This window comes from Lepidochelys kempii, chromosome 5 (assembly GCF_965140265.1).
Source record: "Lepidochelys kempii isolate rLepKem1 chromosome 5, rLepKem1.hap2, whole genome shotgun sequence".
Taxonomy (NCBI): domain Eukaryota; kingdom Metazoa; phylum Chordata; order Testudines; family Cheloniidae; genus Lepidochelys; species Lepidochelys kempii.
Genome location: NC_133260.1, coordinates 17,001,484 through 17,073,572, shown reverse-complemented (window position 1 = coordinate 17,073,572; position 72,089 = coordinate 17,001,484). Strand labels below are relative to the sequence as shown.

The window sequence follows — 72,089 nt, the reverse complement described above, 5'->3', positions numbered from 1 at the left end:
AGGTGAGGGGGTGCAAGTGGTGGAGGGGGCAAAGAGGCACATTAGCAGCTGGCGAGCAGGAGCCAGGGGAGGAGGCGAAGAGGCACGAGTGGCAGATGGCGGGGGGGGGGCCGCAGAGGAGGGGGCCAAGTGGGGCCAGGAGTGAGGCATGGTTGGGGCTTCTCGGGGAGAAGGCTGAGCGGGGGGCAGACCTTCGAGCAGGGCCACAGGCGGCCTCCCCAAATGGAGGAGTCATGCGCTGCCCATGCTGAGGGGGGAAGAGGATAAGAATCTTCAAATATGTAAAAGGCTATTACAAAGAGGATGGTGATCAGTTTTCCCCATGTCCACTGCGGGCAGGACAAGACATAATTGACTTAGTTTGCAGCAAGGAGATTTAGGTTGGAGTTTTAGGAAAAACTTTCTAACTATAAGGATATTTAAGAACTAAAACAGGACAGGGACGCTGGGAAATCCCTATCACTGGAGGTTTTCAAGATCAGGTTAGACAACCGCCTATCAGGGATGGTCTAGGTAGCCTGCCTCAGTGCAGGAGGGATGGATTAGCTAATCTCCTTGAGGTCCCTTCCATCCCAGCATTCATGAGAAGCTATGGGTCTATAATAATCAAACACGTGTCCCTGTCCCATCCCCAGACCTAGACCCACACATCTGGCAGCAGAAGGATTAAGTAGGCTGCTCATAGAAATCTTAGCAATAGCCCGAGATGGGCTGACTTGTAGTAGACGTGCTATCATGAGAGACAGGCTCCAGGGGTGAAGGTTGGGTCTGGCATGGAACTGTTCCAAAGTTCAGCGTGTTCTGAGCTGGAGCATTAGTTTTAGTCCATTGCTATATAGTATACGAAGCTCCTTCCCTCCTGTCAGCTCAGCCTGTTCCCTTCCAAACTATATCTACAAGCGTGCCGCCTTCTTATTTCAACTTAAGCAGCTGTTCTTGTTATTCACATGAGCACTATGAGGGCCACTCACAGTTTACCCACTTATGTACTTACTGTATATGGCCCACGGCAGAAAAATGCATGAGATTGCGGACATCTTTTGCCCAGCTCCTCAAAGATGTTTAGGAGCCTGACGTCACTTGTTTTCATTGATTCCCAGTGGCAGTTAGGTGTTTAAGCACCTTTGAGGATCCTGGCCTTTGTTGTTCGATTTCATTCAAAAATCTTTACTTTTCTTATTAATGAGCTGGTAACTTTCTCTAGGCCATGATCTATGTCTAATATTGGCCTAAACCTGTCACCATCGAGGGGAAAGCCACTTTATTTTTAGTCCAAATGATTTGGTTGCCGAAACTGTGCTGGCACTGAATGATGGCTTGCATTAATCAGTGACTGAATGAAGCACTCCTGGATATGCTCTTGTACTTGTGCAGCATGTTACATTACATTGAGGGACTAACAGGGCAATGGAAAAACATTCCTGAGAGTAACTACTGCAAATGTCTGTAGTGTTTTCCCAGAGTAAAGGGCTTAGCTGCAGCTTGACACATACCCAACCCATCGGAAAGGAGGCCCAAGGAGTTTGTCTTCTTTTCCCCCTGCTCACTGATATCAAACTGTTTGAAGTAAATATAAAAATAGTCCCTTGTAACTTCATGGACAGCTCAAGCTTTACAGCAGCAACAAGCACAGAAGGCACGGCCTCCTCCTGGAGCAGCTGAAACTCCAACGACTTGTGCGACAGTCCATTAGCTGCTACCAATGACAGGCCCATTTTGCAAAGGTAAGTTGGTGCTTACGTCCCATCAGACCTCAACCTCGGGATGCTGAAATGAGGGTCAGTGAGAGACAACATGCCTTCGAAGGAGGGACCTCAACTTTTTTATTGAACAGACCACAAGTGCTGACTTGTATTTTTCCTGATGGGTGCTCCACCCTCATTCGTCCCCTTCCCCTGAGACCCTGCCCTCACCCCGCCTATTCCCACCCCCAATCCAGCCCTCCCCCTCACTCTACCTCTTCCAGCCCCTAACCCCAGGGAGGCTGGCCCGCCACGCCCTCCTCTCTGCCCCTCACCCTCCCCTGAGCACCTCCCACCCGCCGAACAGCTGATCAGCAGCCAGCCTCGGGGCTGGAATCAGTGTGGATGGAGGGTGCTGAGCACCCCCTATTCTTTTTCCTTGGGTGCTTGAGCCCCAGAGCACCCACAGAGTCAGTGGCGATGGAACAGACTGTTTTATTAACTATATGTACGAACATAGCACTAGCCTGGCACCTATTCTAATATGTGGTTTTATGCACTGAAAACATACTTTATATAGGAAGCAACTATTTACAATAAAATTAAAAAAAGAATGTGCTCTAAGGCTCATAGAGACTGTGTTTTGTGTCATAGATCTCCTGTCCAGATACCCACCCATCCTCCACGGAGACGTGGAGGTGACGGGCAGCGCCTGGCAGGTGGCGGTACCTTAGCTGAGTATTGCCGCACACGCCAGCTGAGGGCTTTTTTTAAAAAAAATGTCCATTTCTTGGTGGTCAGATCTTGGGCTTTTTTTTTGCTCCCTCCTGCCAACTTTCCCCAGTTTTTTCTAACGAGCAAGGTGAGTGGGGAGGGGAGCCCCTCTCGACCCACTGTGAACGCAAAGGCTTCGGCAGAGCAGAACTGGGACGTGAGGGATGGTTAGAGACTCATGCCAGAACAACTGTATTCCTCCCACCCTCACCCCATTTCTCACAGGGATGCGACAGGCTCAGCAGTGGCATTATAATAAACACTGCCGGCGGGACTGCTGGCACCGCTGGAACGTGGCATTGCCTAATGCTAAAGTGTGACACAACAGCCACTAGATCAGCTGCCAGGCAAAGCTTCAGCAAGCCAGCACCAAGGTTACGAATAGGAATCCAATTAGGAGCCCTACTAGCCCATTGCTGAGGCCCTGCCACGGACTTCCTGTCTGAACTCAGACAAGTCACCGCCACCATCCAGTGCCTCAGTTTCCCAGCCCATCCTTTGTCTGGTTTGGCTCTTTCCATGCAAGTTCCTCAGGGCAAGGCCCATCTCTGACCACACTTGTGTTCACACCCAGCGCAATGCTACTAGTACCACAGCCTGCAGCAGAGCCGGCCCCGTTTTGCAGCCTGCCATTGGCCACTCTCAGCCCCTGCTGATGTCGCTGCGTCCAGCTCAGCCTCATGACCCCAGCTGGCAGCTTGTTATGCTACTGCAAAGACACGGCCTTGGCCGTAATGTTTCTACGCTGCCTATTTGATGAAGTTTGCGCCCTTTTTGTCCCAGCGCCGCCTCTCACTTGGTGGCAGACGCAGGCACCTGTCAGCTTGAACTGGAAGTGAAAAATGCCCCTTGTGCCTGCAGCAGCAAGAGCCGGCTGAAAGGGCACGCTAGATAATTGCCAAATAGATGGGTTTTTCCCGGTTGCTAAACGTGAAGCAGATGTTTTCGTCACAGCAGAAAGTGGCGCAATGGGGCCATCTAGTGGCTGGTTGCCTTGGCCACAGGCGTATCAGCTGACCGCAAACAAGCAGCAGCTTGTTGAGTTGGAAAGTGCCATTTTTATATAGAAACTTTTCAGAGTGGACTCATAGTTTGGTTTAAAAGGTTTTTGCTTCAAAAGTAACATCCTATTTAACTAACTCAAGGAGGCTCCTAGTTCTCTGGGCTCTACTGTTAGTGACTTCATTGGATATGGTACGAAAACCTTGGATTGGAGTCCATTGTCAGAATGATCTGAGCATCAGTAGAGATTTCCTCCCAGTGAGACCTGCCAGACTATGGAATCGCTGCCCAAGGAAAATGGTGAAAGCCCCTTTGGTAGGCCCGCGTAATACTTGGAATGGGCAACTCATCAGAATGTACACTGTAAGAAACAATCTGGGGTAGGACTAATTGGGTGCTAAGTCTGTTCCATCTCCGGTTTCCAGGCAGTTACAACAAGGTGAGACACTTTTTAAAAACATCTTATTAGACAGAGGGGATAGGATTGGCAGGGAAGGGGGCATTAGCTCCAGCTCAGAAACAGGAGAAATATCAACCTACCTGGTTTCGGAGATCATAGCTATGTGGCTGAACAGCCAGGATATCTGGCTTCCACTCCTTCAACTGGTGTTTGACAATGTCACTTAAACCTTCCTGGCTGTCTCTCTGCTAGGCTTTTTACTAAGAACATTCATATTATTGTAGCTCTAGGGGTAGCAAAGATGAGGTGAGGTTAGGTGAGACAGCAGTCCAGGCATTCACCAACACTTTAACCACTACCTCAACTCCACCCACCTGCTCAGAGGCGATCTACAGAACACAGTGGTATTAACACCAGCTGGCACACACAGTTCTGTTCAGATGAGTGAGAAAGTTGTCAGAACAAAACCTTACTGAAGACAAGGTTTGTCAGTTTCTGCCAGCTGTAAAATAGATTGAGATCATGCAGCTGGAAGGGACCATATCTTTTATAAATTGCCAGTGATGGAGATTTCACTACAACCCTTGGTAAATTATTCCAATGCGTCATTACTATCTGTTGAAAATTTGCACCTTATTTCTTGTCTGAATTTGTCTGGCTTCCAGCCATTGGATCACATTCTACCTGTGTGTGCTAGATTGAAGAGCCTATTATCAAAGTTTTGTTCCCCATGTAGGTACTTATAGACTGTGATCAGTGAAGGATAATGCTCTTCATCTATGTCGCGCTCTTGGGGGAATTCAATTTTTAATGTCTGTAAAGCACTTGGAAGCTGTGAAATAAAACTCTCTTTTAATCTAAAACGTAACAGCCGTCCTGGATTGGAGATCATTGTTTAAGGCCGATATTTTTGTTTCATTACCATATTTGCAGAAGCTGAGCAGTAATATTGTCCCAGAGCTGCATCCATCCTGACTAGAACTCTGCAGTGAAATGAGCCATTTCATTTGAAGCAATGACTGCATTCTCCCAAGAGTTGTACTGCTTGATTGCACAGTATTCAACCAGCAGGTGATTAGAGTGCCTGCCTTTTTTATTATGGTGCCATCAAACTCAGAAGCTGCTGCAGACCAAGGGGAGCTATATAGGGAGGACTTGTGCTCAGTCTTAGTAGAGCTCCAGCAAAATGGATCAAATGGCACAAAAGGATCATTTTGAAAAAAATCTAAGGCTGCAGGTATTCGTTTCTGGCATCTCTGAATGTCAAACCCACCCCCACAAAACCACAGTGAGCTGGTTTGACATTCAAACACTTTTATTGTCACGAGTATGCAACTTGTTTCTAAAAATCAGCAAGGAGGGAGGCTTCTCTGGCTCCACCCTCTTGTGTCTTCTGGGGTGGGGGGGTGGAGAGAGACACAAGAGACACCCTCTCCCCTCCACTCTGATAAGTTACAGACAAGCGTCATCCCACTGACTAATGGCACACCAGTATGCAGAAGGTGGCCATAATTTGGCCCTAAACCTTTCCAGTGGCACTCTAAGCAGCCAGCTCTAGTCTTAGCACAAGATGCTGAAGCCTCACCCAATGTAATGACACTATGTGTATGACATTGCAAAGACTCTTAATGCACAACTAATTAAACAGTACAGGGCATGAGTCATTCAAAGTGAAAGCTCCCTTGGCCACAGTCTGTAACTGTGGCATTCCAGAGCTCCACACTGGAGAAGCGCTCAGTGAAAGCAGCAGAAAGATTTGGGGGGAGGGCCTCGGGTCCCTTTCCCCCCCTCATTTAAAAACAATCAAGCAAACAAAAATAACCAGGTAGACCAAGTGAATGAATGTTAATGTAACAAGACTGGAATATCCTTGGGGCAGAGACTGTCTCTTACTGTGTGGTTTGTACAGCAGTTAGCCCCATAGGTGGCACCCATGGAGCCGGGGCCTGCTTGGGACCTTTGGGTACTACAGCAATATAATTACATATAAAGCAACTGTGTGAAAAGAAGGTTACTAAAGTTGCAAAGGCAAGTCCTCAGAAGGTAGGAAATGCCAGCATTAAGATTCTCTGGGCAACCTCAGTTGGGCCTGCTTGTGCGTATGTTTTATGATACAATCTTATTACATCATCCCATACGATGTATATCCTCAGGACCCCTGCCTCGTTCAATGCCTAGGCTAGACCTGCTCTGGAGATGAATTAGGGTTGTGTGGTGAAGGAGGCTGTTGTCTATAGGACCCCTGGCTCATTTGTTGCAGAATCTGGAACCCGTTTAGTGAATGAGGAAGGGGATGGTAAGAAGAGAAAGGGTTGTCTCCTGGTTAAAGCAGGTGACTGCTACCCAGGAGAACTCAGTTCTATCCCTTCTTCTGCCCCAGAGTTCCTAGGGGCTGCTGGGCAAGTTACTTCAACCAGACTTTTCATAGGTGGTTACTGTGTGTTCCTCATTTTGAGAGCCTGGGGGCTGAGTTGCAGAAATGCAGAGAACTCCCCTCTAGAGCCAAAGTCAATGGCGATCAGGGAGGATGGTTAGGAAGAGTAAGAACTGAGTGAGGAATTGGGACATCCTGAATTCTAATCCCAGTTCTGTCAGACTCCTTGGGCAAGTTTCAGTTTCCATATATGTAAAATGGAGAAACTACTACTGCTGCCTTGGGGTCTGGTGACTAGTATCTAGTGTAGCATTGTATGTGCCTTCATACTCTGAAAAATCAGGCCCTCAGTTTGGTCACTTCAGCACTGAAACTCCCAAAGTTAATGGACACTTTTGGTCACAAGCTGTTTCCCTATCTATAAAGTGGAGCTAGACATACTTTGTTACTCACAGGGAAGTCATGTCCAGCAATATTCTGTGGGCATTCAATATTGGTGATAAGTACTATGGGAAAGCCCACCACACAAAATGAACAATTCCATATTCAGAATTTGAGAGGTGTGCAACAAAGAAAGGCCTGGGGCCACACATCGAAAGAGGAAGATAAAAAGAAATATTAAACAACTGCCTCATTCCCTGAGCATTTTCTGCCCTGCGCGCTGAGGCAGACCAGGGCTCTGTGGGGGGGAAAAAAGGTATGTGATCATGTAATTAAGGATTGTCTAATACTGCATATTAAGAGGGTCTTAATTCAAATGTTTCCGAACATTTGAGGGCTTGACTTTGCAAGCTAACCAACGTTCGTTAACATGGTTTGGCTTGGTATGTAAATTATTAATTTGCCAACCTTATAAATCTCAAAAGCTTAATCAAATTTAAACAAATCCCTCTGTCGTTTGACATTTTGTGCCCATTTGGTGATTTTAATGCACTGCTGGGAAAGCTAGAGTCAAAAAGACCATATTCATCCCCTGCAGCCAATGGAGTCTCACCAGGGAGGAATTTAACTCAGAGTGTTTAACTTGCTTTTTCGCAGCAGCTGCACTATCATTGTCTTGATGTAAAAGCAGCTGCCAAATGCTAAGACTTACCAGCATGCCAGCTAGAGCTTTAAAAATCTAATGGACATGAACATTTCAGGCTCAGCTCACTAAAGAATTGCAGAGAGTTTAAGTAAAAGGTTTCAGGGAAACAAGTTCCTAAACATTCAAAATGTACCAGCATCCACAGATCACATTCACTGACTAATGCTGTGCTCCTCCCTAGAGGGCTTGAACCCTTGGCCAGCAGATGCTGGTGGAGAGCAAGCGGGGAGGGGGTGATATTCATGCCCTTTGAGAGTCTGAGGGAAGGAAGCCAGACTGCACTGGGACAGAACATCCCTGAAAGAATGGGCATGAGCAACGTTAGACTTTGTTAGGCTCTTGACTGCAGCTGGGGTGAAAGGGCAAGTGCTGTTGACAGAGCTGGTGAAGGGCTGGTCTAAAGGAAGCAGAAGCAGGACTTGGACAAAGCAGAGGACGAAAACCCTCTCACCTCACTTGAACCACCTAGTAACCAGGCCTGTGGAAGCAGGAGGTGATGTGGCACTGCTGGGTGAGAGAATGCACACACCACTACCTACGGCCTGGGTACCAGCAAGGCAAACAACCAGCAACCTGTTTTCTTAAAGGCACTTTTCTAGAAGGCCGTTTTTAGAAGCTAGGGCAGGAACCTAGATCCTGAGTTCTGTTCCCAGCTCGGCAACTGGCTCCCTCTGTGACCTCGCTCATACCATTTAACCTCTTTCTGCCTGGGATACTTAGCTGCTATGAAGGGGTGCTGCGGGACCTAATTAACATTTGTGAAGTGCTTTGGGGTCCTCAGGTGAAGGGCTCTGTACACTTGCAAAGAATTCAGACTACCCTTACTTAACACAAGATGGGCTGGGCCAGCCTGCAGAAGATGGGTCACGCTACAGCCATCTTACCTGATGCTGCGCTCCCCACAGATCTAGCACGCTAAGCGGAGTTAGTGCTGGAATGAGAGAGCTCCAGGAAACACCAAGGTGCCGCTGGTTCAGTAGGGGGCATAATCAATGCACGAGGTGTAATCCAAACTTGAGGAATGTTATTGCTTGGTCTCGATAAAATTAAAATAATCAAAGGCATTTGATCCTTTTCTACATATGCTGTGGTGCAGCTGGCTTTTTAATTTCTCCTTTATGTACAGAGATGTGAACAGGGAGAAAATGCAGGCCTCTCAGGAAAAGATCAAAATAAATGGCTGGTTTAATCAGCACAGGTTACGCAAACCAATCTCATCACAACCTCAAATTAGTCAGTTAGCACCCACATTGTTTCAAAACCAAGCTACTCTTCTGTTCTTCCTTCCTCCACTGAAGGCATTTCTGTGAGCATGGAGAGATTTTTCTCATTGAATTGCCGGTCACATCCTTCACTGCAGTCTGATCCGGCTTTTTCCCCCCAAACACCTGATCAACCACAATTCTGTATAATCATTTTATTGATAATGCAGATGTATACCTGAATATGGATCGTTTTAATATTTAAAAACACAATGTAAAATAAAAACAGACAAAATATTCAAGCAAATCCATGTGGCAGAGATGGGCTAGAGTCAAAGGGCCAAAATCTGATGTATTTTACACCATTGTAAAGCAGGAGGAATGCTACTGGAGTTAGCAAATTTGAACCAATGTAAATGAGTCCAGAATCAGGCCCTATGACTAAGGCTGCGAGTTTGTCATGGAGGTCGCAGATTCTGTGACTTTCCGTTACCTCTGTGATTTCTGCAGCAGTCGGTGTGCCTGGCCTGGGGGCCACCTGAGCAGCTCAAGCAGCTGCTGGGCCAGGCGTACTGGTCGCTGCTGGGGCAGACTCGGGCCACCGCGCCTCTTTCCCCTCCCCACCCAGCAGCCTTCCCCTAGGAGCTGAGTGAGGGGGATGTCACCGCTTTTGGGTAGGCATGGGGCCAGGTAGGGAGCCTGCCAGCCCCGCCAATCGCCACCCCAGCACCCACGGCACCCCTGGGGCCACCGCTATCCCCGAGCACCCGTGGCACCTCCCGCCCCCAAAATTTAGTCAGGGGTATATAAGTAGAAGTGCGTTTTTGTTTACTGCCCGTGACCTGTCCATGACTTTTACTAAAAATACCCGTGACTAAAACATAGCCTTACCTATGACTGAGAACCCCTTTAACAAGGTAGAGTTTTCAGACTGCACACCTGACAATGAACAACATGGGGTACAGCTACCTGAGCTGCAATCACACCTCAGATTGCAATGTAGAAATACCCCTGTTATTCAACCATCCCACCGGGGCTGAGGGGGCATTCACAGAGCAAGAGATACCTAGCTGGACTCTGTATCCCTTCAACACATGGATGATACACTCATGCTTAGAAATCATTCTTCCTCACAAAGAGTTTTCCTGTGTATTTTGAACAGCACAGGAAACAGGACAGAACATGGAGGGACACTGCATTTCAAATCCACCAGCAACAGCACAATTATTCATCCTCACTACCTGACCCCTAATTTCTAGGTATGGCTGAAATACATTGGTGGGTGATTCCAGATGCTTCAACAACTGAGGGCAATTTCTGGTGTAACTAACCCCGAAAGCTGCTGAGATACTCCAGCACGTTCAGAATGGACAGCTGACCCTGAATTATCTCCAGAAGGTCTTTCATTTGCTTCCCCAAGTCCAAAGGAAGGAAACCCTTGAAACATACTCAGGAGTGTCCAGATGTCCCTGGATCTGAATAGCCAGCACATTCTCTTCTGCCCTAAAGGAGGGGTGACTTGAGACCAGGCAGTAATTAGCAAGCATGCCCATACCAAAGATAGTTTCTTGAGAAAGGGGACGAACCATTGTATATTAAAGGATAGCTGTACCCTCCTGCCAATAAGCAAGGTGTCGGTAATATCTTCCAGCAACAGCACCACCGCTACCCAATTTGCTTAAATGCAACCAAGGTGTCAAGAGCCACTGCTGATGGGCCTTGGGGAACCCAAAACCATACATGTCCTCAGGCACCAGAAAGATTCAAACACTGGATCATAGACTGCTGGCAGCAGACAGCTCTTGTATCAAGAGCTGGGGATGCCAGCCTGGAGCCTCCTCCTCACCGGTAAGTTCTCACAAATCCACCATGTCATATGAACTCATGACAGAGACCAAATGAAGGAACCACCAACAGGACAAGGAGTCCAGAGGCTCCATATTATACATTATCCTGAAGAGTTCAGCTGAACCATTGCTTGTGGTGTATGTAGCTGAAGATGGGTAACATTTCATATACTTTTTAGACACCAGCAGAACCCAGGAACAAGTATGGGATGATTCTGAAAATAAACTCATCTTCATCTTATGAACAGAAAAGAATCAAAGCAACAAAAACTCACACATAGCCATTGCACTCCTATTAACCTGCATGAGTTTGGTGGATCACTCAGAATCAGTCATGCCAAAACTGGGCCTGCATCATCCATGCCGGTCTCAGAGTTAGATCACAACAGAATCATCCACTATATCATGTTTCAGAGTAACAGCCGTGTTAGTCTGTATTCGCAAAAAGAAAAGGAGTACTTGTGGCACCTTAGAGACTAACCAATTTATCTGAGCATGAGCTTTCGTGAGCTACAGCTCACTTCATCGGATGCATACCGTGGAAACTGCAGCAGACATTATATACACACAGAACCCCCTCCAGAAATGGCCCACCTTGATTATCCTGCACATTGTGAAGAGAGTTGTCACTTTGGATGGGCTATTACCAGCAGGAGAGTGAGTTTGAGCAATCCCACATCCACCTCACCTACACCAAACACAAAAGCGGTCACAGTGAACAAGCAACTCTACATGATCTCTAGTGCAGGGGTTCTCAAACTGGGGATCTTGACCCCTCAGGGGGTTGCGAGGTTATTACCTGGGTGGTTACAAGCTGTCAGCCTCCACCCCCAAACCCCACTTCGCCTCCAGGATTTATAATAGTGTTAAATATAAAACAGTGTTTTTAACTTATAAGGGTGGGGGGTTGCACTCACAGGCTTGCTATGTGAAAGGGGTCACCACTACAAAAGTTTGAGACCCACTGCTCTAGTGTGATGCTGTGGTAAGAAGGGCTAATCTAACCCTTGGATGTATAACCAAGGGAAGAAGTGATTTGGAGCAGGGAAGTGATTTTACCTCTAGATGGCACTGGTGAGACCAATACTGGAAAACTAACACAATGGGGTTCTGGTCCATAACTAGGGACTACAGTAAAACAAATGATAGATAATAATAAAATAATAATAATAATACCACCTCTACTTCTGGGGTCCACATTTTTAAAAAGATGTTGAAAAATTGGAGCCGATGCAGAAAAAAGAGCCACAAAAATGATTTGAAGGCTGGAAAAAAATCCTTAATGGTGAGAGACTTAAAGAGCTCAATCTGTTTAGCACAGCAAAAAGAAGAGTTAGAGGTGACTTGGTTACAGTGTACAGGAAGAAAATACCAGGCACTAAAGAGCCCTTTAATCTAGTGGAGAAAGGCACAATCCCCACCAATGAAGCTGGAAGCTGAAGCCGGGCGAATTAATTTGGAAATCAGGCAAAAAAATGTTAACTGTGAAGGTGATTAACCATTGGAACAAAACTATCAAAGGCTCAAGACTGGATGCCTTTCTGGAAGATAGGCTTTAGCCAAAGACAAGCGTAGTCAGTGGGTGAAATTTAATGGCTTGTGATACAGAGGTCAGACTAGATGATCGAATGGTTCCTTCCAGCCTTAAACTCTATGAATGAAAAAACAAAGAATATTAAAGGGGAGGAGAAACTCACTAACTTTTCATGAAATGGATTAATTGGAAAATACTCTCACCACAGACTCAATCCTGGCAAATTATGTTATTTTAATAAATAGTAATTAAAACACACACTATTTGAATATATGCTTATTTAAAAAAAATATTTTCTACCTGTCTAAGATACTTAGGCCAGTGGTTCTCAAACTTTTTTTTTTTCGCGGACCACTAGAAAATTGCTGGGGGTCTCGGCGGACCACTTAAGGGTCTTTCCAAATGTTGTTTATACCGTTAGCTAACTATTGTAAAGTGCTTTGGATAAAAGCCCTATATAAAAAAAACCTTAATAATAAACATTTTTTGTTCTACAAATAAAAGCACACAACTCCTATTTTAATATCAGTTGTCTTACCTTTCGAATGCGATGGATGTGCCCTCTCGCCCCCACCGTGGCAGCCCCAAGCTGGGGCTGGGAAAGAGGGGGGGTGTCTCCCCAGCAACCTCCAAGCTGGGGCAAGTCGCCTCTTTCTCTGGCCGCCGCAGCCCTGCATGTCCCAAATTCCCTCCACCCCTCTCTTCTCACCCAGTGCCCCCTCTCACCTACCCCCTATTCCCCCCAAGGCCACCACCTCACCTTACATGTGTGTCTTCTCCAGGGTCCAGGCGCCTAATTAGTGGAGCCACGCCTGCGCCACTCCACTAATTAGGTGGGTGGCCCTTCCTTCTCATGTGCGGCCACCCAAGCGCGCACCTTAGAGGGAACTATCCGTGGACCACCTGAATGGAGCTCGCGGACCACTGGTGGTCCACGGACCGCAGTTTGCGCACCACTGACTTAGGCCATGTCTGCATTACAGCCGCTACAAAGCTAAGGCAGTGCTGCTGTAGCGTGTACATTTCCTACACGGACAGAGAGGGTTTTCCCATCGCTGTAGTTAATCCTCCTCTGCAAGAGGCAGTAGGCTAGGTCGGTGGAAGAATTATTCTGTTGGTCTACCGGCATCTACACTGGGGGTTAGGTAGACCTAACCATGGTGCTCTGCTCAGGGCACAACAGTTTTCACAGCCCTGAGCGATGTAGCTAGGTCAATTTAATTTTTAAATGTAGACCAGGCTTGATCATTACAGTATCTGAGCACCTGTCTTTGATGTGCACCCCTGAAAGGTTAACCAATGCTTTTATCCCCATTTTATTCGCAGGGAATGGAGGTAGAGAAAGCTTACCTGACTTGCCTAAGATCACAGAGGACATCCATGGTACAGCCGGAATTGAATTGGGTCTCCCATACCCCAGGTTAATGCTCTAATCAGTGGGCCATCTTTCAGCTCATTGATCTGAGATAGTGTGACTGGCAATGAATGTTCAACTCATTTAGTTGCATTATTTCCTAGTATTTTGTTTTTAAATCACTGCTCAGGCATTTCAGAATTCCTGTAATTTTAAAAATGGCAACAGACAAATCAAATGATTGCATCTCAAATCTGTTTGTAGTATCATATCATTAGATTGTGAAATATAGAAGACGTATTAGCTAAATTGGATCTGCAGTAGTTTGCTGTAGAATATAGCAAGACTTGCTCCTAAACACTTCCTATTCCATCTTGACTAGATGGTGCTGTGCCATCTTATTGAAGAAAAGTACAGCACATACCATTTACTTGAGACCCCTCAGTTTGCAATCAAATGGATCTGGAGATATTTAGAAACCAGTCCTGATCTGGAGAGAAGATAGTCAGTCACATAGAGATTCAGAAACAGATATTTGAGAGGTTTGACAATCATTCTTGGGACCTTCATCAATATTGGTTCTCAATGGAGCATGTTGCCCTTTACCCCTGAATGATGCCACATGCTTTGTTAGTCAAGACTATTCTGTGTTGATAAGGGTGGGGGGGTCAGACTGATGAGTGGAATTTTTTTTTCAGTCTGTGAAAGCACTGTCAAGCATGAGGGGTTTGTTCTGATAGTTACTTCAATCAATATTTTTTCCTCCTCTCTATCAGTCCATTCTAGATACTTGTGAAACTTCAGATAATCACTCATAGTAGCCAATCATCACTTTTCAAGTGGACCATAGGTTTGTGAAGTTATTGGAAATGCATATCAGGACAATACTTTTTAAAAAGTCATTAAGTATAAGATTTCTGAATGGGAAGGCTCAAATTCTTCTTAAATGACTAGTGCTTCCAAAGAGTGGATTCATGTAATAGCATATCATTCTAGTGCAAAGGAAAGAGCACAGCTCCTAGTCTTTAGTTAATAATACTCACTGTGAAGCAACGATCAGGTCACCCTTGAGTCAAGTTAATTAAGTGGAAGTGTGACATTGGTAATAAACCTAATTCTGCATGCCTTGCCCATTCAATCAGATGTAATAATGCAGCCAACTGGCACAAGAAAGACACTAATAGCAGTAACAGTATAGTGATATTAGTAGGAAACTAATAACACTTCGCATTTGTTTCATGATTTACATATACAAAGCCACTACACAATTCAGTAATCCCTACAGCTATGAGATAGCTAGGTAGGTACGTTTCCCATTTTGGGGATGAAGAAACTGAGGCAGGGAGGGACTTGCACAAAGCCACAGAGTGATTTGGTGATAAAGCCAGAATTAGAACTCAGATCCAAGCCCAGATCCCATTCTTCCAGACCATAATGCTTTAGGGCTCTCTGCTTGATGTTTTGGTACACTAATTAGTAGGTAAAATAAATACACATGTATTTATGAGGAAACAGAGGATGGGGGGGGGGAAATGTATATAACATACTCAATTAAGATCCTCTAACTACTGTTGCATTCAGCAACACATGGTTAAAACAGTAACAAATGTACAACAGAAGGACAAAGCACCAGTTTCAAATGTCAATCCAAATATCAATTTTCCACTTCACCATTTTTAATCACTTTTTTCCTGCTGCTATTACGGAAATAGGATTTAATTTCTTACCGTGGCTAAAAAGACTGTGGGTTTCTATTAACATCAGCGTCATATATCTTCATATATGAAGTGTATCATATAAACTGATTTTATTGAACATAAAAGGCAGCTGGCAATTTCGTTTCTCAGAAGGAGCCATGAGTATGCTAAGTTTAGATAACCAGCAATTAAAAAACCGAATACAATACCCACTGAAGTCCCTGGAAAGACTCCCATTCATTTCAATCAGCTTTGGATCTAGGGCTATGTGAACAGCTGGTTAAAGACAGTTCCAAAACTGATAGCTGGAATTATGCACCATCCCTTTAAAATTAAGTGATGCAGACTCCTTTGAGAGAATCCCATTTCCTACTCCCCAGTCAGAATTAAAAATAACTGATACCGCTTGGGTATGTAAATCAGAGACTGAAGCAGTGACATAGGAAGCAAGAGCTCAGCGTCCCCCTTCAGTGGCAATAGAAGAATCCATTACCAGTTACGAGAAGTCTAATCAACCTGGATGATGTCATTCAATTTGCCCTCTTCAGACTAGGAAATAAGGGGATGGGTGACTTCTTGCAAAGGAGTACGCCCTATAGTAAGGGCTAAGCACTGACCCATGAGGATAGAAAGAGAATAGCTATTGGTGCCCCTTTAGATAGTTCACAGCACAAGAGAAATGATAAAAGGGGCAACAGATGGGATGTATGGAAAAAGGATCTCTTTCCCTGTGTAATAAACAGGATGAATTAGAATTAAAAATGCTGGAGGAAAAATACCTTGTGGCAACTGCAGACGTTAGGGATGACTTGTTCTGGAATGATAACTAGATGCACTGCACAGAGGAAAAAAGGACAGATGGTTTTTATTATTTTTATACATTGTATATAAGCTTCTTTATTATGTGTGTATATGTATATATATATTTATATATACACACACACTATGTAAAAATACACATACAAACCACAGTTTAGATGGTCAGATTATATATTAATGGTATGTACATAAAGCGGAAAGATAAAGGATATTTACAGCAGAGTCCTATAGATTTTTACTTAGGTGAAAGAAAAAGATGAATTGTTGCAAAGGACTTGGGGCAGATGAGTAAAGGGAAAGTTGACCATACTCATAGGACTCTGCTGCCGTTCATGAGCTGTTTAAATGTCAGTAGTGCCCCCAAATCAATTACAGCCTTGCATATACTCTGTCCGTCTGTTATCCTCTTATTGTCAAAACAGTCGAGCACTAACATCATTAGCATATTAGTTCATTTATTAAGAATCACAGTTCAAGTGTTACCAGCCCAGTAAGAGCTGAGAATGGAATTATATGTTTCTGGATTTCATCTGCTAAACAAGAACGATAGCTTCACTCATTTAAGCAGCTGCCCGTCACTGTGGTCTGGGGAATACACAGATGACAATCAGTTAGGTCACTCAAGAAAACATCACTCATTACAATGGATTTCAGTCTAGATGTGTTTCAATACTGAATCAGCCATACAAAAAGTACCTCAGATTGGAATGATAAACAGTTTACTGGCTGGAACTGGGGGAAGTAAGTTCCAAGCAAAACAGCCAAAGGATATCTTAATTGTTGTAAAATGGATTACAAACTTGCATTAGCATTCTGGCCTGTCATCCACTAACATACTGCATTATGCTATGAAGCGTCCTTCCATCTCTTTAGAGAACAATACATTTGCATTAATATGACCTTTACTTTTAAACGTTTATTTGGCTTCCTCAGTTAATGCAGGTCTTTCTTCAAGAGCGACAAGTCTATGCTACTGTTCTTTATTCCATATAAATGCTGTTGACTTATTACTGGTAACTTAATAGGACAATATTTATTTTGAACACCAAACTGTACACTTATGTGGTATTAGATGTGTTTCTAAAAGTTCCAACAGCTTAAACATAACTTTGCTGTCTGTTATTCTGTTGTATGGTAGTCCCACTGTTGTTATTCTGGAACTTGTACACATCTATAGGTCTTGACAGAAAAACATTCCTTCCATTTATAATCTGTGTGTGGAAGCAAGTAGTTGTGTTTTCTTGAGTTATATAAAGAACAACAGTGAGAGGACTAAAGCTACAAGCATTGACAATTATAATATAACTTTACAGGGAAAGTTCTTTGCCCTTCCCATTAAACTGTTCCATGGCTTTAAGTCATCAAAAATCTGTTCAGTTCAATTCCAAACATTTAAAATTCTAAGCTTTCCAAACTTTTAGTTGGGTTTTGAAAATGCATCTAATCTCTTCCCCATAACAATTACCCTTTTCCATGACTGTCTTTTGCAAGCAAAAGGAAGGACATCTGCCCCAGAATTAGGCATTTAAAAACTATGCCACAACTGAGATGTCCCCTGCACAACTTTTCCATCCCAGTAAATACTCCTATTAAATGCTACACATACATTATGCCCCTTAATTTTCTAAGTGTGGAAGTCCTCATGGAGGACACCAAGCCAAAGATGAAGGAGGAATGACAAGCCAGGAAAGAATTTATTCATTTTGCAAAGAATAAAAAGAGCACACAGTTTAAAGTTCTTCTCACACACAAGATAATTCAGAAACTATGGTTTTAGATTAAGATTATGGAACTATCCTTGACCTTGTGTGCAGACTCAAGGTGCAATTTTAACATAAAACCATATCAGCAGACTTATACTGATATAATTAAATATGTGATTTTATACCAATTTAAACTGGTGCAACTTGGGTGTACACTCTAATGCTGGTTTACACTTGATTTACGTATATTCAGCTTGTGTCAGAAACTTTATAGGCATAAACTAAACCAATAAAACAAGTTCTAAACCAATATAAGTGTGTCCACACACACAAAAGACACAGCAGTTTAAATTAATTGAAGTTAAACTGGTCCAACTTCTGTCTTATATAAGCCCTAGTTGTCCTCATGTACAGGCAGTGCCTACCACACTGTGAACCGTACTAGAATTCAAATAGTACACAGTAATAGTTTGCAGAAATATATTACTAAAGTACATGCACTCCAAGCAAGGATTCTTTAATGTGATGCAGCCTAAAATGACTACCTTAGCTAAAACGGTGCTCCCTCACTGCTTCAATTTTCAGTATTGACAGCCAATTAAAAAAATGCATAGAAGCTATCCACTGAACAAAATAACGAAGCAGCCAAAGATTTGAATCTTTACTTTTTTTAATCAAAAACATACTCTGTTACAGAACTTTCAGGAAAATTAACTACAGTATATTATCCACAAACTGTCTAGTGAAAAACATACAATAAGCTACAAAGGAACTACTGGGAATTCTATTGACCATTTATCAAAAAGGCAATGGCTACAAGCATTACTGTTCACTAGGCTTTTGTGCTCAAAAGAAAACTTCCACGGTGCATTTTGGGCTCTGTATACTTTACAGTAATCAATCCAGTTGTGTCTTGGCTTAGTAGAGCTATCAAACACCAAGGATAAAGGTATTGGAGCCAGAAAGTACTTGATGAATTCATCGACCTCCAAAATATTGAGTCCTGTAATTCCAGAGTGATGAAGCACTCTCACATGTGCATAAAGTAACTAGCAGCCAACAGTATCAAATCTCTCAGCACTTTCTAGACCATATTCCTACTGTTAGCGGGGATCCCCAAATTAAGTTTTCAGACAACTCAAAAGCAGAGTCAAAATCCCTGTGAAACTCAGCGGGAACATGCACAGTAAAAATAGTGACAGAATAAAATGGGATATTCCAGATCAGAGATTCAGAAATGTTGGGTAGGTAAACTCTTTGATAGTGTTTGCAAAGTGCTTTGAATAGGTAACATCCTATGAAAGGGCAAAGTATTCTTTCTACAACCTCACTGTCCACCGATCTAGATCTTGGAACATCTGGGTAGAGGTGTCTCATGGAGAATGTCAATGAAGGTACCATGTTCAGTAACAACGTGCTGACTAGCTGCACTAGAGGTAGAGGAATCCAGCCAATGGTGCCTCAGAAGAACGCAAAAGTGATCAGATAGCCGCCTTGTAAATCTCTGCCCCTAGAAGGGTGGATATCTCCTAGAAGAGACCTTAACTGTCACCAGACACAGAAACCCCCAGATACATACACCACAGAAACAAGCATGGTCAAATAAAACAACTCTTCTTAGCAACTGTTTTTCTTCAGTCTTGTTTATAAAATAAAACATACCCAAATGAATGGAATTCCTTTGGATGTTGACAGTACTTTACGTCCAAGATGCTCCCTCTCACAATGTGAAGGAATAGAAATTAAGCAGCACAGAAGAAGAAGTGAAAATTTTTTGACTCAAGTAAAATCTGGATGCCACCTAAAGGAAGAATCATCTTGGGTATTTTTTTTTTAATTAATTGTATTACAGAAGCACCAAGAAGTCCCAGTCAGAAAGTGGACCTCACTGTATGTGATACTGTAGAAATGCCAAATAAGAGACAGTCCATGCCAAAGGGCATGCCATCTAATTTGCCAGGAGAAACAAAGCATTTTCCAAAAAAAGAGACCACCAGGAAGTACATAAGAATTGAAGGGTTCAGAGAAGAGGCAAAGATCCCATTCATACTGGCACTGAAAGTTTTAAAAAAATTCCTGGAAATAAAATTTAAATAATATTTGCCTAGCCAGTGTGGATAGAGCATAGACGTCTCATAAATTGTTAGGGAAGTACAGTCTCGCAGTTAAGGTAAGCGCACAACTCAGACATAGGTTCAATATCTGCCTCTGCTACAGACTTCCTTGTGACCTCAGACATTTCATCTCTCAGTACCTCAAATCCCTATCTGTAAAAAGGGAAATAGTGCTTCCCCAAATATGGCAGGCGACCAGCTTGGCTTAACAGTGAAATCCTTGCTGATCTTAAACACAAAAAAGAAGCTTACAAGAAGTGGAAGATTCGACAAATGACCAAGGAAAAGTATAAAAATATTGCTCAGGCATGCAGGAGTGATATCAGGAAGGCCAAATCACACTTGGAGTTGCAGCTAGCAAGAGATGTTAAGAGTAACAAGAAGGGTTTCTTCAGGTATGTTAGCAACAAGAAGAAAGTCAAGGAAAGTGTGGGCCCCTTACTGAATGAGGGAGGCAACCTAGTGACAGAGAATGTGGAAAAAGCTAATGTACTCAATGCTTTTTTTGCCTCTGTCTTCACTAACAAGGTCAGCTCCTAGACTGCTGCACTGGGCAACACAGCATGGGGAGGAGGTGACCAGCCCTCTGTGGAGAAAGAAGTGGTTTGGGACTATTTAAAAAAGCTGGATGAGCACAAGTCCCTGGGGCTGGCTGTGCTGCATCCGAGAGTGGTAAAGGAGTTGGCGGATGTGATTGCAGAGCCATTGGCCATTATCTTTGAAAACTCATGGCGACCGGGGGAGGTCCTGGATGACTGGAAAAAGGCTAATGTACAGCCCATCTTTAAAAAAGGGAAGGAGGAGGATCCGGGGAACTACAGGCCAGCCAGCCTCACCTCAGTCCCTGGAAAAATCATGGAGCAAGTCCTCAAGGAATCAATTCTGAAGCACTTCGAGGAGAGGAAAGTGATCAGGAACAGTCAGCATGGATTCACCAAGGGCAAGTCATGCCTGACTAATCTAATTGCCTTATATGACGAGATAACTGGCTCTGTGGATGAGGGGAAAGCAGTGGACGTGTTATTCCTTGACTTTAGCAAAGCTTTTGACACGGTCTCCCACAATATTCTTGTTAGCAAGTTAAAGAAGTATGGGCTGGATGAATGGACTATCCGGGGTTGGAAAGCTGGCTAGATCGTCAGGCTCAACAGGTAGTGATCAATGGCTCCATGTCTAGTTGGCAGCCGGCATCAAGCGGAGTACCCCAAGGGACTGTCCTGGGGCTGGTTTTGTTCAATATCTTCATCAATGATCTGGAGGATGGCGTGGACTGCACCCTCAGCAAGTTTGCAGATGACACTAGACTGGGAAGAGAGGTAGATACGCTGGAGGATAGGGATAGGATACAGAGGGCCTTAGACAAATTAAAGGATTGGGCCAAAAGAAACCTGATGAGGTTCAACAAGGACAAGTGCAGAGTCCTGCACTTACGACGGAAGAATCCCATGCACTGCTACAGACTGGGGACCGAATGGCTAGGCAGCAGTTCTGCAGAAAAAGACGTAGGGGTTACAGTGGATGAGAAGCTGGATATGAGTCAACAGTGTGCCATTGTTGCCAAGAAGGCTAACGGCATTTTGGGCTGTATAAGTAGGGGCATTGCCAGCAGATTGAGGGACGTGATTGTTCCCCTCTATTCAACATTGGTGAGGCCTCATCTGGAGTACTGTGTCCAGTTTTGGGCCCCACACTACAAGAAGGATGTGGAAAAATTGGAAAGAGTCCAGCGGAGGGCAACAAAAATGATTGGTGACTGGAACACATGACTTATGAGGAGAGGCTGAGGGAACTGGGATTGTTTAGTCTGCAGAAGAGAAGAATGAGGGGGGATTTGATAGCTGCTTTCAGCTACCTGAAAGGGGGGGTCCAAAGAGGATGGATCTAGACTGTTCTCAGTGGTAGCTGATGACAGAACAAGGAGTAATGGTCTCAAGTTGCAGTGGGGGAGGTTTAGGTTGGATATTAGGGAAAACTTTTTCACTAGGAGGGTGGTGAAACACTGGAATGTTACCTAGGGAGGTGGTGGAATCTCCTTCCTTAGAAGTTTTCAAGGTCAGGCTTGACAAAGCCCTGGCTGGGATGATTTAGTTGGGGATTGGTCCTGCTTTGAGCAGGGGGTTGGACTAGATGACCTCCTGAGGTCCCTGCCAACCCTGATATTCTATGATTCTATGAACCTTAGAAGGGCGTTCAGAGGATAAAGCCACTAGGTAGTGCAGCAATGGGGGCCATGCAAGGAGCTAAATGGCTAGATCATTCTAGCCACTAGAAATCGATTAGAAACTATTTTCTAATCAAGTCTAGAAGAATCATTTGAAGACTAAGCCTAGTAAATGGTTTCTAAGGGGATGTCTACACTATGAGCAAGAGATGTGACTCCCCTGCTCATGCACACATACTTGTGCTAGCTCTCATCAAGCTAGCGCGACTAGAAATAGCAGTGTAGCCACGGCAGCAGAAGCATGGCTCGGTTGTGCTGAATGAACGTGCCTGAAACTGGCAGGTATGTACTCGACATGTGGGCCTTCACTGCCACTATCCATGCCTTCGAATGGCTACACGGCTGTTTATCCGCACGCTCCCTCAACAGGAGCTAACGTGAGTATGCGTACACAAGCCGGGGAATCACACCCCTTGTTCACAGCATAGACAAAGCCTGAACAGGCGTTCAAAGGGGATTGTGTTCCCAGTTTACACTGGCAAAGAAAATTGTTCAACAGTCTTTTGAACCATTTAAAAATCATTGAATTGTCACTGTTTATCTCCAAATCCTTTAACTTTGGCATCTAAATGCCATCGGGGACGAGGCCTAAGTAACCTAAACTTCAATTTTAAGCTTTGTGGAGAAGCAGGCCAAATACGGTGGAAATAATCCCAACCGTTCTACTTTAAAGGCAACTGAGTGTCAAGCCTTCTAGTAGCAGTGCTTTTCTGAAAAGTAAAGAATCCAGGCTGGGCACTTGGCCAACTGCCGCTCTCCAGCCACCCAGCTCTGAAGGCAGCGCAGAAGTAAGGGTGGCAATACTGCAACCCCCCTCCCCCCCTGCAACTCCCTTTATGGTAAGGACCCCCAAATTGAGAAATGCTGGTCTCCCCCCATGAAATCTGTATAGTATAGGGTCAAAGCACACAAAAGACCAGATTTTACAGCCTGTGATGCGTTTTTCATGGCTGTGAATTTGGCAGGGCCCTAGTTATCAGGAGATGCAAGGACCCGACAGTCCTTTCACTATCTGTAGCTCCTGCTCCTAGGCCAGAAGAACGAGGAGGGAGGGATGAGAAATAAGGGGGCATGGCCTCTCCCTGCACAGGAGGTGTAGGCCTATTTCAGTCTGCTAACCTCTCCAGAGGCCGATGCCCATGCACCCCCTTGGGAGGTAGTTCCTCCTGCCCACTCAGGCTCTTCCACATGAACATGATAACGGCCGTACTGTATCAGAGCAAAGGTCCATCCAGACCAGAATCTTGTCTACCGACAATGGCCAATGCCAGGTGCCCCAGAGGGAGTGAACCTAACAGGTATGATCAAGTGATCTTTCTCGTGCCATCCGTCTCCACCCTCTGACAAAGGCTAGGGACACCATTCCTTACCCATCCTGGCTAATAGCCATTAATGGACTTACCCTCCATGAATGTATCCAGTTCTCTTTTAAACCCTGTTATAATCCTAGCCTTCACAACCTCCTCAGGCAAGGAGTTCTACAGGTTGACTGTGCGCTGAGTGAAGAACGTCCTTTTATTTGTTTTAAACCTGCTACCCATTAATTTCATTTGGTGGCCCCTAGTTCTTATATTATGGGAACAAGTAAATAACTGTTCCTTATTCACTTTCTCCACACCACTCATGATTTTATAGACCTCTATCATATCCCCCCTTAGTCTCCTCTTTTCCAAGCTGAAAAGTCCTAGCCTCTTATCTCTCTTCATATGGGACCCGTTCCAAACCCCTAATCATTTTAGTTGCCCTTTTCTGAACCTTTTCTAATGCCAGTGTATCTTTTTTGAGATGAGGCGACCACATCTGTATGCAGTATTCAAGATGTGGGCGTACCATGGATTTATATAAGGGCAATAAGATATTCTCCATCTTATTCTCTATCCCTTTTTAATGATTCCTAACATCCCGTTTGCTTTTTTTGACTGCCACTGCACACTGCATGGACGTCTTCAGAGAACTATCCACGATGACTCCAAGATCTTTCTCCTGATTAATTGTAGCTAAACTAGCCCCCATCATATTGTATGTATAGTTGGGGTTATTTTTTCCAAGGTGCATTACTTTACATTTATCCACATTAAATTTAATTTGCCATTTTGTTGCTCAATCACTTAGTTTTGTGAGATCTTTTTGAAGTTCTTCACAGTCTACTTTGGTCTTAACTATCTTGAGCAGTTTAGTATCATCTGCAAACTTTGCCACCTTGCTGTTTACCCCTTTCTCCAGATCATTTATGAATAGGTTGAATAGGATTGGTCCTAGGACTGACCCTTGGGGAACACCACTAGTTACGCCTATCCATTCTGAAAATTTACCATTTATTCCTACTCTTTGTTCCCTGTCTTTTAACCAGTTCTCAGTCCATGAAAGGATCTTCCCTCTTATCCCACGACAACTTACTTTACATAACAGCCTTTGGTGAGGGACCTTGTCAAAGGCTTTCTGGAAATCTAAGTACACTATGTCCACTGGATCCCCCCCTTGTCCACATGTTTGTTGACCCCCTCAAAGAACTCTAATAGATTAGTAAGACATGATCTCCCTTAGTACATTTTTACATTTAATTTTGCAGTGTTTATGCTCCTTTCTATTTACCTCACTAGGATTTGACTTCCACTTTTTAAATGATGCCTTTTTATCTCTCACTGCTTCTTTTACATGGTTGTTAAGCCACAGTGGCCCTTTTTTAGTTCTTTTACTGTGTTTTTTAATTTGGGGTATACATTTAAATTGAGCCTCTATTATGGTGTCTTTGAAAAGTGTCCAGCAGCTTGCAGGGATTTCACTCTAGTCACTGTACCTTTTAACTTCTGTTGAACTAATCTCCTCATTTTTGCATAGTTCCCCTTTCTGAAATTAAATGTCACAGTGTTCTTCCCACCACAGGAATGTTAAATGTTATTATACTATGGTCACTATTTCCACATGCATGCTGGGAATCGTACCATGATCAGAGGAGCCTGCAGCCTGAGAGTGATTCTAGGGGATCGCAGAGATGGGGGTATGAGGAGAGGAGTGCAGCCCAGCTGTATGTCCTGCTGAGACTGTCTGGCACATAGCCTGGACAGAAGATGCTCATGGGCCTAGAAGCAGCAGGGTGCCCTAGCTGAAATGGGCTTCCAGACTCCAGGTATCAACGGAAATACCGTTTCTTAGAAAGGAAGAGTACACATGGGACATGAATCTCTGAAAGGGAGTTGCAGCCAAAAGAGTTTGGGAACTGCTGCTCTCGTCCATCCCCCTGCAAGCTCAAGATTGTTCTTATTTGTTTTAAGTGTCTCCAGGAGGAGGCATCCACACACAGTTTCACCATCTCACAGACCTGGCAGGGAAGTTTTCCTGATTATAAACCTGGAATTTGTATTTTTGGTTAATCCCTTAGTCATCTGAATGTATTGCTCTAATCTGAATACTCTCGTTTGCCTAATCTGAGCACAGTATTCCAGATGCTATTTACAAGAAATGAAGGGAGAGATCATTGCTCCTGTTTGTGATCCCTCTGTATATACAGCCTAATCTGTTGATTCCTTTCAGGCCACAATAAAGTATTTGATTTGGTTTATTTTAAATCAGGTAGCAGGAATCTTGCATTACACTATCAAGCTGGCAGAAAGTTTGGGGACTCAGGTATATGCAAAGTTCTGGAGGATTTCTTCCATGTAGCTGTGCAAAGATCAACAATTATAAACTGAAATGACGAGTGCCTTTAGGAGATGCATAATTCTTCATAGGAAAGTGACATGGAATCCAGTTCATGCAAACTGCCCCACGACAATTAACTTGTCAAAAGTTTGTACATTTTCCAAGTGGTTAGGAACCAAGAATCCAGGATTAAGAGCAGCCAGACGGGTAAGAGCAGAGTCAGGCTTCACTAGTTCCACCAACAGAAAAAAAACCTTCTCCCAGAGACCTTTTTTAGTTTGTTTTTTGGATGAGTCAGGATCTTTGACCAAATGGTTAGAAGCATCCTACCACCTAAGAAAAGCACCCCAGCTGTCACTAATTTGGGCAAGTCATTTGACTTCTGTGTACTCATCTGTAAAATGGGAATGACAACTGCTGACCACTTTTGTAAAGCACTTTGAGATCTATGGATGAAAAGGGCTCTATCTAAATGCTATCATTGTCCTCTGCAGATTCTTGATTTGATGCAAGGAACATGGCAAAAAACAAACAAAAAAACCCTTGAATAATCTGTTTCAAGACTGTTTCTTATTGTGTTACCTGCTGAAACTGTTCTATTAGATTGGCTCAACACAACAATGCAGGCAGATTGAATTAACAGTGTTTGAATGCAACACTGGATTTGCACTCAGTAGTTCTGGACCATTTCTTCAAGTTCCAATTCCCCACACAAATGCTGTTAGAAAACCCCATAGCCACACCCAGTTGCGAAGAAACAACAACTCTTCTGTACTTGTTGAGATGTAGCAAAAGAAAGAAAAGCTAGAATAGCCCTGATAAAAAATCAAAATTTAGGTTGGAAGTTACATAAATCAATGCTATTGGCTGCTGATGATCTTTCAAGGGAAAGTGACCAACCACTCTAGATTAGTGGACTCGAAGTGTAGAAGAAAATATTTAATCTAAGCAAACAAAATATAATTGTATAAACTGGGGTTTTCAGAATTTTATTTATACTATTAACTAGAGAGAAAGCATACATATTGTAGCTGTCATACAGTCAATACATTTGCAAGTTTTTCTACTTTAAATTCTCTATACAAAGTCATTGCCAATTGATGAGGTCATTGATGGCATCGGGCTTAAAATAACCAAGAGGTATAAAAACAAGTTTGTCATCTTGCCCCGAGTGGAAATGGTAAACAGATACAAAAACTGGATCCTAAATACTGATGTCATAATATACATGATTTAATGGTATATGCAAGTTATCACTTTTCAAATTAAGTATAAACAATCAAACTACCCATTTTAGTCTGACTTTTTTTCCTTTGTATTTAGGTCACAGAAGTCAGCAGTAGTTATGAAAATATGTTCCTACCATTAGATATTCATTATGTCATTTAATTGGCAATTTTACAGGTCGGATATTTCATGTTCTATTTAAACTGAGTGCCAGCACTGAAAGTATCCACTCCTGTTAGTGTTTTAAAAATTGTGTGCCTATATAAATAAAAATCTAAGACATCTTTTTAAAATACAGTAAAGGAAAAGAAACATTTCTTTTTCCAGGCTACTTTTAATTATTACCAACAACATACTCCTAATTTTTGGCAGTTTGTACCCTTCAATCTGGAAAACCACAGCAAGATCCTCATCAAGATAAAGAAATCTCTGTTGCTAGCGATTTGTTCCCTAAAAGAATTAAATGCAAGATTTCAGTAACTTTAAAGTTCTTTTAAGGTAAATGTTTATGGTGATTAGAAAGAATTTTCAGATATAAATATATATATATATATATATTCTGCATACAAAAGGGTCTCATGGGGCTCGTCAGCAAGTTGCCATAATAGAGCAGATCAAAGTTACCAGTGCTGTGTTCAATCCCTTTGAAAATATCCATATAGGCTTTACTTTAAGCCCTGAGCCACCTGTTGTGACAGTAAAGTTCTGAAAATGTAACTTGAAATCCAATTTCTGCATGTTCAGTTTCTTTCTGAAAAGAGCAAGAAGGCAAACACATTTTTAAAACCTGGTTTTAAAAGATTAAGCAGAACAAAAGTAAAATATATCTTCAGGTTATAAACAGAATTGTATTTTACAATCCACCATCCTGACAATATAACGGCCCACAGCAGTGCGCAGAGGGATCTCAGTCCAGAGGTTGAGGGTCTGCAATAGGCATGGTATGAAGTACTTCATCTAGAAGCTGGAGGGCCCGGTGTAAATGAATTTCAATCCAACAGGGTGTTTCTTTGATGCTCTGTCTTGGGTAATCAGGTCCCCAACCTTTCACAAAACTCATCCTGAGTATGCATAAGCGGCGAAGATCATCTACGCCGATTCCAGCAGCAGCCGACAAACCTAAATAAGAGGTTTTGAGTAAGTGTTCATGTGCATTTAGTTGCCTCAGACATGCTGTTTTACGCAACACCTAGCCAATTCTACATAGTAACCTGTTTGCTCAGCTGTTCCTTCATGTACAGTTCTCCCTCTCCACAAACCATACCAATCAACATTTCTAGATCTGTGCTACAGATATATGTACCTGTAGCCTGTGTAAGCTTCCAGATACAACCAATTAGCCTGAAACCAGTTATGTGATGCAAGCCAGTCTTAAAAGCCCATTTTAGAAAGTTAAGTACACTAAAGATACTTATGTCTGGAATTAAGTTAACAGTACACTGTCAGCCTTATGAGAAAGTATTGACAATTCAATATATAGCTGTGCCATCTTGATTCACAAAAGACACAAATCCAAATTAAACAAAAGCAAGCAAAAAAGGACTTCCAAATTTGTGTATGTAATTTATCCAGATGCACCTTCTATGTACAAGCACATGTATGGAGCCAATCTCAGTTTTTTCACTTCAACATGATAACCTAACAGGACTGTACAAATGGTGTTGGGAAAGCTCCAGCATCTACTGCAGTTTATTTGCTGCTAACGTGATTTCTTTAAAATATTTGTAGAGCGGGGTCTAAAGCCATAATTGTCATTTCAAATGTGCTATTAATGAGAACTGTTTGTATTTCCATTTTAAACCTCTATTTCAGTGAATTTAGCTTCGCAATAAACATTTCCCAACAGTGTAAGGTTGGTACAGACAATAGATTGCCTTCTCAAGGAAGATTTTTTCTGTTTAAAATGTTTAATGTTTAAAAGCAGACAAAAATGTACTCCATATTTAAATAAAAAAACCTTACCCAAATTATTCTGTTTCTTTTTTATATTGTTTTGTTCATGTTTAATGAAACAAAAGAAAAGATGAATATGGCAAGTGATCATTAAATAGGACTGGTGCTTTCTGTTAATAAAACAAGTTAAATGTTGTGGCCAAAATAATTTTCAATGTTCTCTGAAATGGCTTGAAATATCTACTTGCCAACAGCAATACGGAAGCTAGAGAAGATTGATTTGCTTAAGTGTCCAGCATTTTCAAAAGTCTGGCTACTTATTTAGGTGCCTAAATATGGACTTAGGAGCCTAAACTTAGGCACCAATTTAAAAAAACAAACAAACTTTCCTCTTAGCAAAATTCAGGGCAAGCTCAGTGACAGATCCCAGCACCTTCCTCCAGAACAGGCTTCTTACATGGCTGTTTCCCCTAGACCTCAGTGATGGGCCCCAGTCTCTCCCCCTCTCCCCCCACATTTCTTTGGCGGCTGACTAGTACATTTAGTTCTCTCTGGGAAATTTTTCACACTCTGTTTTAGGAGGGGGAGATACAACTTCATTTAGAGGAAAAGAGTTATACTGTTTGACCTTTGTGCCTCGGAAGCAGCGTACTTTGTCACACTGCTTTTATACAAATTCTGCAGCCCCGTTCACACCCGGAATTTCCACAGACTTCACAATGGGAGCTTCATGTGCAGAGAAGCTACAGAAATGGGTGCTTTATTTACTTAATAAAAATAAGAGTAAGTCTGAAGTGTGAATAAGCAGAGATATAATATGGTCCCCATTCTCTGTAGGGTGTTTTTCCTTAAAAAGAGCAAAGAAATTACTTAATGTACTTACTGATAGCTGGGGCTATTCCACCTACTGATCCTGGTCCAGGGATGTTTCCAGCTACTGCTGCAGCCTGGGCAGCAGCTGCAGCTTGGGCAGTAGCAGCCTGCTGCTGCATCTGACGATGACACTGGCGTAAATCAAACACCTTTAAAAAAATATAAGTCCTGCATTACATCGATTTATCTTAACCACTGAGGGAAAGAGTTCATAAGAGCCAGTGCTATCATTGCTGTTATGTATGAGATAAATTAAAAATCGTAACACCACAGAGTTACGGGCAAGCTTTTACCGACTGAATTTTTATTTCTAGAACATATAGGGGTCAAAAAAAATCTATCCATTGTTTTTACAGACTCTTCCAAGATTTGAGCACTAGTAGCTTTAAAAAAAGCCCAACACATTGAGGCCCTGACTGAATCTGAGTGGGCTAAAGAGGCTACTTGTGTAGATCAAATTGCAGGATCAGGGCCTAAGATTGTCATAAACCGACAAAATCCAGGAGAAGGTCATAGCTTAATACTTAATTTAAAAAAGCAAGGCATATAAATGAAAAATTAGAAATGTGTCCTCCTAAACTTTGAGAGTCCCCATCTGCTTTTGTCACAGCCTTGTTGAAATATGGAAATTTACTTACACAGAATACGGACACATGGTAGGCCTCAAATTAGAACAGCTAGGTTTCAGTTTGTGGGCACACTGCTTTTTTATGATCAGACAGGTTATTGAAATACACAAGAATTCTGCTCTCAGAGACTGAAGGTTTCTGCAGTGAATGAAAGAAATCCAGAGCTCTGGGTATGTTGCCCAGCAAAGTAGTTTGGTTTTAAATCTCGTTTTACCCTGAGATGTACGTAAAGTGAATGTTCATTTTAATGTAGGTTACATTTGAAATCTTGCAGAAAAATATACAATTTTGTATAAAGTTTGACTTTTGGTGGATTCATTGGTTCAATATTTCCATGTCCATGCTTTTAAAAAAAAATTAGCTATTTTTTCAAGATTTTAATATTACATTTCAAAATATCTTTTTTTCCAGAATGAGAAAAATAATTGGACCATATTATAAGCTTAAGGAACCAACTTTTTGAATTAACTCATTTGAACAAAAACTGCTAAAATGCAATATCACTGCTAAGATAGCTTGTGACAGAATTATGAAATGGCTGATTGCTTCCATAACATCTAAATAAACACTGCCAATTTAAAAAGCCAGTCATCAACAATAAAACGAACAAAACTTCATTGGGCACTAGTTAGAGACTAAAACAGTTTTTGTTTTTTTTTAAGTGGGAAAAAATAATTTAGGTTATTTGGTTTACATTTCTTTCAACACTTCATAAAACAATTTCTTTGCCATCTACAAAGAACAAATTCATTTGTTATTTCCTACAACTGTCATCCAGGATATTCAAACCAACCTTTATATATGCACTTGGGTAAATCTTGTGAACTGCATCTCCTGGTGCACGCCCTGCTTCTCTATCCAAGTAGTAACTCTGAACGAAGACTGCGTGGTCACTGAGGCACCTAACCCACACGTCGCCTTCACCTTTACATTCCAACTGCACCCCTTTACCTATGTGCAACCTTAAAAAGGGAAAAAGGTCCAATGTACTTATGTTCACAAACTACACACTAGAACCTCCTTAAATGAGCCATACACAAATCCTAAGAGTTCTCAGCAGTCCACTACACCATAATCTAAATTTTAGGCTGTAAAATAATTTACCTAGAAGGTGAATAATTAACTATTTTTCAAAGAATTGGGATTGCTGAAGTCTTAGCAGCAGCAGCAGTCCACTGCAAGCTATGCAACAAAGCATGAAGGTATATCACATCCACTGTATAATGAGCACACTGCATTGTACATGTAACATTAACTTTATGGAAGTAGCAGCATGAATAGGCAATGTAGGTCAAGGAACATTTAAAGTAATTATATAGACATAGAATCTGCATTCCAAAACTGTATCTCAGCAAATACAACACTTGGGCCTCCTATTTCAGCAGAATAAGGATCCACACTGACAAGTGTCCTAAAGTGTTTGCAGCGTTGCTGTAGCCATACTGTGAGGTAATAGCTTTTCCTGGCCCACCTTCTGTTGGTGAAAGATACCACCTTTCAAGCTACACAGAGCTCTTCTAAAGTCAAGTGTACAGTCCTGCGTTAGAGAATAGCAGTGTATACATCTTTTGAAGCAATGCTTCAATACAGCAACATGACCTCTTGGTGATGTCACAATAATGCACCATATTTTAAGCTAACTAACTATAAACACTTGAAATTATTTTAGTCCTGTTGTACTCCTGTTTGTTTCATGGGGAAAGGACTTTATCACTAGCAAAAGAGTTCCTGAAGGCCTTTTTCTGCTCCTTCACCAAAACTTAAGTGTGAGGTGAGACTGAAAAACAAGTATCTTTTTTCCATTTGCCTATGATGCTCTAAAGAACCTGTGTGCTTCACTTAGTCTAATCTTTGCCCTTACCCTCAATAGATTAAGTCTTCTCTCCCCAAGCACAAGGACACAAATTGTTCTTAAAATTATGACAACTTTCAAACACAATTATATAAACCAACAAATGAAATATGCCACATCAAGGGGCACACTCCTGGGCCACTCATGCACTACTCAGATGGATGAACGTACCCAAAGTGTGAACCCAAAGGCCCAGGAAAACACAAGCTGTATCGTATCAATCAGAATGTACATAACGGAATTTATATCTTCAAAAGAAAGATATATACCAAAATCTTGAACAATAAATATAAAATACAACCAAAGTCTGGCATTCCAGAAGACATGCAAAATACCTTGCTCTTTCAATGGCTTCTGTTCTGTGTACATTAGAAAGCTGGCCCAGGCAAAAGCGGTCTCCTCCAGAGGGGTCCACATAGCCATCAACAGTAACAACTGGACAGCTTGAAGGGACTTTAAATGTCTCCCCAACTTGCACATCCATTTCAAAGTAAGCAATTGAACACCAGTACTCCGGAGCTAGAGAAGACAAAGAACAGGCTGAAATGTGCCAGTAAAAATCCTGCAAAACCCTGAGACACAAGTGTTTAGAACTTTTACCATTTGTACTTGCAATTTAATTTTCAAAAGTGTGTATGTATGTAAGAAGTCAGTAGTGAGCTTAAACGAACACAAAATTGCCTCCGCTTTCAAATTTTTATGTATCATTTACTAGTAAATGTTTTGCACATTAGAGATGGAACAGAAACACCTGGGCAGGAATGAGGTCATGGTAACTTAAGCTTGCAGCTGCATTTAAAAATTATTCGAACTGCACCTCAATGTCAATTAATTTGCATATTAATTATACTTTTTATATACAGATAGTACAGGTTGATTTTTAGGAAATTAAGACAGCATCACCGCAAATTACTAGGAGAAATACTGTTTTTATCATAATAGGACAGACACAAAAGCTTCCAGTTTTTACAAAAACCCTTAAGGAACAAGTATTTCAGACTTATGTTTATGAAACAATACTTAATTATGAAGAGTATGGATCATTATAAAAATATGAATTTTTATATAAACATTGAGGTCTTATCACCAGTTAAATTCAGCTTTCAATCACTGCCAGTTTTCCTTTCGGTGGTAGAGGCCAATGAATGAACGAAAAAATAAGTTACTGTTTAAATCATACAAAATGATATAACCTATGTGATGGACAAACTGTATTATTGTAACGTTACCATACTACCTTGCATCTGCAAGTTGGCTAGTTTTCTAGGTTTCACACCAAAACTGTACTTGCTTAGATTCTATTAATTGCTTAAACAAATAAAAATCTGTTTTTTCTATTTAAAATCCATTCTTTGAAAGCGTGGGCCTTTAGTTTCTGGAAATACCAACAGTTATCATTCATCCATTTTGTTCCATCTCAGAATGTATTATTTCTTGTAACATATGCTTGGCATAGCTTTTGAAGTAGGTGATACATGGCTTTGGATCAGGCCCATACGGAATACATTTAATTTTCCATTATACTTTGAACAATTCTTCAGAAGCTTGCACTTACCAGGATGATTTGATATAGGAGGCTGGAATGCAAGTTCATTGTGAACTGGCCCTTTAAAAAAAAAAGCATGAAGTTTATTTTACATGAAGACACAGATTTATGAGTAATTTTGTTTTGGTAGAGTCCACAGTGTGCTAGGCACTTTCCAAACAGAGAAGAGGGTATGGTCCTAGCCCTGACAAGTTCATTCTAAAAACAGAGATCAGCAGAGAGGTTAGTCTTGGCAAAGCATAGTTAACTTAACAATTTGTTTTAATTTTCATTATAAATTAGCTATGCTCCTCATAGGCAGCACAGCAGAAGTACATCTTTAGAAGGGATTAAATGTGCCGTTTTACAGATGAGTTCGGGATATGCATCATGGACAAAGGCACAATGGCTTCTGGGAGAAGATGACAAAGTTGGCAGACGTCAATGGATGAGACTGCCCAAAGTGAGAGGAGCAGGAGGCCAAGGAGATAGCCCAGGAGTACCAACATCCATTTTTAGAAAAGTCAAGGTATTAAACTGGAAAGCCAAGTCAATATTGAAAACATTTATGAATAACGAGCACCAGAAATATTTTTGAACTCCAGTACTTCAGATAAACAAGATGGAGTATGGAGTGGGAACCAGGTAGAAGGGAGTAATATAAAACTTAATATCAGAGTCTAAAATATGTTTTGTTGATACAGGAAAACTGCCAAAGTAATTTATTGCAATAAGTGATTTTAACTCCCCCTCAGGAATAGAGTGCAGAGCATAACCACTGCAAATAGAATAATTTATAAGTACAATAATAGGAAATCCAGAATTATCCCAGTGTTTAGAGATTATTGAATTCCATAATAAAGGAGGACAGGCAAAATTAATTTTAATTTTTGTTCTTTTCTCACCACACTCCTTGCTCTTAGATAACCTATCTAATCTGCTATACCTTTTGGGCTCTACTGATTTCAATCAAACCTACTAGATTACAACATGGTAAAACAAAAATCAATCTATTTTGCCTTGAGGCCAAGAGCTAACTAGTAATCTTTAAAGAAAATCCATTTACAGGTCTGTTTTGTAGTAAGTGCAAACGTACGTGCCAAATGTCCCCATGAATTGGGTTGTAGTGGGGCCAGTCAGCAATGATTTTTAACTTTTATAATATTTTTAAATTTTAGTGCACATAAATTACACTTTAAAAGAAATGCCTAAGTACTGTAAGTTATTAAGAAAATGAGACTTTACTCTAAATATGTTTCTAAAGGATCTGAAACAGGAACTTGAACCAAAAAAGGCCAAATATTATTTCAAAATCTACTTTTGGACCAACACTCAAGGTCAAAGGAAGCATTTACAGCCAAGTTATAAAGTTCTATAAACAGAAGCTAAAAAGGGAAATACAAACAGGTTTTTAACTGCAAAACTGGATGGTGCCATTATAACAACTAAAATTTTAATCTGCTCTCACCTGTTTTGATGCAGCGCAAAGTACAGCTCACCAACTCTCATGGAGCTTTCGTATTTAATTGTCAGAATACGTTACACAGTAATTATAGTTTTATAATTAATAGAATTTACGTGTGTGGGGGGAAAAGGTCACAAGAGAGATTAGATTCTGCCATTATGCTACAATGACAGCACAGAAAGTATAGCAATTTGAAAATCCACAAATGCTTACAGTAATGTCCAGGGTGGGGCATAGGTGGGTGATGCTGAAGATGCCCATTCTGATGGTGAGGTATAGTAGGTGTGTAGGCTGCCGTTCGACTTCCAGTCCAAGTCGTTGTACTATCTAAAAGAAGAAAAAAAGGACTGGACTACTTCGCATTTAAGGGAGCTTACCCATGTCATTTCTATTTCTTTATTTCTCCTGAATATTTATTAACCGGTTTTAGAAAACTAAAAAGAATGCATGTACGTTTATACTCACTGTGATGGTAAGTAGCTGGCTGAGCTGTAAACCCATTCTGCTGCGTTCCTGGCTGAGGCCCTGAAGCAATCTGTAAGAGTCCATCACTATGGCTACCTGTCAATATACTGGTTGGCTGACCTGGTAAAAGAACATATTTCCCATTCATAAATATTCCACAATTTTATTGTAAGAGGGAAACTGCACAATCCTACTGAGGAAAACACATCCCAATTATCAAGGTTATTACAATAAAGCTGCTAGAATTTAAGGATATATTTCTTGCAGGAAAGAACCTTAGAAAGCTGCAAATAAGATACTTTGTGCATCAGCTAATTTTTCTTCTATTCCGACAGCGTATTGTGTGTCATATCTTATGACTGGGATTGCTCTGCACATTTTTATTTGCTAACAGGAAAATGGATCTTTGTTTTACTCAGATTTTGTTTTGGATATTTTCAATATAGGGAAAAAAGAGAAGCTAAAGGCTTCACTTGAAAGATACCGAAAAAGCAACATGCTTCACGCAGCCCCAGAAACACTTATTTTCAATAAGATTTCCACGGACTTAGAAGAGGGATCAAAGACTGAAAGGAAATGGAGACTAAATTATCTTCACACTCTTCGAGCAATATGATACTATGGCGATAGGAGCGATACAAAACCCAAAATACAAATGGTTTTTCTAGGCAAGGACTGAGGGATGTTACCAAGGTAGCATAGGGATCTTTGCATACTGCTACTTCCTGATCGGAGTACAGAATGATTTCATTTTCTAGGGCTATGTGATAACTGGTTCAATTGAGCACTTCCACACAGCTAAATTCACATAAAACATTTAAGAAAAATTAGATATGGCATACCAACGTGTTCATGAGGATTTTAAGAGAGTCTGCAATTTTTACAGGCTTATTTTTCAAGTGGTTCAATTAGTTTTTTTCAAAAAAGTTAGAAGAGAAGGTGTCCTCAGCTTCAGAAAGTTTAAGAACTACTACTTCATATATCCAGTTTTATTATCCCTCCTGCTGATTTAATGGAATACTGAAATTTTCCATTCCCACCCCAGTTGTTCAATACTAATGCTAGTACTCCTCAAGGAGTCAATAACTTAAACAACAACACAACAATGAACAGTGTTTGGAAGGGTTTCTCAAGAAGTGTGTATCAGTTTTTTGTAGTTTAGAAAATTCAGTCAGTGTAATGGGGGGGGGGGGGTAACAGAAAAAACTGATTCAAATTCTTGGCTCCAAGTAAAATCTCATTTTAACATCTGAGATCAACAGGCCACCTGTGACTGGAACAACAAAGTGAGGTATTAGTGTATTTACTTTGATAAAATAAAAGCAAGTTTCCTATGCAATGTCCACTTTAGAGAAGATCAAATAGTTGTGCCATTCAAGTATTCTGATTTTATATTCCAGATAATCTAAGTTTCTTACTTGTGGAAGCCACAGGAATGTTGGGAAAGTTGGTGGTGCTGGTAGTGCTAGACTCAGTAGGAGCTAACATAGCTGGGGTGCTGTAAGTCTCAGTAGAAGCCCTGTTACTTGGTGGATGCTGGATGGTCTGGACTGAATGGCCTTCAGCTGTAGATAAGGACTGTCCTTCGAAGTCATGAACATATTCATCTTTCACCAACATACTTGATGGAGCTATGAAGAAATAAAGGTTTAAATCCTTAAGCATGCATGTGCATTTTGCTAATTTATAGGCAAGTATGTGGAGCCGCTCCACTTCCAAACAATTACAACACTATTAAAGCTGCATTCTTGGAAAAGCAGTTTAGGCAACCATCTCTGACCTACACAGACCTTGTACAACATTGTGGGGCACGTTCTCTAGTTTACAAATAAATAAGCAATTCATCCAGTAGCTGAGAACTGTAAAAAGTAACTTTATAGCACACCAAAGAACAGTGAGCTCAACTTGCTGCCTCTGAAATAACAATTTCGTTCCCAAATTATGCATATTCTAACACCATGCTGGTTTGTGTTCATTAGAGTATGGCTGGAGGGGGTGAGAAGAGTGGAAATGCACTGTCAAGCACTTTAACTTACATTAATGCAATACTGAAGTTACAACTTTAAACAAGCAATTGAGAATATGCAAACTCCTCATAATAAACTTAATTCAGCAACACTGCACATAAGAAAAACCCTTTCTCTCCTCAAGCTACTTTTATGCAACACCCTTTGGAAGTGTGCAAGCACATGGCAAGGCACTACAGAACTCACTTCGTATTTAACAACTACTAATCCAAAATAGTATCTGTGGCTAGTGTGGGTGAGTTACAATTATATGAACACTAACTTTTGCATTCTGTATTTAATGTTTTAAACTAATTTTTTACATTGCATTAATTCCATGTTTGTTTTTGGTTTAAGAAATGTCAAAGGATATTAAAATATTTTCCTTTTGTTCTCTATCAGTTCCATAGCTGTAGTGAGATAGCAGCACAAAAATATAATTATGTAACCAATACATACCATGTATTTAGTTACTGTACTATAAACTTTGGTACAAACTTGATACTATGCACATAAATCATTTTCAGTTGCTTCTTCTCCTTCAGTAGAAAGCAAACTGGCCTGGAGTCTATTCTATCAAAAGTTCAAATTTGTAAAGTTTAGCCAATCAATTTGATTTTTTTTTTTTTTTTTTTTTTTTTTTAAAGTTTATGTCCAAGACTTCCAGGCACATGAACCAACAAAAAATCCCACCACATCTGTCCTTTAAGAGGAAAGGAAAACCCTAGCTTCGGTGCATCAGTTGCATACACAATACAGTTACAGAAATAACTAAAACCCTATCATTTTGCTTCTCTGAGTATACCTGGAAGTAATTGTTTAATTGTTTCCAAGTTTTAAATACATTCCCCCCAGTTTACTAATTGATTATTCTCCAGCACACCTGCCACAAGTCTGAAGTTAGAGTTCAGATGTCTGAATTAGTTGTGCAGTCTTAGTTTTTAATACTATTTTACACAGGAAAAGTCTATTTTCCTCCTATCACCTAGCTCAGATGGTAAATATACTATACTGCCAGACTTATTCCGTTCAAACAAAAACAAAAAAATTTTTGGCTTGTAACTTTCCACGCTTGCTCTGATTCCAAATGAGAGTTTTGGGGAAGTTACAAATGAGTGAAACTAGAGCAACAACGAAAGGTGAGTTGAAAGCTTAGGCTATATCTTTTTTGTTGCACACACCAGATTGCTTCACGTACCACTATTCTGAAAGGTCTCCTAACTAGAGGAAATAAGTGCATTTCTATCCTTGCTTTCCCTCCCTCTCTCAGCATGTGAGAACATTTGTGAATATGCTATTTAAAGTGCAATCTAGTTCTTTTTACATAGAAATCTTTATCAATTATAAACAACTAACTACTTACCAGAACTCTGCAAGGTCAGTCCTGAAAGATCTTTTAAAAAGAAAAAAGGAATCTTTTAAAAAGTAAAAATACCTTTAAAAACATGAAATGCATTTACAAGCTTGCAATACATTGAACTCATGAATATACACAAACTAACAGAAATTTGAGGTTAGTGACTACATACACTATGCCAAGACATCACAGAAATATGCAAACTAAAATCACTCTCTTACAGTTTACATGAACTAAATACCACTTCATATTCAGTTCCGAAAGGCTAAAACTGCAAATTTCATCCCTATGCCTCAAGTTTATTCCAAAGTTAAACTTCAGTAACTATTTCCAATAAATAAAAGGTAGAAGTAAAAGTAATTCAAAGTATACTTGGTTTTTAACTATGTCATTACGCACTCATTTTTATTTAGGTCTACATTTTCTAGAACATAAGGAAAAAATATTTACACTTTACTTCCACTGTTCCACTTTAAATCGACAGACTACTTACCAATGCCAGGTGACACCACACGTTCATAATGGTAAGGATTCACACAGACACTGTCACATTTTAGGTCAAAAGCATACTGACAATATTTAACATGCTTGAGTTCATTTTTGTGAAGATCAGGCCACCTCCAAAGACGAGCATAGATCACGTGTGGGAACCCTTTACGACCAGCCACCTAGAAAGTTAAAGACACAAAAGTCATCTGGGAAAGTTGGGGAAAAAATAAAAAATGACTTTCCCTCATTTCCCAATAACAGAATAAGGCTGGCTAGTACCGAGCAGATACCTTTCACTAAAAATTTCTCCTGCCATGTTTTTAAAAATACTTATCCTCCAAAACTCTGGATCCAATAGAAAGAATCCAAAAAGAAATCCCAGTGGATATTTAAACTAATGCAATTATTCCCAGGAGAAAGTATAAGACTGTGACAGGCGATATTGAAAATAAAATGGCCAACACAACAAAAGTGGTGGGAATTCACAAGTTAGATGAAATTGCAAACCACAGCCTCCCAGAAGTCTGTTGATAAAAATTATGGGAGAAACTGTAGAATTTTATCTCTAGATTAAAAAGCTAATACCTTAGCAGGATGTGAAATGGTCTTTCTATGTAACCTGTGGCATATACATTTGAAAAAACAGGTATTAGTAGAAAAATGGTAAATGTTATGGGGGCAAACCCAACAAACTGTCTGCATATGGGTTTCTATTGCCTCCAAGGCAGGGAAAATTATGCCATAGAGCCACTCTGCCTCTGTGGTGCACCCCAATCCTATTACACCCACTTTTGCTACCACGCAACTAGTATACGTAGAAAAAATACCCGTGTCTGTATCTGGACTAACCTGAAGTCTTCCATCCAGTGTTCTCTGTATTGTAACACATTTACTAGGATGAGCTCCATTTGTAGTTATAGCTGTAATCAAAGAATCCAATTCATCTTTTTTCTCCTTTAGCTTTTTAACTAAGCTTTCGATTGCTCGTTTTGCAAAAGTTTCACTCTCTCCACCTTGCCGATGGCACATCAAGCTGTGAACAATGCTCAGACAAGCATCATTACTTGTTGGTGTGTTAGTAATAGACATATTGTCCATTTGGAACAGCTTTTTCTGGCAGATCAAATATGCCTGGAATCCTTTTTAAAGCTGTATTTTCAGGCTAGCGAACAAGAGATGATCAAAGAAAATGTCAGGCACACGGGGTCTTGGGCAAACCTAGGGAAGAAAAATACACCTACTGTAGAAGAGTTTTCATAAAGCATTAATACATCACAGCTTGGAGGTGATAAACATGTTATCAAAGCAATGGATAATTTAACAGCATATTAAAACTAACCACAACAGAACCAGTACCTTGGCATTATGTTTCAACTTTTTAGAGAAACTTTCATACAAAACGTTTTATTATAAACGAAAAAATATATTTATAATCAGTTTTGACAACAAAATGATCATATATTATATATCTATATATAATTTGATGAGAAAAGGCGCTGAGTAGACAAATAACCTTGAGTGAGTGGGCTCTGATTTGGAAAAAGAGGGCCAAAAAGACTGATTTGTAGTACCTCATATGAGTAAGATTAAACAAAAGACAGATTGGGTGGGTATAAATGTTGGGGAAATTGTTCGGAAACAGATAATTTTTCATGTATTTGGTAGACATGTCCATTATTAAATGTACTGGATTGTGATCTGTAAGCAAATATTATAAATTGTTGGAATTAAATTTTCCAGTGTTAGAAGCTGCTGGACTACCAGTAGCTTTTTAGTGGAAAAGAATAAGTTGCCCCAAGTTAAAGAAATCGTTAAAAAAACTGAGATACTACTATTAGAAAGTTGATGTATCAAGTATGTATGCAATTTATAGACAAGGTTTCCTTCCTGTGAGTGCTACTATATTTTCTACAACCTATGTCTATAAGATGTTACAGACCAGTCAGCTTAACTTCTGTATCCGGAAAAATAATGGAGCAAATAATTAAACAATCAATTTGCAAATACCTAGACGATAATAAGGTAATAACAGTCAGCATGGATTTGTCAAGAACAAATCATGTCAAACCAACCAGATAGCTTTCTTTGACAGGGTAACAACCCTTGTGGATGGGGGGAAAATGGTAGCTGTTTATATCCTGACTTTAGTAAGGCTTTTGATACTGTCTCGCATGACCTTCTCATAAACAAACAAGGGAAATACAACCTAGATGGAGCAACTATAAGGTGGGTACATAACTGGTTGGAAAATCGTTCCCAGAGAGTAGTTACCAGTGGTTCACAGGCCTGCTGGAAGACCATAACGAGTGGGGTCCCACAGGGGATCTGTGCTGGGTCCGGTTCTGTTCAATATCTTCATCAATGATTTAGATAATGGCATAGGCAGTAAACTTAAAGTTTGTGGACGATACCAAGCTGGGAGAGGTTGAGAGTGCTTTGGAGGATAAGATTAAAATTCAAAATGATTTGGACAAACTGGAGAAATGCTCTGAAGTAAACAGGATGAAATTCAGTAAGGACAAATGCAAAGTACTCCACTTAGGAAGGAACAATCAGTTGCACACAGACAAAATGGGAAACGACTACCTAGGAAGGAGTTCTGCGGAAAGGGATCTGGGGGCCATAGTGGATCACAAGCTAAATATGAGTCAAAGGTATAATGCTGTTACAAAATAAGCAAACATCACTCTGGGATGTATTAGCAGGAGTACTGTACGCAAGACACAAGAAGTAATTCTTCCGCTCTACTCAGTGCTAATTAGGCTTCAACTGGAGTATTGTGTCCAGTTCTGGGTGCCACATTTCAGGAAAGATGTGGACAAACTGGAGAAAGTCCAGAGAAGAGCAACAAAAATGATTAAAGGTCTAGAAAACATGACCTATGAGGGAAGATTTAAAAAATTGGGTTTGTTTAGTCTGGAGAAGACAAGACTGAAAGGGGACATAACAGGTTTTAAGTACATAAAAGGTTGTTACAAGGAGGAGGGGAAAAAAATTGTTCTTCTTAACCTCTGAAGATAGGACAAGAAGCAATGGGCTTAAATTGCAGTAAGAGCGGTTTAGGTTGGATATTAGGAAAAACTTCCTAACTGTCAGGGTGGTTAAGCACTGGAATACATTGCCTAGGGAGATTGTGGAATCTCCATCATTGGGGATTTTTAAGAGCAGGTTGGACAAACACCTGTCAGGGATGGTCTAGATAATACTTCGTCCTGTCTTGAGTCGAGGGGACTGGACTAGATGACGTCTCGAGGTCCCTTCCATTTCTATGATTCTATGTTTCCGGCCCTTCTGGTTTTAAAGAAAACGCTTACACAATTTAGGATACCACACTATGGTCTGACTGAGCATGCAACCAAATAATATTATTTTGGAGTTGAATTTTCCCAGTCATCCAAATAGGACGATTCCCAGGAAGGCTAATTAAAATAGCTAAAATACCACTGGTTCACCACTTCACTATTCAGTGATGCAACTGAACAACTAGCAAGTGTGTTTATCCAAATCAAACAGATGTATCCTGGTACTCTATAGAAACTGCTACAGAAATATCCATGTCCCAAAATGGTTAAACAAGCAGATACTTCATTTTGATTGAGGATCCATGGAAAATAGCTTTTAAAAAAAGTAGCGATGCCAGCTTCAAAGATTTAAAGATAAACACCCCCCATTTCTCCCCTGCCACTGCAAAAAAATGACTTGCAAATTGTAACGTCTGGGCACTTAAATGTAAGTTTAATCATGCCATCTTACTGGAAGCTGATAAACTTTAGTGATCTAGCAACTTCAAGCTGCATGTATCCCCAGAAAACTGGGACAATTCCCCCCTTTGCAACTCCACCACTGGTAGCTATAGCATAGACAGAACTCATGTATTTCTACCACTAAATCACCCAAACCTAGTTTGATGATTTGGTGGTAAAAAATGCCTCTGTCCTGTTTACCCTACAGCTTCCACTGGTGGAAAACTGTGTGCCATCTGCCACGCTAAGACCATGGAGAAGGCTATAAACTCAGGGTATAGCTACATTAAAATGCTACAGTAGCACAATCATAGTGCAGTAGACACTTACTACAGGAACAGATGAGGTTTTTCCATTGCTGCAGCAAACCCACCTCTCAGAGGCAGTAGCTAGACAGACAGAAGAGTCTTCTGTCAACCTATCAGTGTCTACACTGGAACTTAGGTCAGCTTAATTACATTGCGCAGGGCATAAAAATTTTCACAACCCTGAGGTACGTAGTTAAGTTGACCTAAATTTGTAGCATAGACCAGCCCTCATACTGCAGGCTTAAATTTTCATGAAGCAATATTTTGAATATTACAAAAACAAATTAAGAGTCATTTTTTTCCTTTTATGAATTTAGCACAAATATATAAGTTAATGAAACTATAACTGTTCTATCTGTTCAATATTTATTCTCTTCAATTTCAATTTGAATTCAAAGCTCTATAGCAAACTTGATACAAATGAATTAGAACGTCAGATACCTTTCCCCATCTGTCCATTTTCAGGAGTTTTTCAAAACACACTTTTGGACGTGAAATTTCTCCGTTTTCCAAAAAGTCTCAGTAAAATGTTCTCAGCTATTCAAGTTACTCCTTAATAAGTAGTGTTCCAGATAGAAACACATAATAAAGTGAATCTACCTAATTGAAAACTTAAATACTTAAATGACTAAAGATAACAGCCAACATTTAGAAATAAATGCCTGAAAATTATACTCTTTGAACTTGATCTTGCACCACTGAAGTCAGTAAGAATTTTGCTACTGACTTCCATAAGAGTAAGATCAGGCCCTTGAATCCTTATTTAATCATTTAAGTGGCCTGATTTTCAGAAGTGTTGAGCCACCCGCCAGCAGCCACTGAAGTCCATAGGAGCTTCTGGCTGCTCAGCACTTTTGAAAGTCAGGCCACATATTTAGGCATTTGAATACTTTTACACATTGGTAAAGAGTTCAGAGTAACAGCCCTGTTAGTCTGTATTCGCAAAAAGAAAAGGAGTACTTGTGGCACCTTAGAGACTAACCAATTTATTTGAGCATAAGCTTTCGTGAGCTACAGCTCACTTCATCAGATGCATACTGTGGAAAATATAGAAGATGTTTTTATACACACAAACCATGAAAAAAATGGGTGTTTATCACTACAAAAGGTTTTCTCTCCCCCCTACCCCACTCTCCTGCTGGTAATAACTTATCTAAAGTGATCACTCTCCTTACAATGTGTATGATAATCAAGGTGGGCCATTGCCAGCACAAATCCAGGGTTTAACAAGAACGTCCGGGGGGGGCGGGGGACAAACAAGGGGAAATAGGTTACTTTTTATAATGAATCAATCATTCCCAGTCTCTATTCAAGCCTAAGTTAATTGTATCCAATTTGCAAATTAATTCCAATTCAGCAGTCTCTCGTTGGAGTCTGTTTTCCAAGATTTTTGGTGAAGGATAGTCACTTTGAGATCAGAAATCGCGTGACCAGAGAGAGATTGAAGTGTTCTCCGACTGGTTTGTGAATGTTATAATTCTTGACATCTGATTTGTGTCCATTTATTCTTTTACATAGAGACTGTCCAGTTTGACCAATGCACATGGCAGAGGGGCACTGCTGGCACATGATGGCATATATCACATTGGTAGATGTGCAGGTGAACGAGCCTCTGACAGTGTGGCTGATGTTATTAGGCCCTGTGATGGTGTCTTTTGAATAGATATGTGGGCACAGCTGGCAACGGGCTTTGTTGCAAGGATAGGTTCCTGGGTTAGTGGTTCTGTTGTGTGGTTGCTGGTGAGTATTTGCTTCAGGTTGGGGAGCTGTCTGTAGGCAAGGACTGGCCTGTCTCCCAAGATTTGTGAGAGTGATGGGCGTCCTTCAGGATAGGTTGTAGATCCTTGATAATGTGTTGGAGGGGTTTTAGTTGGGGGCTGAAGGTGACGGCTAGTGGCATTCCGTTATTTTCTTTGTTGGGCCTGTCCTGTAGTAGGTGACTTCTGGGTACTCTTCTGGCTCTGTCAATTTGTTTCTTCACTTCCACAGGCGGGTACTGTAGTTGTAAGAATGCTTGATAGAGATCTTGTAGGTGTTTGTCTCTGTCTGAGGGGTTGGAGCAAACGCGGTTGTATCGTAGAGCTTGGCTGTAGACAGTGGATCATGTGGTGTGGTCTGGGTGAAAGCTGGAGGCATGTAGGTAGGAATAGCGGTCAGTAGGTTTCCAACGCATTATCAAGGATCTACAACCTATCCTGAAGGACGACCCGGATCCGCTCTAGGTAAACGCTGGGAGGGGGAGGGGAGCTGGCGGGCCGCAGAAAATAACCCCGAGTGTTTGAGACCCCTGGCTTAACATCTGCTGTGAGCATGAAGCTTTGAAATCATTCATTTGGATAACAGGGGCTGAGAAAAAAAATGCTTTTAACACAGTATTGCACGTAACTACAAAATTCTAAGAAATATGTCTACACTTAAAACACTATGGTGGCACAACTGCAGCCACACCACTATAGCACTTGACTACAGAGTCTCCCATCACTGTAGTTAAATCCATCTCCCCCAGGGTGCTAGCTAAATTGATGCAAAAATTCTTCTGTCAACCTAGCACTGTCTACACTGGGGCTTAGCTCAACATAGCAACATAACTCCCCTGAGAGCTGCAAAGTTTTCAGTGTAGATCAGCCCTAAATAGAAGCTATATAAAGTTAGCAACCCTACAAGATACTAAATATGCTTAAGTTATGGAATTCAAAACTCAACTTTAACAGGTCTGCATTTGTAAGAAGAAAGAAGTGTGACAACTAGTGTTTTATACAGTATCTACAAACGTACTGTATCAAGTAAGGAAAAAATATTTTTGGGAGCCAATTAGATTTGGGAAACAATAGCTAAGTACTTAAAATACAGATTGAAAAAACAGCTAACCAAGATACTACTGTCCCACTGAAAAATTTATTACTAGCCAATTCTTCAAAAACCTTCCTTAGAAGTCAAACTGAACTGAAAATTCCACTGTCACACTTCTCTCCACCTGAATGAACAAAACACTAATTACTACTCAGGACTACACCGAGGTAGTGAAGGGTGATATATCCTTTTAAACTAGGCAAAGAAATTCAAAGTAGGAGGCAGCTGTTTAAAATTAACAATGGTAGGCAAGTGCCACGTGCCTCCTCATTTTCATACCTGTGGATACTTCTGCCAAAAAAAGGTTATCTGAACAAGAAAGATATAATTTGCAAGCATTTAGGTCCATCTACAATGGAAATTATATTGCCTATAATTAAAATGCTAGTAATGATTTGAGTGTTATTGACATTACTTAGTGTCTACATTGCAGTGCTGTTTCACTTCCATTATCCTCATGTCCACACAAAGCTGGTGCAAGCAAAATGTCCATTGGGAACCAATTCCCAGAACAACTGCTGTGCTATATCCCTGATAATAGCAGCCATTTCTATAAGATCACCCCAAAATGGAGGCCAAGCCAAGCTCTCAGAGGTAGGATTTTCTGTGTGAATTACTGAAAAATTCATTGCCAGTCAAGTTGCGAGGCCCAGAAAAGGAGTCCAATTTTTTCAGATGCGGTGCTTCTGGTCAGCTTGACCACAGGACAGTGAAATACAAAAAGCAACCCAGAGAACACCCAAAGGAGTGAACAATGATGGGAAAATTAGTATACCAGCTAGTCTGACAGTATTCCTTATCTACGGTAGGAAGGTAATACTACAAGTTAGCCTGGGCGAAGAACAAGTGTTTAGACTTGCTCAAAGCAGGAACAAAAAAAATGGTATGAGGCCTTTTGAATACTGGCAGCAAATCTCCGTGCAGCATGCTGAGCATTTAAGAGAGAATTATTTAATATACCAAAATTCTCCAGCATAAATGAGGCCTTAGAACAGAGGTGGGCAAATTATGGCCCATGGGCCAGACCATCCTGCTTGGCCCTTGAACTCCCGGCCGGGAAGGCTAGCCCCCAGTCCCTCCCCTGCTGTCCCCCCTCCCCTGCAGCCTCAGCTCACTGTACCACCAGTGCTCTGGGCAGCGGGGCTGCAACCTTCTGCCGAGCAGCATGGTGGTGTGGCTGGCTCCACCCGGCACGGCTGCCAGTCTGGCTGCTCTGAACGGCATGGTAAGGGAACGGGGGAGATGGGGGGCTGGATAAGGGGCAGGGGGTCCCGGGGGAGGCAGTCAGGGGACAGGGAACAAGGGAGGGATGGATAGGCGTGGTAGTCCCAGGGGGACCTGGGGTGTGGAGAGGGGGCGGGGCAGTCAGGGGACAGGTGTCAGGGGACAGGTAGCGGGGGGGTTGGATGGGGGTGGGGTCCCAGGAGGGCAGTTGGGGGGGGTCCCGGGAGGGGGCAGTCAGGGGTCAAGGAGCAGGGGGGGTTGGATGGGTGGGAGGTTCTGAGGGGGGGCAGTCAGGGGGCAGGAAGTGGGAGGGGGCGGATAGCGGTGGGGGCCAGGCTGTTTAGGGAGGTACAGCCTTCCCTACCTGGCCCTCCATACAGTTTCGGAAGCCTGATGTGGCCCTCAGGCCAAAAGGTTTGTCCACCCCTGCCTCAGAATTATCAAGAAGTTTCAACAAAGGAAGCCCCTTGACATATCCTGTGGTCAAAGGGGGGGGGGTATTTCTGCCTCTGTCTTTTTCATTCTGAAGAGGGCATGAAAAGTTTCGTTTAGTTTTTAAATAAACTTTTTCTGCTTTGATGTTAGCAATATTAGGATATGATTTCCATGCTTTTACTGAAGGACTCCTCAGAGAAGAACTGAAGTGGGAGCTTACACCCTCAGCTGAAGTACAGGAGTGTTGAAATTAAAAACAAACAAAAACTACCCCACACATATGAAAAAGCCAAAAACAATGTTTTAAATTATGACCAAAAAATCCCTCCCTCCCGCCCAACCTCAACCTCTCTTTCATGGTCACAAACCTACTAATTTGCCAGTGCTTGAGAAGTATACACCTGTAAAATCTAAAAATCTTTCAGGTTCTTCTTCATATATCAAAAAGGAAGCAAAAATAGGCACTTTTTGCCTTGACAGGTGACCTTTAACACTTTTTACAAAAATACAATCCACAAACATTTTGTCAGACTTGGTTTTAAAAAGCTGAACACTATGCCTGTCAGATATTAGAAATGAGCCATACTACATAACTGTTAAGGCAGGACAAGCTATTGTTCGGCCCAAAGCGACAGAAGGAAGAACGTGCTCTTGGTGAAGGAAAACTAGATTATATTAAGGATGGAAATGAGAAGCTAAGGAAGGATGCAACAGAAGTAGATATATGTTATCAACAGTCCAACAAATGTCTTTGGGCAAGATGGTAGACTCAGGGCCAATATTCATACATTACACAACTGATTTACACTAGCAGTTAAGACAATCACATCAGTGTAGAAGTCAATTTAATCAAGAAACAAACCCAAAATATTAAATATGACCATTTAAAATACCACTGGATAATTGCCCTAAGGTTCCCCCATTTCATTACTATTTATTATAACTGACAGCATCCACAGTATGCTAGGTGTTTTCTAAACAAATGAAGACATGGTGCCTGCCTAAAGAGTTTACATGTTTTTAAGAAACAGACCGACGAAGAGAGAAAGGTTTGGGTAAAAGGGAAATAATATTAAAGTAAAGCAAACAAGATGTAACTGATAATGCCTGGGTAAGAAAAATTTTAATTGAAATATATATTATTTCAAAGTTACTACAACCTTCTCATAATAAGACTATTAGTTTCTGTAGGCATGACAGCCAAAATGAGTCTTCAGGAGAGATCAGAGTTCTGCACGGCTACCGCCCCTTCTGATCACGTCAGGAAAAGTCCAAAGATGCTTGTGGGAGAAGCAGACAAACATCACATAAAGACTGGCACTGTGTGGGCTGCTAGCAAATATAGACATGAACAGAGTCAAGAGTGGATAAAAAGGGAGAGGTGGACTTATGAAAACATGCGCAAGAAGCTTAAATTCAATGTAGTTGTGGTGGTGCACAATGCACTTGCATATGAACCAAAAGAAAAAACAAAGGTTTCATATATGTTCATATGTGTCATATATGTTCATATGTCATATATGTATGACAAACTCAAGACTCTAACTTTTGGTTTTGTCCAGTTGAGGGACTTAAATGGTGAAAAGAGAAGAGGGGTTACTTGTTTTTCCCCAACAGTTGGTTCAAATGGAAGAAAATGCTTCACATTAGCTTGTGCATTTAACATTAGAACTCTTCCAAGGAAGAAATACTAGGTAAGCACTAGATTTTTTTAATGGCAAGTGTACAACATTAATGTGATACAAATGTTGAAGACTTACACCCTAAAAATGTAATGTGACTATTATCAGTTCTTTTACCAGTATACAATTTAAATGGAAAATATAAAAAGATAGTGCTCATCTCTCAAGATTGCCGAAGCATCACTAGCAGATATTCTTAAAACAGAGCCAAAAATGAAAAAAAAAAAAAACCAAGATCAGAAGGGGCAGAGTGAAGGCAGGAAGACAGCCATATGCTGATCTAGATCCATGCACAGAAATGAATAGTAACAGTATATGAGCTAAAGTTTGAAACAGTTAGAACCCAAATTAAATTCTTATATTTTCAATGTAATGGCCAACAGCCAGGAAGATGCATGTTTAACTGTCTCAGAGGAGGTAATTCATCCCCTTTAAATGCTGCCAAATTGAATAACTGTCTCAAAACATCGCTAACATTGAAACAGATTTCTGATTAAGCCAAGGTGAGAAAGCTGCAGCAAGACTAGACTGAACAGTATTTTTTTTTTTTTTTGGTTCTCAGATAATTATTTCATCCTAAAGGATACATTTCTAACTGAAACATAATTTAATGGCATTTTTAAAGCTTTAGATAGGTGCCTAGTGGGATTTCCAAAGGTGCCTAGGTGCCCAGTTGCACATTTACGCATCTAAATACCTTTTAAAATCTGGCCCAAAGTTCTTGTCTTATTTCTGGAAGCAAGATTTCAATCCACTGAGGTCTCAGATAAATGATCACTCTCCACATTACAAATTGACTGAAAGGGTTTGCCATAAATGGCAGCCTAATCTCTTGAACTAAATGTGCAACACCACAAATTAGTTTTCCCTCCTGCTCTGTTATAGATGAAAAAAACCTGTTATACCAGAAAAAATTATTAAATAACAATCTTCTGAATATTAATATAGATTCAAAGGTAATGTACAATCTGACATTGGACTTCAACAGCTGCGGCTCCCCCACCCCAAGCTAGGTGCTAAAGAAATGATCTGTACCTTGGAATATCAGACAAAGCTCTTATGGCACAGCTAATACAGTTGTATTTAGCTCAGTAAATGAATGGGTTAGTGTTCTCAATTCAACCATAGTGCAGAAGTGATATTTTATGACATACATTTGAGTGCCCCCCCCAAGCCTCCAACCAACCAAAATGAAAAGGGTTGAAAACACAATGCTTACAATGTAGCCAGTCGTAACTATGAAAACCTTAGCTTTTTATTTCCTGATGTCTGAGCCTTTAAATTAGGAACCTTAAATTGAGGTTCTCCTCTGAAAAATTACTTTGTAAAAAGACAATTCCAGGGTTCCATTCTGATGTGTTTCAATCATATCCTAATCAAGTACTTTCATACCTGACCAGGGGTCTCAACGTTAATCTGTGTTCTTTCCTTGTATATAACAATCAATTATTAAGGACCGTTAGCCCAAATTACAACCGTGACAATTTCACAGATTGAGAAAAATCCTATTGTCCAGCACCCTGAGACAAGCAGAAATACTATAAGCATCAGGTTTTCTGCCTGCCAGACAAGGAAAGGGAGGTAAACTGAGCGTCAGGCACAGCAGCATTAAGGCGCCAACGAAAAGGGTGGTTGAAGGGTCTGTGTGTGTGACTACAGCAAAAAGTAGTGATCTCTCTATAAACAGAGAGAGGAGGAGGGAATGAGCAGAGTGACTGAACTAAACTCCCAGATGTTAAGGGAGTGGGCCTAGTTGATATCAGCTACAAAAGTAATGCCCTCGAAGAAGTGTACTGCTAAGCATAGCTGAGGCAGAGTCCTCGCTTGACCGTGCTATCTGTCAGTGCTCTGACTAGAGAGATCTGTTGTGACTGGGTTTGAGATTTTCAGCTACAGATAGATTGCCTATGATTGAACTATTTATCCTTTGATAAGAAGGCCAGCAGAAGTTTATTTTTCCAGCCAACCTATAGCAGGCTGTGTATCAAGTTTTAGAGCTTTGCAAACTGGGACATTTTAGCAGCAGCTGCAACTGAAAGATAGTTTGATTTGATTTAAGAGGGAGAATAAAGATTGCAAGCTGTTGGCCACAAAAGTTAGAAAGTTTGAAGACTATTACTTTGTCAGGAAGACAAGCAACATTTTAACTTAACAACCAAGCTAAAATACACAATTTGATAACCAGCTGCTGATACAAAAACCAATTTGATTTTAGAGGGGAAGATGGTCTATTACTTTGGCCTGGTCTACACTGGGCAGTGGGGGAGGAGAAAATCGATCTAAGTTACACAACTTCAGCTACGTCATTCATGTAGCTGAAGTCGACCTACTTAGATCTACTTACCGTGGTGTCTTCACTGCGTAAGTAGACGGCTGATGCTCTCCCATCAACTCTGCCTGCACCTCTCGCCCTAGTGGAGTACTGGAATTGACAGGAGAGCGTTCGGCAGTCGATTTATCGCGTCTAGACTAGACACGATAAATCAACCCCCGCTGGATCAATCGCTGCCCGTCGATCCAGCAGGCAACGTAGACAAGCCCTTTGATACTATCTTTGCAGATGGTGTGCAAGCCAAGTTTCAACTGGATACACCTCGTGTTATTGTGCACTGAATCATCCAGAGCTCCTATTCGAGATTTTAAAATAGGTTAACTTTAGGTTTAGAAGATTTCAAAATAAATTCAAACATTTTCAAATTTTACTATAAAAAGATGACAACTTTGGGCTCTTACTGATGCCTTTCAGGCAACTGGGAGGTATATGGAGATATTCACCATGTACAGTACACTGTTTCTGCTCAGGCTACAGCACTGAAGGCAATGATAAAAAAATCATCATTTGATCATCAGCCACTTGATCTGTTTCTATAATACATTCTAAGACAAGCACATTAGTGGACACAATATACTTCATGACAGATTTCACTACTGTGACTGAAGACTAACATTTTAAGGAGACAATCTCTTATTGTTCGAGGCTTTACAAAAACTATATATTTTGTAATTTAACATTTATATTGCAGGAGCACCCAGAGGCCACAACAGGGTTGGACTCCACTGTGATGTACATCAAACAGACACACAAACTTACAATCTAATATCTAGAATACACTATGATGGAACTTTCGACGATGAAAATTCCCAGAATTGATGCCCAAAAATGTATCTTTAGGGATGGCAAATTTGAATGGGTAAATATTTCTGGTCCTTTAGAAACAAAGCTGGAAGGAAAAAATAAAATTATTTTCAACTTCCAACGGACATATTATTTATTTGTAGCAGTTGGTTATCAAACTTTCCATTTTAACTGGTTATTATGTTAGTTTCATGGTCTACTACTGCAGTGGTAGAATGAGAGTTTCCACAATAAACTTAATAAAGTGAAGCCCACAAATAAATATGCAACAAAGCACCTTTATGTCTTGGTGCAGATATGCCCAAAGGCCCCAAGTGTGGATGCTTTCCCACTCACATCAAATTCTCTCTACTTGCCTAAATGAGGAACAACAACAAACAGATTTGTAGATGCTGGCACAATCAGCACACAATAGCAACAGCAAGCACTACTACCATAGCACTAGACTGGCATGGCTACATATGACAAGCAGTAGATGGATGTTATCCATAATATTCTTTAGGCATTAGAATTTTTCTTCAATTTGAATTAAGTTAAACAACATCAATTCTGACTGTCTCACTGATGGTGGTGGCGGAAATGGCATATTCACTTATACTAAAGCAAGGACAACACAAAAGAAAATAAACAAACTTTTGCACTATTGTACAAAACACAATAAGAGGAATTCACAGAAATGCTTTGAGACAAATTCCAGTAGCAATAATATTTTATCTTAATTAAATTAACAGAAGACTACAGTTCAAAAATTCAGAGCGCCTCTTTTTCTTGTGGAAAAACTAAATCTGAAGTCTTAACTGCCTTTAGAGAGTTTATCTGTTTGTTTTTCTCAGTCTCCACCTGTACTCACCTATTACTTTCAATAACATTTTACAAGTGTAACAGATTGGCCCTGTAACTGGAACACAGTAAACCTTTCTACTGATGATATGCAAGGATCTAGCTTAGCTGTGCTACTTCTGCAAGGTTAGCAGACATAGTAGACAAAAAACCACCAACCCTCACTCTGTCACCTAAGATAACAGCTATGAATCAAATACATATATGGAAAAGATTTGATGAATAGGTACCGTGTTTATATAGTCTTTTTCAGACTAGAATCACATTTTAAAGTTATATTAATCTAAGTTTTTGTGTTTCAATTTCCCCTCCCCTCCAGCCAGCCATTATTCTTAAGGACTTGTAAAGGCCAAATAAACTCCAATTTGTACTACATACAACAGCCTGACTTTGTCAGGGAAGGAAGATGATCACTAGAGCCCTACCAATTTACAGCCATGAAAAAGGTGTCATGGGCCGTGAAATCTGGTATCCCCAACCCATGAAATCTGGTCTTTTGTGTACTTTTACCCTATATTATTCAGATTTCATGGGAGGACCAGCATTTCTCAAAATGGGGCTCCCTACCCAACAGAGGGTTTGGGGGGGGGGGAAGTCACAAGCTTATTGTAGGGGGATCACCTTCTGCGCAGCCTTCAGAGCTGGGTGGCCGGAGAGTGGTGGCTGCTGGCCAGGTGCCCAGCTCTGAAGGCAGTGCTCCGCCAGCAGCAGCGGCGCAGAGATAAGGGGGACAATACCATACCATGCCATCCTTACTTCTGTGCTGCTGCCTTCAGAGTTGGGTCAGGTCCCCTACACTGTCAAATTTCAGATCTAAAGTACCTTAAATCATTAAATTTATTATTTTTAAATTCCTATGACCATAAAATTGACCAAAATGGACCAGAAATTTGGTAGGGCCCTAATGATCACACATAATGCTGGGGCGCTGCATATTCCTCTGGGCCGCTATTCAAATTGGATTTGTTTCGAAGACCTACATCTAATCTTTGAGACCCTCAATGATCTAGGACCAGACTGTCTTAAGTTCCAAGTGTAGACAAAGCCTATGTCAGTATAACTACCTTGCTCCAGGGCATAGACGTTCCACACCCATAGCAATGTAGTTATACGAACCTAACCCCACCATTTAGACAGCGCTATGTCAATGGGAGGGCTTCCCCCACTGATATAGCTACCGCCTCTTGGGGAGGTGGAGTACCTACACTGACAGGAGAAGCTCTCCTGTTGGTGTAAATAGCATCTTCACTAAGAGCTATAATGGCACAGCTACACTGGAAGTGTAGACAAGCCCTTAGAAACACAGATGGAGAGGCTGACACTCAGACATCTGTGTTCACAAGGAATGCTACCACTGACAGAGTCAAATAAAAGTTTCCCCAAGCCTATAGTTCATGGGGTGATCGGTTAAGGCTTGTCAGTTTCATAGCCAACCATATACAAGGGAGTGATGGGGCCAGCATCACATCCAACTGCCTTTGATAGGCCCTAACACAAAGGCTCAGGTATCCAACTGCCTTTGATAGGCCCTAACACAAAGGCTCAGGTACCTATGTTGCAACCAGATGAACTGGAAGTTGCCTTTCAGTGTGAAATCAATCAAGACTTGAACCCATGACCTTCAGGATTGTAGCTGAGCACATTACCCGCTCCACCATCACACCTCTATCTCACTCTCTCTCACTGACGGAGGCCAGAGTGAGAATTTCAGGAGCCGAGGAAAGGACATGCTCAGCAGAGGGCCTTAAGATGTAGAACTCCTTAACACAGAACAAAGGAAGCCCAAAGCAAACGGTTTTCAGAGCACAATACAAACCCACCTTTTTGCAAAAGCCTTCCTTCAATAAGGATTGAACAATAACCTGGCAAAAATCTCATAAATAGAAAAAATAATGCTGACTGAACCAAATAACAGAAAGAAGAGTAAACTCTTATGGACAGATTTAGTGTAATTTTATATTTTTATTTAATGCCTTGATACCATAGCAATGGGTACTTGGCTAATGTGCGTTCTGTATTGAAAAGTGCACAGGGATAGTATTTTGTGTTAGCTCAAGCTCCCCCCCCCCTTTTTTTTTTTTTTAAATCTTCACCTCTGTGGTGAGACCAAGCATGGAAAATTCCAGCCCCAAAAGAATTTTTCAGAATACGTGCAGTTCTTTTGAAATTCTTTGCAGTCAGGTCCATTGCTCTGCTCCACCGTATGCAGATATTTCTCAACATCTATTGTGTTATTTCTTGTATAAAGTAAGTTGAATTAAACCTATCCACTTATAAAACTAATTCTAGATGTTGATCAGTTTCAGTCACATTTGTACTGATTTCTTTAGAGCTTTGCTCTGTGCATGAATACTGTTTTTAATAAATACATATACATGCCTGTAAGACAAAGAAATCAAAAATCAAAATAGGTTCATGACTATAAAGTGGAAGAAAGCCTTGTTCCAACAATCATCTAGCCAAAACAAGACAATGGCCAGAAGGAGGGTAAGAAAGATAAGCTGCCTCCCTTTTCATTACATTAATTTTGTAGTTTAGTATAACTATTTATAAATAGAATAGTCACAGAGTTTGAAAACAACTTTACCTAGTTTACAGGGACCCATACACACAAAAAGAACTGATTGGGGATTAGGATTTTATGTTAAAAAACACACAAGGATCCTAGTATGCTTAATATCTTCAAAGCATAAAGGCCTCTGGGCACCTTAAAAATAAACTAAAATATGATTTAGAATAAAAGAAAACAAGATGCGTTCAATCTCAGAGCAGAAACCAAATATGATAAAAAACACACACCACGTTTTAGAAGTGTAACTAGAGCTGTGGGCCACAGTATCAAAGAACAGAGTGGCAGGAAAGGCACTTCAATAATGAGGATGGTGGAAGAGCTTAACTGGGGATAGACTGATCAACAGGAGACTTAAGAAAAGAAACCTTCTATGCCACGGGGGGTGGGGGGGAAATAAGGGAGCTGGGGAATGGAGCAGAGTGCAGCACAAGCTGGGCACCCTCCCACAACAGGGGGAGCTCAGAGAGAGGAGCCTAATAAGTGGGGCAAGAAAATGGGGGGGGACTTGTAAACTGGAGGGAGCGGAGAAGGGAAAAGGGAGCAAGCAGGGAGGAAGGATGCTCTCCTAACGCCCCAATCCTGCAGTGGGATCAGCACCAGGACCTAGGTGTGGGTGCAAGGGTCCCCCGGCCGCAGTCCTGGGAACTCCGCACAAGGGGGGCGGCCCGTTACTGCTGGGGGGCGCCCCAGGGGCTCTCCCCTCCCGCCAACGGGGGAACCCTGGGGAGGGCCACGCCGCAGCAGGCAGAAGAGACCTCGGGGGGAGGCTGAAGAGCGCCCCTCCCCAGGACAAGCAGCCACAGGGCGCAGAAAGCCTCCGAGCGAGGGGTGGGGAGGGGGACCCGCGCTCCCTCGGAGTGGGGGCGGGGAGCACGTTCAAGGGGGAGGCGGTGTCTGATTGGTCACAACCCGGGGCGGGCGTTACCTGGGCTCTCCAGGCTCGGCTGGGCCGCGGCGGGCCCGAGCCCCCCCCCCTGCTCCCCCCGCCCCGGTGCGGCGGCCCCTGGTGCGCCTCCTCCTTAGCCAGGGGCCAGGCCCTCGGGCGGCGCGGCCTGTCTCCTCAGGGCGGCCCCGGCGGGGTGGGGGAGGAGGCGCTCACGGGCCTCCGGAGCGGGGGAGGGAAGGATCCAGCCGCCCCGTTACCGCCGCCTCCGCCGTGTTGTTGTTGCAGCTGCTGCCGCTCCGCCGCCGACACGTCCAGCTGCCTCCGCGCATGCGCAACATCCGGGCAACCCCGCCACAGCAGGGAGTCCCCCTCCTGCTTCCACCATCACTCCGGAGCGCTTGTGTTTTTTGCGCATGCGCGTAGAGGCAACCACCGTCTCTAAGGTCGCAAAGCGCCGGATAACATTTCCATGCAGGCGGGCGGGTGCTTTTTTTGTATGGGTGAAATTTTAATGTTGTGGTTTCTGTCCCCGCCGGAAGGGGAAAAAGTGAATTTTCTTTCCAATCTCAAAAAGAAAAGGAGTACTTGTGGCACCTTAGAGACTAACCAATTTATTTGAGCATAAGCTTTCGTGAGCTACAGCTCACTTCATCGGATGCATACTGTGGAAAGTACAGAAGATCTTTTTATACACACAAACCATGAAAAAATGGGTGTTTAGCACTACAAAAGATTTTCTTCCCCCCGCCAACCCCACTCCCCTGCTGGTAATAGCTTATCTAAAGTGATCACTCTCCTTACAATAAGAAAAGGAGTACTTGTGGCACCTTAGAGACTAACCAATTTATCTGAGCATGAGCTTTCGTGAGCTACAGCTCACTTCATCGGATGCATACTGTGGAAACTGCAGAAGAACAGTATGCATCCGATGAAGTGAGCTGTAGCTCACAAAAGCTCATGCTCAAATAAATTGGTTAGTCTCTAAGGTGCCACAAGTACTCCTTTTCTTTTTGCGAATACAGACTAACACGGCTGTTACTCTGAAACCTCTCCTTACAATGTGTATGATAATCAAGGTGGGCCATTGCCAGCACAAATCCAGGGTTTAACAAGAACGCCTGGGGGAGGGGGGGGTAGGAAAAAACCAGGGGAAATAGGTTACCTTGCATAATGACTTAGCCACTCCCAGTCTCTATTCAAGCCTAAGTTAATTGTATCCAATTTGCAAATGAATTCCAATTCAACAGTCTCTCGTTGGAATCTGGGGTTTTGAAGTTTTTCGGTTGTAATATCGCAACTTTCATGTCTGTAATCGCGTGACCAGAGAGATTGAAGTGTTCTCCGACTGGTTTATGAATGTTATCATTCTTGACATCTGATTTGTGTCCATTTATTCTTTTACATAGAGACTGTCCAGTTTGACCAATCTCCTTTGGCTTTTCCTGTTCTCAGGGGCCCAGAACTCTGAGCAGTTATTGGGGCACCTGTCTGACTCCTGTTGCTAGTGGGGACTGTTAGCTGCTGTAGGGGGGCATCATGTCTGTGTGGCAGCTACTGCTCTGGTTCTGTATCTGGGGGGATCAGCCTGTGGAGCTGGGGTGCTGAGGGAAAATCAGGGTGTCTGCTCTTATTTCACACCCATAGGGGAGAGAGGACAGAGACCACCATTTGCCTGAGTTGGCAGGAGGGGAGATAGACAGATTAACTGGGGGGCTGGTCCAGCACCTTGCAAACTGGTCCAGACGCATCCTCTCATGCTCAGGCCGGCAGAGCTAAACAAGGGGTGGGTCAAGCAGTTGTTGGGGATCATTGATGCCATCCTGCACAGCAGGGCATGATGTCAGTCCAAGGGAGCAGCGAAACTACATACACCCACCTTCCGCTGGAAATTTAAAAGCCTGAAATTCTTCTCTTGCTGCCATCCTTCAACCCCTTTCTCTCCTCCCTCTCTCCACTCATCCCCCATCTCAGCTTGCTTTTGCCATTTGACTCAATAAAGTCTACAGCAAATTAACGTTTTTAAGTCAAGGAAAATGGTATATCCTGGCTACTTTAAAGATATGTAGGTAATGACAGGTCACAAGAACTGCCTTCAGTGTAGTCTCCCTAAACAGGACAGAGCTCTCTGGTTTTGTCTGCTTTCAGAGTAGCAGCCGTGTTAGTCTGTATTCGCAAAAAGAAAAGGAGGACTTGAGGCACCTTAGAGACGAACCAATTTATTTGAGCATATGGTTAGTCTCTAAGGTGCCACAAGTCCTCCTTTTCTTTTTGGTTTTGTCTCTCAGCTTTTCACTGTCTTTTTGCATTTGCACAGTCAAAAGCCCTGAGCTTCTGGAAGCACCCCTGTATCTGAATAGTCTCTCAAAAGCCTGACACTCTTTTGAAAGCCTGAGGCTTGGGAGATATGGGTGAGACCCTTGTGCAAAGAGCCCTCATTTCCCATCGACAGTCCCTCCAGTTATCCCTGTTTGTCCCTCTCATTTTCTGGGACAGGGCTATAATATATAGTAATAGAGCAATGCCCGCATCATCTATATTTCTGCAGTCCCTGTGTATAAGGGCATGGGGCCTTACAGCACATACGTGTGTCCCAGTATGCCTATTACAGGCCTTGTTGGGACCTTTATACTCAGGAGCTATAGTTGCAGCTTACATGACTAGGAGCAAGCATGTGGCCCATGGGAATTCTTAAGGCCTCCTGCTATTTAGAGGGGACAGCCCACCAGAGACACAGATTTCGGGAAACCCAAAAGTAGGTCTTATCATAATAGTTTGGAAGGACTCCTCTGGAGGAAGGGTGTATATGTGTATTCTCTCCCCTCACAGCTGGTGGATGCTGGGACTGCCCTCTGGAAAGGGTGTGTATCCCTTTCCTTCCTAGCTGGAAAGTCCTGTGTGGTTGTAATCCAGTTTGTGTTTTGGAAACAAAGCAAGCCCTGAAGAAAGGGTTTTTGAAGACTTCTGTAGTTTAGACTTGATATTTCTACCCATGGCTGGTGAGTTTGCACACTTGCCAACACCATGCCACTTAGGTTTCAGGCACAGAAATACCTGCGATTGATTGCTCAAAGGAGATAATGGACAATGGGAAGGTGATCGTATTGATTTTATTAGATCTGTCAGCAGCCACAGTCTGAAACCCATAAGGAGCTGTTTATTTTTCTCTGGACAGTGGAGGGGTGAATGAGGGTCCTTACAGTGGAGGGGTGAATGAGGGTCCTGACAGTGACTGTTTCTTCTTCTCTCAGATCTTTTCCCCAGGAATGTTCTGGATTTTAGTCTGTCACCCTGTTGTGCCTCTACAATTTCTGTGGGAGACAGAGACATGCTGGAACTGAGTATCAGTTATTAATTTGTTTGCCGTACACTACCCCAGCTCAGAGAAGCAGCAAAGTGAGCTTTAGAGACCACATCCTCAGCCCTCTCTGTCGCATGGACTCCTGTCTCTGTCGCATGGACTCCTGTGTTGGACAGGAAGAGTCTTTTGGCAGAGAACACAGAACAGCACTTCCTTATCACCTCTCTGTGCTAACCAAGGCCGGGTTTAATCCTTACTTTGTAACTTGATTTTAAAATGCAAGGTGCCCAGTTGCTATGGTGATGAGCATAATAAAAGAACATAAAAATGCATAATGCAAGGAATAACATCCAGAACTGAGTTTCTATACAGATAATTTAAAAAAAAAATTATGCTAAGGTTTGCAGACAATAGTGTTAACCACTATTAAATGACGCAAACTTCCTTCCCTCCCACACAAAGCTTCTTAAACTAGAAGCTTTTATTTCTTTTAACAAAGACATTCTCACTTTCTGAGTGCTTGATCCTGCAACACTTAGGCCATATCCACACTACAAAGTTGGGTTGACACAAGTTATGTTGGTGTACCACCACCAAAGTTTTTATATTACTTGAGCGCACGCACACTTGGCTGGTTGCGTTGGCGCTGCCCATACTTACTAGGAGTGCTTGCCTCAATACACAGTGTGATGCACCAGAGCTAGGTAGGTATCAGTGTGCTCCTTGCCATCCTCCAGCGCAGTGCCTTTTGGGACATTTCACAGTGCTTTGTGGGTGTAGTGGGTTAGCGGTCCTCCCTCTCCCTTTGGCTTGGAGGGAGGTCACTCTGCCTCACTGGGAGGTCAGCCTAGTTGCAGGAGGAATTAGCAAATCAAGGGCTACAATGTATGGGGCCCTGGCCCTCAGGCAGGGCAGAGCTGCAAGCAGTCCGGGGGAGCTCTGGCCCTCAGGCAGGGCAGAGCCACAAACAGATGGGGCAGCAGCCTAAGATGGGGAGGCTGCCAGCCCAGGGGTGGGGTTGGCAGCAGGGTGTAGGGGGACCCAGGCCCACCCTACTCCACCTGGTCCCAATGGCAGAGGGCTTCACCAATGGGTCAACAGGGATCCCAGTGAAACTCGCCAACTCAAGCAACGACAGCAAAACCGGACTAAAGTCTGGTTTCCCTGGGCTGCTTCCTACCATGATCCAAGTAGGGGATTCGGCATCCAGGGGTCCTCCATCTCCTTAGGCTATTCGACCATCCCAGATGCTCCTCTCCAGACTCAATCTCCTCTGGGGGCATGCCACGGCCTGGTTCAGCCGTAAGCCTGCAGCAAGCAAGAGGCATCTGTCTCCTTCCCAGGCTCTTCTCCAACTGAGCTGGAGGCCCCACCTCTTATACTTCTTGTCCCACCTCTTAACTTCCAACGCGAGGGCTGGGCTTGGCCTGGCTGCACCCACCCAGGTGCAGAGAGCAGCCCCACCCCCTCAGGCTTGGCAGGAGGCCACTCTGCCTCACTACCTTGGGATAGTAGTGATTTGTCCAGGGATTTCTGGGTATTAGGGGTCAAGTTACCACCATGCCACTTTATCCAGCCCATAATACTTTCCACATCCCATAATGTGCTTTTGACATGGTCTCCCACAGTATTCTTGCCAGCAGGTTAAAGAAGTATGGGCTGGATGAATGGACTATATGGGGATAGAAAGCTGGCTAGATCATCAGGCTCAACAGGTAATGATCAATGGCTCCATGTCTAGTTGGCAGCCGGTATCAAGTGGAGTGACCAAGGGTTGGTCCTCAGGCCGGTTTTGTTCAATATCTTCATAAATGATCTGGAGGATGGTGTGGATTGCACCCTCAGCAAGTTTGCAGATGGCACTAAACTGGGAGGAGAGGTAGATACGCTGGAGGGTAGGGATAGGATACAGAGGGCCCTAGACAAATTAGAGGATTGGGCCAAAAGAAATCTGATGAGGTTCAACAAGGACAAGTGCAGAGTCCTGCACTTAGGACGGAAGAATCCCATGCACCACTACAGACTAGGGACCGAATGGCTAGGCAGCAGTTCTGCAGAAAAAGACCTAGGGGTTACAGTGGACAAGAAGCTGGATGTGAGTCAACAGTGTGCCCTTGTTGCCAAGAAGGCCAATGGCATTTTGGGATGTATACGTAGGGGCATTGCCAGCAGATCGAGGGACGTGATCATTCCCCTCTATTCGACATTGGTGAGGCTTCATCTGGAGTACTGTGTCCAGTTTTGGGCCCCACACTACAAGAAGGATGTGGAAAAATTGGAAAACGTGCAGCGGAGGGCAACAAAAATGATTAGAGGACTGGAACACAGGACTTATGAGGAGAGGCTGAGGGAACTGGGATTGCTTAGTCTGTGGAAGAGAAGTATGAGGGGGGATTTGATAGCTGCTTTCAACTACCTGAAAGGGGGTTCCAGAGAGGATGGATCTAGACTGTTCTCAGTGGTAGTTGATGACAGAACAAGGAGTAATGGTCTCAAGTTGCAGTGGGGGAGGTTTAGGTTGGATATTAGGAAAAACTTTTTCACTAGGAGGGTGGTGAAACACTGGAATGCGTTACCTAGGGAGGTGGTGGAATCTCCTTCCTTAGATATTTTTAAGGTCAGGCTTGACAAAGCCCTGGCTGGGATGATTTAGTGGGGGATTGGTCCTGCTTTGAGCAAGGGGTTGGACTAGATGACCTCCTGAGGTCCCTTCCAACCCTGATATTCTATAATTTTTAAAACGCCCACAGGGCACTTTTCGGTCTCGGCCACCTCTCTGACAGAAGCATGGACCCTGCAAAGTTCAGCCCGATGCTCATGTGTGTTGCTGATACAGGACATACAATTCACAGAGCTTGAGGGAGTATTGCTACAAGCGGACCTGTGATGAGGAAGATGTGGAGATATTTGAGTACCATAGCTGGATCCTGAGGGATGTAGTGGGGGAAAAACGCCACGTTGGTGTTGGCATTCACAGAGCAGCTCCGCATCTGGTGGTGCAAGCACTAATTGCCGGGATTGCATCATAATGCAGGTTTGGGATGATGGGCAGTGGCTTCAGAACTTTCGAATGCAATAGGCCACAGCCGTGGCTCTGTGTGCCAAATTCACCCCAGCCCTCTGGAGCAGGGATAGGGTGACCAGACATCCCAATCGGGACTGTCCCGATTTTAACCCATTTGTCCAGCATCCCGACCGCACATCGGTCGGGACGCCCTTTGTCCCAATATCGGGGATGGACCTCTCACCATCACTGCCAAAGTCCCGGGGCTGGCATGGTGGCACTTCCTGGGGCAGCTCCCAGTGGCGCACGCGCCTGCCTGCCGGCAGGAGCCAGCAATGCAGGCGGCCCCTGGGCACAGAGGCAGAGGAGGTCTCTGCATGCTGCACCGGCTCCCTCCTGCCCAATCAGAGCTGTGGGGGCGGGGCTTGCAGGCACCAGCAGCGGGCAGAGAGCCCTCCGCCCTCCCACCCCACCCACCTACCCACCCACCCCACCCAACCCTAGGAGCCAGGGGGACCTGCCAGATGCTTCCTGGGAGCTGCCCCAGATAAGTACCACTGGACTCCCACCTCACCCCCGGCAGGTCCCTCTGGTTCTTAGGGTCAGGGCGGGGGGAGGGGTGGGCAAGGGGCTCTCTGCGTGCTGCTGGCACCTGCAAGCCCCATTCCACGCCTCCAGCAGCTCCCATTGGTGCTTTTCCCAGCCAATGGGAGCCACGGAGCTCGTGCATGTGGCGGGCACAGCACGTAAAGAGTCTGGAGACCCCCCCCTCGCCGCTCTGACCCTAGGAGCTAGAAACTTCCCAGCAGGGCTGGTGAGTGCGGCCAGGGAAGGGGGCAAAGTGTGATGGAGTGAGTGTCTGGGAGGTCTATGGGTATGTCTACACTACGGAATAAGGTCGAATTTATAGAAGTCGGTTTTTTAGAAATCGGTTTTATATATTCGAGTGTGTGTGTCCCCACAGAAAATGCTCTAAGTGCATTAAGTGCATTAACTCGGCGGAGCGCTTCCACAGTACCGAGGCTAGAGTCGACTTCCGGAGTGTTGCACTGTGGGTAGCTATCCCACAGTTCCCGCAGTCTCCGCTGCCCATTGGAATTCTGGTTTGAGATCCCAGAGCCTGATGGGGCTAAAACATTGTCGCGGGTGGTTCTGGGTACATATCGTCAGGCCCCCGTTCCCTCCCTCCCTCCGTGAAAGCAAGGGCAGACAATCGGTTCGCGCCTTTTTTCCTGAGTTACCTGTGCAGATGCCATACCACGGCAAGCATGGAGCCCGCTCAGGTAACCATCACCCTATGTCTCCTGGGTGCTGGCAGATGCGGTACGGCTTTGCTACACAGTAGCAGCAACCCCTTGCCTTGTGGCAACAGACGGTACAGTATGACTGGTAGCCGTCATCGTCATGTCCGAGGTGCTCCTGGCCACGTCGGCTGGGAGCGCCTGGACAGACATGGGCACAGGGACTTAATTTAGAGTGACTTGACCAGGTCATTCTCTTTAGTCCTGCAGTCAGTCCTATTGAACCGTCTTATGGTGAGCAGGCAGGCGATACGGATTGCTAGCAGTCGTACTGTACCATCTTCTGCCAGGCAGGCAAGAGATGAGGATGGCTAGCAGTCATACTGTACCATCTTCTGCCGAGCAGCCATGAGATGTGGATGGCATGCAGTCCTTCTGCACCGTCTGCTGCCAGCCAAAGATGTAAAAGATAGATGGAGTGGATCAAAACAAGAAATAGACCAGATTTGTTTTGTACTCATTTGCCTCCTCCCCTGTCTAGGGGACTCATTCCTCTAGGTCACACTGCAGTCACTCACAGAGAAGGTGCAGCGAGGTAAATCTAGCCATGTATCAATCAGAGGCCAGGCTAACCTCCTTGTTCCAATAAGAACGATAACTTAGGTGCACCATTTCTTATTGGAACCCTCCTTGAAGTCCTGCCTGAAATACTCCTTGATGTAAAGACACCCCCTTTGTTGATTTTAGCTCCCTGAAGCCAACCCTGTAAGCCATGTCGTCAGTCGCCCCTCCCTCTGTCAGAGCAACGGCAGACAATCGTTCCGCGCCTTTTTTCTGTGCGGATGCCATACCAAGGCAAGCATGGAGGCCGCTCAGCTCACTTTGGCAATTAGGAGCACATTAAACACCACACGCATTATCCAGCAGTATATGCAGCACCAGAACCTGGCAAAGCGATACCGGGCGAGGAGGCGACGTCAGCACGGTCACGTGAGTGATCAGGACATGGACACAGATTTCTCTGAAAGCATGGGCCCTGCCAATGCATGCATCATGGTGCTAATGGGGCAGGTTCATGCTGTGGAACACCGATTCTGGGCTTGGGAAACAAGCACAGACTGGTGGGACCGCATAGTGTTGCAGGTCTGGGACGATTCCCAGTGGCTGCGAAACTTTCGCATGCGTAAGGGCACTTTCATGGAACTTTGTGACTTGCTTTCCCCTGCCCTGAGGCGCATGAATACCAAGATGAGAGCAGCCCTCACAGTTGAGAAGCGAGTGGCGATAGCCCTGTGGAAGCTTGCAACGCCAGACAGCTACCGGTCAGTTGGGAATCAATTTGGAGTGGGCAAATCTACTGTGGGGGCTGCTGTGATGCAAGTAGCCCACGCAATCAAAGATCTGCTGATATCAAGGATAGTGACCCTGGGAAATGTGCAGGTCATAGTGGATGGCTTTGCTGCAATGGGATTCCCTAACTGTGGTGGGGCCATAGACGGAACCCATATCCCTATCTTGGCACCGGAGCACCAAGCCGGCGAGTACATAAACCGCAAGGGGTACTTTTCGATAGTGCTGCAAGCTCTGGTGGATCACAAGGGACGTTTCACCAACATCAACGTGGGATGGCCGGGAAAGGTGCATGATGCTCGCATCTTCAGGAACTCTGGTCTGTTTCAAAAGCTGCAGGAAGGGACTTTATTCCCAGACCAGAAAATAACTGTTGGGGATGTTGAAATGCCTATATGTATCCTTGGGGACCCAGCCTACCCCTTAATGCCATGGCTCATGAAGCCGTACGCAGGCAGCCTGGACAGTAGTCAGGAGCTGTTCAACTACAGGCTGAGCAAGTGCAGAATGGTGGTAGAATGTGCATTTGGACGTTTAAAGGCGCGCTGGCGCAGTTTACTGACTCGCTTAGACCTCAGCGAAACCAATATTCCCACTGTTATTACTGCTTGCTGTGTGCTCCACAATATCTGTGAGAGTAAGGAGGAGACGTTTATGGCGGGGTGGGGGTTGAGGCAAATTGCCTGGCTGCTGGTTACGCGCAGCCAGACACCAGGGTGGTTAGAAGAGCACAGGAGGGCGCGGTACGCATCAGAGAAGCTTTGAAAACCAGTTTCATGACTTGCCAGGCTACGGTGTGAAAGTTCTGTTTGTTTCTCCTTGATGAAACCCCCCACCCCTTGGTTCACTCTACTTCCCTGTAAGCTAACCACCCGCCCCTCCTCCCTTCAATCACCGCTTGCAGAGGCAATAAAGTCATTGTTGCTTCACATTCATGCATTCTTTATTCATTCATCACACAAATAGGGGGATGACTACCAAGGTAGCCCAGGAGGGGTGGTGGAGGAGGGAAGGAAAATGCCACACAGCACTTTAATCACAGCACTTTAAAAGTTTACAACTTTAAAATTTATTGAATGACAGCTTTCTTTTTTTTGGGCAATCCTTTGTGGTGGAGTGGCTGGTTGGCCGGAGGCCCCCCCCACCACGTTCTTGGGCGTCTGGGTGTGGAGGCTATGGAACTTGGGGAGGAGGGCGGTTGGTTACAGAGGGGCTGCAGTGGCAGTCTGTGCTCCAGCTGCCTTTGCTTCAGCTCAACCATACACTGGAGCATACTGGTTTGGTCCTGCAGCAGCCTCAGCATTGAATCCTGCCTCCTCTCATCACGCTGCCGCCACATTTGAGCTTCAGCCCTGTCTTCAGCCCGCCACTTACTCTCTTCAGCCTGCCACTTACTCTCTTCAGCCCGCCACCTCTCTTCCCGGTCATTTTGTGCTTTCCTGCACTCTGACATTATTTGCCTCCACGCATTCGTCTGTGGTCTGTCAGTGTGGGAGGACAGCATGAGCTCGGAGAACATTTCATCGCCAGTGCGTTTTTTTTTCTTTCTAAGCTTCACTAGCCTCTGGGAAGGAGAAGATCCTGTGATCATTGAAACACATGCAGCTGGTGGGGGAAAAAAAAGGGACAGCGGTTTTTAGAAAGACACATTTTATAAAACAGTGGCTACACTCTTTCAGGGTAATCCTTGCTGTTAACATTACATACATAGCACATGTACTTTCGTTACAAGGTTGCATTTTGCCTCCCCCCACCGCGTGGCTACCCCCTCAACCCTCCCCCCTCCCTGTGGCTAACAGCGGGGAATATTTCTGTTTAGCCACAGGCAAACAACCCAGCAGGAATGGGCTCCTCTGAGTGTCCCCTGAAGAAAAGCACTCTATTTCAACCAGGTGACCATGAATTATATCTCACTCTCCTGAGGATAACACAGAGAGATAAAGAACGGATGTTGTTTGAATGCCAGCAAACATACACTGCAATGCTTTGTTCTACAGTGATTCCCGAGTACGTGTTACTGGCCTGGAGTGGTAAAGTGTCCTACCATGAAGGACACAATAAGGCTGCCCTCCCCAGAAACCTTTTGCAAAGGCTTTAGGAGTACATCTAGGAGAACCGTGAATGCCAGGGCAAAGTAATCCTTTCACATGCTTGCTTTTAAACCATGTATAGTATTTTAAAAGGTATACTCACCAGAGGTCCCTTCTCCGCCTGCTGGGTCCAGGAGGCAGCCTTGGGTGGGTTCAGGGGGTACTGGCTCCAGGTCCAGGGTGAGAAACAGTTCCTGGCTGTCGGGAAAACCGGTTTCTCCGCTTGCTTGCTGTGAGCTATCTACAACCTCCTCCTCATCATCATCTTCTTCATCCCCAAAACCTGCTTCCGTATTGCCTCCATCTCCATTGAAGGAGTCAAACAACACAGCTGGGGTAGTGGTGGCTGAACCCCCTAGAATTGCATGCAGCTCATCATAGAAGCGGCATGTTTGGGGCTCTGACCCGGAGCGGCCGTTCGCCTCTCTGGTTTTCTGGTAGGCTTGCCTCAGCTCCTTCAGTTTCACGCGGCACTGCTTCGGGTCCCTGTTATGGCCTCTGTCCTTCATGCCCTGGGAGATTTTGACAAAGGTTTTGGCATTTCGAAAACTGGAACGGAGTTCTGATGCACGGATTCCTCTCCCCATACAGTGATCAGATCCCGTACCTCCCATTCGGTCCATGCTGGAGCTCTTTTGCGATTCTGGGACTCCATCATGGTCACCTGTGCTGATGAGCTCTGCATGGTCACCTGCAGCTTGCCACGCTGGCCAAACAGGAAATGAGATTTAAAAGTTCGCGGTTCTTTTCCTGTCTACCTGGCCAGTGCATCTGAGTTGAGAGTGCTGTCCAGAGCAGTCACAATGGAGCACTCTGGGATAGCTCCCGGAGGCCAATACCATCGAATTGTGTCCACAGTACCCCAATTTTGACCTGGCAAGGCCGATTTAAGCGCTAATCCACTTGTCAGGGGTGGAGTAAGCAAATCGATTTTAAGAGCCCTTTAAGTCGAAATAAAGGGCTTCATTGTGTGGACGAGTGCAGGCTTACATCGATTTAACGCTGCTAAATTCGACCTAAAGTCCTAGTGTAGACCAGGGCTATGTGGGGTGCTAGGCTGTGAGGATGTGGAGGGCGCTGGGCAGTGGGGGAGGTTTGTGTGTTTTGGGGTGTTAGGCAGTGGGGGCCTGTTGAGGGGTGCTGGGCAGTGGGGGAGATCTTTGTGTGTCAGGGCACTGGGCAGTGGGGAGTCTGCGTGGGGCATTGTTTAGTTGTGGTGGTGGGGCTAGGGGGAAGGGCACTGGGAGGGAGGAGAAATCTGTGCCCCTGTCCCCGTGGCTTCTGCTGGGGGCTGGAGCTGGGGCCATGAGTCCTTGAGTCCTTGCCCCGTGGCTTGTGGTGCGGGCTGCAGCAGGGGCCGTACACCCCTCTTGCAGCTTCCTAGGGCTGTGCACCCCCTCTCATGGCTCTGGTCGGGGCTGTGCACCTGTGGCTCCCCCCCACTCGCCCAGTGTGTCCTGATATTTCACTCTTGCGATCTGGTCACCCTAAGCAGGGACAGGCTGCGAACGCTCCCAGGTTGGACCATAGGGTTAAGGAAGGTGCCACATGGTTTATGGGGAGCAGTGACCATGGAGTTCTCCAAGGATTGGAAAGACTGCTGAATCTGGATCAGCAGGCCTATCTATGGGCCTGTCAGTCAGCCACATTCTGCAACATTTAAATTTGTTGCCTGAGCAACCCTGTTATGTCCTGATATGTTTTCCAATGCACCTCTCAATCCCTTTGCCTCTCCCACAGCAATCACTATCTCTATTCTTGGTCTTTCTCCATGGTTGGGTTCTGATGGACCCCCCAAGCCCTTTGATCACAATCTGAGTCAATAGTGGCCTGGAGGATCTCACAGAACATATCCACCTCAGCCCTCTTCCACCTCCTCCCAAGCAGGGTCAGATGTTCAGTGGGCATGGAGGAGGCACCCCTACAGCCACCATGTCAGAAGTTGCTGATACACCATTAGATTAATGGTCACAGTGGAAAAGGAAAGATGTCTCAAAACTGCCTTATACTATTCAAATACACACCCTTAATAAGAAATGCTTATTGACACTTAGCTATGAAGCACCTTGCAACAGCACTGCTCCCCAGCTCAAACCATGGTGAGTATCTCCTAGCAGGGATGTGTTCTGTTGCATATTGCTATAAAGATGATATAGGCATATCATATAACATGGTTTCTACTCCTTTAGTATCTCAGGAGGATGTAAAACAGCAGCTAGTAAAGCAGCAGGTAACTCGCATCCAAGGGTTTTGAAAGAGCTGGCTGAGGCACTTGCTGGACCATTAATGTTGATTTTCAGTAAGTATTGGAGCAGTAGAGAAGTTCCAGAAGACTGGAAGAAAGCTAATGTTGTGCCAATATTTTAAAAAAGGATAAACAGGCAATCAGGGCTTAAATTCAGCTGGAGCTGTCCACAGTGAAGCTCCGATAAATATTTTGAAATCCACATGGCAGAAGCCCTGGGCCCTGACTTGTCCCACAAGGCTGAAGCCCCGAGTCCCCCAACTCACAACTGAAACCTGGAGCCCCGAATAGCATAAGGACCGGGGGGAGTTCCAGGAAATACTTTATGAGAATTTAAACCTGCAGGTAATTATAGGCCTGTCAGTCTGACATTGATCCCTGGCAAGATAATGGAGCAGCTGATACTGGACTCAATTAATAAAGAATTAAAGTAAGGTAATATAGTTAATGCCAAGCAACATGGGTTTACAAAAAATAGACCCTGTCAAACTAACTTGATTTCTATTTTAAGAGATTACAAGTTTGGTTGCTAAAGGTAACAGTGTTGATGTAATGTACTTAGACTTCTGTAAGGCACTAAACTCGCTACTACATCACATTTTGATTAAAAACTGGAACAATATAAAATCAACATGACACATATTAAATGGATTAAAAGATGACTAACTTTTCACAAAATGTCATTGTAAATGGGGAACCATCACTGAATGAGTATGATTCGAGTGGGGTCCTGCAGGGATTGGTTCTTGGGTCTGCACTATTTAACATTTTTATTAATGACCTGGAAGAAAACATAAAATCCTCATTGATAAAGTTTGCAGATGACACAAAGATTGGGGAAGTGGTAAATAATGGAAAAAGGTAACTGATAAAGAATGACCTGGATTGCCTGGTAAACTGGGCGCAAGCAAATATGGTTAAATGTAAATGTATAAATTTAAGAATAGAGAATTTAGGTCATATGTACATGGGGGGGGGGAAATCTATTCTTGGAAGCAGTGACTCTGAAAAGGATTTGGGGTTCATGGTAGATAATCAGCTGAACATGAGCTCAGAGGCTGACACTGTGACCAAAAAGCCTAATGCAATCCTTGGATGCATGAACTGAGGAATCTCGAATAGGAGTAGAGAGATTATTTTACCTTTGTATTTGGCACTGATGAAGATGCTGCTGGAATACTGTGTCCAGTTTTGGTGTTCACAATTCAAGAAGGATGTTAAATTGGAGAGGGTTCAGAGAAGAGCCACAAGAATGATTAAGGATTAGAAAACATGCCTTATAGTGACAGACTCCAGGAGCTCAATCTATTTAGCTGAACAAAGAGAAGTTTAAGGGGTGACTTGATTACAGTCTGTAAGTACCTGCATGGGGAACAAATATTTCATAATGGGCTCTTCAATCTAGCAGAGAAAGGTATTCCATGATCCAATAGCTGGAAGTTGAAGCTAGACAATTCAGATCACAAATAAGACATACATTTTTCACAGTGAGAGTAATTGAGCATTGGAACAATTTACCAAGGGTTTTGGTTGATTCTCCATCACTGACAATTTTTAAATCAAAACTGGATGTTTTTTCTAAAAGATCTGTTCTAGCAATTATTTTGGGGAAGATCTATGGCCTATGTTATTCAGGAGGTCTGACTAGATAATCATAATGGTCCCTTCTCGCCTTGGAATCTATGAAAATTTTAGACCCCCCCTCGCTGGGCGTGGGTACAGGGAATTGGCTGTGGATATATTGGCACTATTTTCACAGGCAGCGCTGATTTTGGCTGATACCTCACTCCTGAGGGTGATAAAGGCACAGAGACCAAAGCTGCCTGGAGCTGTATGTTTATATCCTGTTTACTGCAATGGGGCCAGCCAAAAGCACTGCAGAGTGGTATGAGAAAGTGTCCTGTTGTGGTCGAAAAAAAAAGGTTGCCATCCCTTAAAACCTTCAGGAGAGGATT

The 72,089-nt window shown here is 43.1% G+C and overlaps 1 protein-coding gene across 2 annotated transcripts; it reads right to left on the bottom strand.

The window, feature by feature from the left end:
- Positions 1-26,409: 26,409 nt before the first annotated feature.
- Positions 26,410-57,299, bottom strand: SMAD4 (SMAD family member 4). 2 transcript variants are annotated; one of them, XM_073343557.1, is made up of 13 exons: positions 56,946-57,299; positions 41,502-41,664; positions 40,080-40,448; positions 39,235-39,409; positions 38,748-38,777; positions 36,797-37,009; positions 35,379-35,498; positions 35,127-35,240; positions 33,479-33,529; positions 32,259-32,442; positions 30,865-31,033; positions 29,453-29,591; positions 26,410-27,795 (listed from the first exon to the last, which is right to left on the bottom strand). In XM_073343557.1, the coding sequence occupies exons 3-13, from the start codon at positions 40,326-40,328 to the stop codon at positions 27,584-27,586; spliced, it is 1,656 nt and encodes a 551-aa protein (XP_073199658.1). In that variant the 5' UTR covers positions 40,329-40,448; positions 41,502-41,664; positions 56,946-57,299; the 3' UTR covers positions 26,410-27,583. The 2 variants fall into 2 exon arrangements, with proteins under 2 accessions (XP_073199658.1, XP_073199657.1); XM_073343556.1 differs by lacking the exon at positions 41,502-41,664.
- Positions 57,300-72,089: the final 14,790 nt, after the last annotated feature.

Coding starts and splice junctions, on each gene's coding strand:
- SMAD4 (XM_073343557.1), bottom strand. CDS start 40,328: ATGGACAATATGTCTATTACTAACACACCAACAAGTAATGATGCTTGT. Junction 39,410..40,079: donor CACTGGATGGAAGACTTCAG/GTTAGTCCAGAT, acceptor TTAACTTTCTAG/GTGGCTGGTCGTAAAGGGTT. Junction 33,530..35,126: donor GCCCCACCCTGGACATTACT/GTAAGCATTTGT, acceptor TTTTTTTTAAAG/GGCCAGTTCACAATGAACTT.